At 52.5% G+C, this 60,948-nt stretch overlaps 2 protein-coding genes across 2 annotated transcripts in view; both read left to right on the top strand.

Annotated features, from left to right (window-relative positions):
• Positions 1 to 446: 446 nt before the first annotated feature.
• Positions 447 to 44,426, top strand: LMNA (lamin A/C). The gene is made up of 12 exons (XM_087943247.1): positions 447 to 863; positions 29,424 to 29,580; positions 34,041 to 34,166; positions 35,369 to 35,539; positions 35,807 to 35,932; positions 36,096 to 36,316; positions 36,641 to 36,851; positions 39,300 to 39,407; positions 39,564 to 39,683; positions 40,420 to 40,512; positions 42,004 to 42,252; positions 43,628 to 44,426. Exons 1-12 carry the CDS (start codon positions 511 to 513, stop codon positions 43,652 to 43,654), a joined length of 1,962 nt encoding a protein of 653 aa, XP_087799373.1. The 5' UTR covers positions 447 to 510; the 3' UTR covers positions 43,655 to 44,426.
• Positions 44,427 to 51,394: 6,968 nt separating this feature from the next.
• SEMA4A (semaphorin 4A) overlaps positions 51,395 to 60,948 on the top strand; it is a 65,456-nt gene continuing 55,902 nt past the window's right edge. Inside the window, exon 1 of the mRNA XM_087943244.1 lies at positions 51,395 to 51,571. The gene's annotated coding sequence lies outside the window, so the exon portion shown is untranslated. The remainder of the gene's footprint in view (positions 51,572 to 60,948) is intronic.

The following is a 60,948-nucleotide window of genomic DNA, read 5'->3' as shown; positions in this document are numbered from 1 at the left end:
CGACAGGCCACTCCAACCATGGCTTCTGCCGCACGGGAAGGCCGGCCTTGGGAAGCGGAGAGGGCGGCGGGCTGGGCTGCCTCGTCCCGAAAGAGCCAAGCGGGGCGGCGGGACTCGTCCTCGGGGGAAAGCGGGGCGGGGGCGGGGGGGTCCCTCCGATGGAGCCCGACCAAAGAAGGCGCCGCGCAGCTGCGCTCCACAGGGCGAGGGGACGACAACTGCCCGCATTCCCGGCCGGAGGGCACACCCGGGGGAGAGGGGGGAGGGCAGAGCTTTCTCCAGCCCGGCGCCCCCTCCGCCTCCCCGGGGTTCTTCCGCCGGCGGGCCGGGGGCTCGGCGGGGCCTGCCTGGGCTGCGTCCTTCGGAGGGGCGGAGCCGGCGCCGTCCAGCCCGCCCCGCGCTCCTCCCGGGGGTATTTGAGGCGGCGGCCAGGCCGGGAGTGACTCAGACGCGTCGCCGTCAGCCGGAGGGACGCGCCAGCTTCTCGTCGCCCGCCCGCTCGTCGCCGCCATGGAGACCCCCGCCGGGCAGAAGCGCGGCCCCCGCAGCGGGGCCACCCCGACGCCGCTCTCGCCCGCGCGCATCACCCGCCTGCAGGAGAAGGAGGACCTGCAGGAGCTGAACGACCGGCTGGCCGTCTACATCGACAAGGTGCGCTCGCTGGAGTCGGAGAACGCGGGGCTGCGGCTGCGCATCACCGAGTCGGAGGAGGAGGTCAGCCGCGAGGTGGTCGGCATCAAGGCGGCCTACGAGGCCGAGCTGAACGACGCCCGCAAGACGCTGGACTCGGTGGCCAAGGAGCGCGCCCGGCTCCAGCTGGAGCTCACCAAGGTCCGCGAGGAGTTCAAGGAGCTCAAGGCCAGGTGAGACCCCCCGCGCGCGCGCACGCTCGCTTCCGTCGCGCCGGACCGGCTGGCCCGCCGACCAGCCGTAAAATGGCAGCCGGCCGGCCCGACAGCCGCTCTGGACTTGACAGCGCCCGGCGCTCCTCTACCCGAAGGCCCTTGAGGCGGGCGCCTTGGGCGGGAGGGGCCGGGCGCGATCCTCCTTTGCGCCCCGCTCCCTCCGCTTTCCGGGCGGGGGCCTGGCCGGCTGGTCCCGCCTGGGCTCCCCTCTCCGGTCGGGCGTGGCGCTGAACGTGTGACTCACTCCTAGCCCGGCCGACCCCAAATCCTGCCCATCGGGCGCCTCGGCCCAACTGCACCGCGCCCAGGACGGGGCTGCGTGTGTCGCTGCCTTTGGGGCGGGGGGAGCGCGGGGAGGAATCCCCCTCGGCCAATGCGGGGAGTCCCGGGACAGAGCCTGAAATGGCGGTTTGGGGAGAAGAAGTTGAGGGGGGTCGGGGAGAGGCCGAAGGCGAGAAAACGACCCTCAAGGCCGCCAAAATTTCCAGCGCAACGGCCGCCTCTCTTGACTTCTGGGATTTGATGTCTGACTAAGGATTCCTTGGCTCGAAAAGGTCCCTAAGGCTCGGCTGTAGTTGGTGACAGCAGCGGAAAAATTGTAGGAATGTGTGGGTGTGTGGTAGACAACGGTCCCCCCCCCTCTGGCTGCTTGTGCTGTTGAAGGAGGAGAAGTGGAGGGTTAGCTTTTTGCTCCTTGACCCTGAGGACTAGAAACTTTTGCACCTTAAAGGGTTTTAAAACTTTAATTTTGCCTTCTTAACTGTTTTGTCATTAATATCCTATATAAATGGCAATAATTTGCCAATTGATTTAGTGGTTTAAAACTTTGGGGGCCCTGTTTTTTTTGTTTTTTGTTTGCAAGGGATGGGAAATATTGTAATGTATTAATTAGTACTTAGCTAGGCGGGATAATATGCGTTGTTAGTTTTTTTTAAATGAAATCTTTAATGTCTTGTTTTGTGTTTGTTTTATTTTTTGAGGGGCGGGGGGGAGTTACGATGTTTAACTGTTGGAGAACATCAGAGCCTCAGGCTATAACGGCAGAGCTGCTGTTGTTGGTAAGAAATCCGGCCCAGACTTGGTTGTGGTCTTCTTGGCGTAGTGAGAGGGGGGAGTTGGGGAGCCTCACCTTCATGTTCAGTGTGCCAAGTGCCAACATTGGTCTCTTCAAGGCTGCAGCTCGGGGTGAGATTTTCCCAGTGTAACAACTGGTCCGCTAATTGCTTACCTTCGGTGTTACTTACCTTCAATTACCTGCAGTTACTTACCTTCAATGTTACGTTGGGGAAGTAACACAGCTGAGGCTATGACAATCCACTCTGCCACGTGGATCAGCTATCCAGCTGGAAAAGGGGTTTCTGAGTTCTTCCTGATGGGGAGTCTGTTGCTTTCCAGGGATGGAGCCATGACCTGTGGACTTCAACTCCCAGAATGCCATAGCTGGCTCAGGAATTCTTGAGAGTTGAAGTCCACAGGTTGTCAATAGCTGCCCGCTCCTGGTCTGCACCAATGGGGGTCAAGATAAAACAGCTAAAGAACCCCAAACTGCTGTGTAGAACAGAACCCCGCCCTCGCAAAACGTGGAACATCCAGTCGAGGACATGTGCATAAGAGATAAAATTAGATTCCAGTTTAGATTCTAACATTCCTGACCTTAAATCACCTCGTGGTTTGGGCTTCCCACTTGCCAATCTGATTCTCTTAACTAGTTTTGTCTGCTTACTCACAAACAAGTTCCCCGGTGGTTGAATGAAGTGCAGATTACTCCTGCATGCTTGTGTGCGTTCAGCTGAACCTTCCCGGCTTCTGCACACTCATTTTCACATTTCTTGCGAAAGTCCCTGTGAAATGAGTGTGAAGGTCCTACAAAGACATTGTTAGTGATAAGTGGACTAATGGGGAGTGTGCAAATAAATCCGCCTCTCCATCTTGCCTGGATCTCTCTGGTGTTTGTGGGGCTGGGTGTGGCTGTGTTCATTCGGCACCTGTAATTAATCATTCTGCCATGTTGTAGGTGCGCCAGTACCCTGTTCCCTCCTGGCTGGGCGATGACACATGGGCTTTGGTATGCTTCTGCCAGGGCTGGCTTTGCTTTGACTCTGGACTACAGCTCTTACTTGGGTGGCTAGAGTTCAAGACTCAGTTAAATCTCATTTCCGTCTGCTAAAATGGATGCGTGTCTCCCATGCTCAGTCAGCCAAAAACGTGTCTTGTAATTTTCCATTTCGGATGGAGGGGAAATGCCTGATTTTTATGCAGACAAGTGATCCTCAACTTACAACTGATGGGTTAGAATACGGCATAACAGAGTCAGAAGGGATCTTGGAGGTCTTCCAGTCCAACCCCTTGCTCAGGCAGGAGACCCCAAAGTTATAATGCCTCCGAAAGGTGCCTTATAGTACCAATTCCAGCTGTTGGTTTGCCCTGCCCCTGTGGTCACATGGCCACAATTTGGGTGCTCGAGGACCTGTTGCATTTACAATCACGGCCACATGACCATGATTTCTGGCAAAACAACAACAAAATGCTTGCTTGGGAAAGTGGATTTGGAATTGCAACCCTCCATTTGCTTCTTGACTGCATGATTCCCTTAATGACTTGTGATCTGCTTAATGACTAGTATAAAAAAATGGGTAAAAAAAAAAACCCCAGGTCTGGTCATGGGGTGCCTCGGCTTACAACAGGAGTCCCAAAAACTTGGCAACTTTAAGATTTGTGAACTTCAAATCTTAAGAATCCATAGCTGGTTGGAGAATTCTGGGAGTTGAAGTCCACAAGTCTTAAAGTTGCCAAGTTTGAAGACCTCTGGCTTACAACGATGACTTTTGACCGATCCCAATTGTTGTAAGTTGAGGACTATCTGGTTGCCTCCGGATTGAGCAATGGAAAATATATTTAGGAGAAAGGTCACATCCAGTGTGGGAGGGGTCTTTCCTCAGCCATCCTGGCTTGGAGGGGCTGTCCCAGAAGACGGCCTGCTTGTGCTGTAAACAGACCCAGTTGTGCATCTCCCTCTGCACACGTGTGCACACCCAGTGGGTTAGCTACTGTTTCTTGTTGGGCTAGTTACATTTGTGTCTCTACCTCGAGAGAGAAAGTGACTTGATGAGGAATGGATTTCCCAGAACAATAAATAAATATTTCTGCTTTCGGGGAAATGCTCTGCACAGAGCTAAAAGTGCAAGGGGAGCTGAAACCCCCTCCATCCGATGCAGGCCACTTGGCTTCTTGCCTCTTCACCAAATTGGCTCGTTTGGAAAAGCTGCAGAGTTAAGTTGCCTGACTTTCCTCCCGTGGAAGAATCGCCTCCGAGTCAGGAAGTAGTAACTCATTGACTTCAGATTCGAGTAAACACTGGGAGGGAGGGAGAGGAATCCCGTGGGTTCGTTTGGGCTGCTTGGATGGATAGAAACTCGGCTTTGGGGCCCGATTGGTGAATCCAAAAGACTCCCTCAATCCTCTTCTTTCCTTTTTGGCCATCATAGCAATAGCACTTAGAGACTTATATAGCGCTTTGTAGTGCTTTACAGCCCTCTCTAAGCGGTCACGGTCCTCTCTCTAATCATGGTCTTCTTTCAAGGAATTTCCTGACAGTGGGAAACACTATCAATCAGTAGGACGGTTTCTCTCCAGAGGTGGTGGGTGGTCAGTCATTGGAGGCTTTCAAAGAGAGACTGGACAGCCACTTGTCTGGAATGGTGTAGTAGGGTTTCCTGCTTGAGTTGGGAGGGTTGGACTAGAAGACCTCCCAGTTCCCTTCCAACTCGGTTATTCTGTATTCTGTATTCTGTGGCGCTGCTGGGGGTGCCAGAAGTTTGGCCCAGAGCTCTATCAGGGATCCTCGCTGGCTTCCCTGCGGCATTTCTTGGGGGACCATCTGCCTAGTGGCTTTTATCTCGGTTACCCAGACTGGGTCCAGAGACCTACACATGACTATCTGGTGCAGTGGCAGCTTCCTTCTCCTGCCTTGTGTGACACCCGCTTCCTTCTTTGGAAGTCATGGGAGGCTGAAGGCTGGAAAAAGAAGAGGGCTGCCCTGTTCCCCACCTCAGAAGCCAGCAGGTTTGGCTGAGGCTGCAGCCCCCGCCGTGTTTCTAGTCCTTAGTGGTGGTTTCCAGGGCTTCCCAATTTGATTTTGTGATCCATAGGCATGAGGGGCATATTCCACAGAGTCTGGAATAATTAACCAAATTATAGGGTATAAATGAGTCTTTCTGAAGACCTTGGCAACTGTAAGATGCATCGACTTAAGCTCCCAGAATTCCTCATCCGGCTTTGCTTGACTGGGGAAATCTGGGAGTTGAAGTCCACAACATCTTAACAGTTGCCAAGATTTAAAAAGACTCGTATAAATACAACTTTGCTGTGAGAAATTTAAACCCCAAGTTTTTGATCGTTATTCCAAGTCAGTTTGGGGGAAAAGCTAGCTCCTTGCAAGTGTCTTTTCAGAGAGGAAGGGGTCAAGCTATTTTCCAAAGCGCCCGAAGACCAGACAAGGAACAATGGATTCAACCTAGAAATAAAGAGACATTTTCTGACAGAACAATCAACCCGTGGAACAGACGTTGCCTTCAGAAGTTGTGGGAGCTTCATCCCTGGAGGCTTTCAAGGAGAGACTGGGCTGCCCTCTGTCAAAAATGGCTGTTGGGTGGGGTAGTGGTGGACTAGATGACCTCCAAGGTCCCTCCCAACTCTGTTAATCTGCCTGTCTGTCGGATTAGTTTTCCTCCAGCTTCCTCTGCCTTTTGCTCTTTCTTAACATCCATCCCCTGCAGCCTTTAAAAACCCCTCCGTCCCCAACTGAGTGGCTTTCCCCTTTGCCGTCTATGTTTTATGTCTGAGTTTCTTCTTCCTCGGCCAGTTTTAGAAGCGACAGCTGCAGGCCGAGACTTTGGGGAGGAGCTGCTGGAGAGGGTTGCTCCCCTTTTATCTTGGCAGGCCATTTGTGGCTGGCATCCTGGATTGCCTCTGCTGGGTCACAGGCCCAGAATTCACGCGGAGCGCAGGAAGGAAGGCTGGGCCGTGCTTGGCCGTGTAGGGCCAAGGTGGGGCTGGACGGAGGGGTATGGTTTGGGGTGCTGAGAAGCCAGAAAGGTTGAGCAGAGCAACGGCTGGACTAGCGGACCTCTGAGGGGCCTTCCAGCCCCAGGATTCCATGTTCTGGGAACACGCTTCCAAGCCAGGGGACTCTGCATTCCTGCATGAGGAGAGAGCTGGCTTGGCTGAGGAGCCCCCAAAATAGACGCTCTAAGTTGACGTATTGCTTCCCGAAAGAGAGAGCATCTGGGTTTGCATCAGGGGCTATAACCGTCTGCTTCATTCTTGAGTCCCTTCCAGAATTGTTCCCAGCCCACCAGTGCCCTGTTTCTGGGGGGGTCACTAAGGAGATGCTTCCCAGAGCCATTAGCAGGGCGGGAAGGATCCCATCCCACGAGTCAAACTGGACCTGGGTGTTTTGTTTTGGGGTGATTCGAATGTTCAAAGGGCCTAAATTTTGCACACATGTTCAGCCAGCCCTCAACCTTTAGAAGGTGCCTCTCGGCTGCAGCTCCCCACTTCTCTACTTTTGGGGGAACCGTAGAAAGCTTCCTGAAGCTGCTGCTTGGCCCTCCCTTCACGCCCCCTGTGCCAAGGCAGGGGCTGGCCCCCGAGAGTGGGGCAGGCAGTGAGGAGCAAGGCGCGCCCGCGTGCCAGCCGAGCTCTGGGTTGCCAACTTGGCAGAGAGGCTCTGGGCCTCCTCCATGTTGAAGGGGAGGGACCTTCCTCGGCCCCGCCTCCCTTGAACGGGCCAATTGGCAGCGGAGGGCCGCCCTGCATGGGTCCGGATTGGCTGTCCCCATGGAAACCAGCCGTTAGTTTGGATTTGAACAGCAGAGGAAGCGCCAGGCAGGACCGTTTCTGACTCACGGCGGCCACTCCTGCAGAAGCAATTATCCCTATGATTCATGGGCTGCCAGTTCTTTCCAAACGTGGGGAGCTGCCAAGTGGGAAGGGGAAGAGCCGAGATGGGCACGGTGCCCACTTGGAGGGAGGAGGCAGGAAGGAGGCCTCCCCAAATGCTGGGAAAGACCCCTCTCTGCCTGCCTGCCTGCCTGCCATTTTTTTTGGGGGGGATATTTGCTGCTTTTAGCTGTGCTTTCCCAAGGGATCCACTCTTCCCAACTCGTCATTTGCTCGGGCACAAAACAGGACCCTGTAAATTTCCATGACGGGCATCCCAGGAGGATCCTGGGTGAGTCCAGTCCCACTCCTCTGAAAGCTGGTTTTCCCCACCGTCGTTCCCTCGCCTGGCTTTTCCAGCTGCAGTGCCGCCCCACCCCCACCCCCAGCACGCCACAAAAAGGAAACCTTTGCACGCTGGCAGCTGCAGAACCTCCTGGTGCCGTCACTGTCTACCTTCCTAAAGAGACAGCAGCTGCACCAACAAGGCAGCTCTCCTGCCCTGGAAGCTTTGAAGATCATGCTGTGGCCACAGAAGTTTGCTTCACACTTATTGAGCTTTTTATTCTTTGGATTATGTTTTTTTTTTTTTAAGTTTCGCATTAAAAGAAAACAAAAAATAAGTTTGCAACGGTGGGGAATATCTGTAGCTCGGATGTAGAATGAGGGTGAAGGTTCGTTCTCCAAGGTTGTGGGTTGGTTTCCAAATGTTTTGTTACCATGCTACAAGCTTAGGAGATGTCAGTGTCGATGTTCCTCTATTTACCCACCCTCAAAATTGTTAATTAAAGTGCATTTTTTAAAAAAAAGAAAAAAGAGAAAGTTCTGCCTTCATCCGGAGCAGATATAAACAGCATTAAATCACTATCTCTTCAAATTAAGACACAAACTTTTTTTTTATTTGCCTCCCAATTTCTGTCAGCTCATTTCTAGGATCGGTGGAGATTCTCGGTCCTCCAACTCATGGCTGTTTTCAAAAGGAGCTGGGCTTTCTTGGGGGTTTCCTTGAAAATGTTTCACTTCCCACCCAAGAAGCTGCTTCATTTTTAACTGCGGAACTCAGAGCTGAAGAAAAGCGAAATGTTTTCAACCAAAAAAAACAAAACGTTCAGTTGCCTTTTAGAAAAACACCTTAGGGACTCATTTCTGGAGCCTCATCTCCCTGTGAAACAGCAGAATTTCATTGTAAACTTTATGAGCTTTTAGCCTCATGATGGTGCTGATTTTTTGAGGTGCAGATCAGAGCTTGCTAAAAAATGTGCACCAAGGTGTGCATTATTTTCTAAGCAAAACTCCTAAATGATGGGTTTTCTAATCTTCTCCCCACTTCACTCTTTAAGCACATACCTGGCAAGTGCAAACGCAACTGTGGTGGGACAGAGGCAGCCAGTTGTGGTTTGCGGGCAGCTGGTGCCAGACGGCAGTGGAATTGGACAGTGGGGAAGAATGGGGACCAATTTGGGAGTCTGGAGAGGACTTGGTCCTGCGTCCGATGCGGAGATGGGGCCAGGGCCGTCTGGGAGTGGGGTGCTGCCTCTGGAGCCTCTGGAGTCTGGCAGCAGCGGGGCAGAGGAACAAGGGGAGCCTGTTCCCAGCGCGCATATGCGCAGAGCTGCTAGAAGGCGAGAACAGCTGAAGCAGAAGGGGCAACTCGGGAGTAAGGCTGGGAGGTGATGGCCCCTCCCATGGGGATAAAGGTCAGGCCAAGATGATGAAACCTTTGCAGGGAGCAAAGTAGTTCGGTCGGTTCATTCTTTTTAGTACTTTGACTGATTTCTTTTCTAGTTCATTTGACACGTCTGTTTTTGGCAGCACTTCACAGAACTGAAAGATGCGTGCTTATCTTGGGGGACTTTTGAGATTAATTCCGGCTGGGAATGAAAACAATTCCCAATGTTGCAATAAAATAAGTCTTGTTTTTAAAATAAGTGTGTGTGTAATTACCGTTTAGGAAGCCTGAGTCAGAACACAGCCTCCCTCACAAAGGCCTGGGACCCCTGTCTTGGCAGCCTACCTTCTCCTGCTGCTGCAGCTTTGATGATAAAGCCACCGCTTTTATGCATAGGTCCTTGCTATCAAACAAATGCATAAATTCGCAAAATAACAGAGGGCCTTAAAAAGAAAATATCCAGAAAGAAGCACCCTATGGAAATGCCAGGTCTTTTCCTGAAGTTGGTGGGGGGGGGGTGTTGCTACAGGGAAAGAAAAGGTCCAAACTGGGGACAACCCCTACACTAGTGTTTGTCAACCTTGACAACTTCAAGATGCATGGACTTCAACTCCCAGAATTCCCCAGCTAGTCACACTGACTGGGAAATTCTGGGAATTGAAGTCCACTTGTCTTCAAGTAGCCAAGGCTGAGTAACCCTACCTTAGAGCAGGGGTCTCCAACCTGGGTAACTCAGAGATGACCACCAGCCTTTCAATTGGACCCAGAACCAAGTCGGTGTTTCTGGGCAGCTTCAGACTTCGTGACGTGTTGAAAGGAAACGCGCAGCTTCTCTCCAAGTGTCCACTGTGCTGAAACCTAAGTGTAACACCGTAGCCTGCCCCCCAAAAGCATTCAGCGGGAAGTTGGGACATTTGTGGGAGGGGGTCAGTGCCAGGGAACGAAGGGTACCTCGGTCCCTGCTCAGGAAGTTCCTGCTTAGCTTTGAGTGGGCTCTTCTTCCCTTTAATTGACTCCTCCTGCCGTTTCTCCTTGGATCCCAAACCACAAGGGGGAACAACAGCTAATTCTTTGCCAGGGTTACGTCGTAGAGAGAGAGAGAGAGAGAGGAAGAGAGAGAGAGAGAGAGAGAGAGGAAGAGAGAGAGAGAGAGGAAGAAAGAGAGAGAGGAAGAGAGAGAGGGAGAGAGAGAGACAGAGAGAGAGGGAAGGAGGGAGAGACGGAGGGAGAGAGAGAGAGAGAGAAAAGGGTTTTTTGGGCTCTGCCTTGTCAGCTTGTTTTAGAGTGGAAACTTCTGTCGAGTGGGGGCTGTGTGTTTTTGTGCAATCTGGCCTTGAATGGCCTTGAATTTAGCCCACACATGTCTTCCATTCCTCAGTTCCAGAGCTTTCACCCCTGCAATTATCTCCCCAATCACACAACATAGATCCAGCTTTGTGTGGCTCTTCAATGCTTCTAAGAAAAAAAATATCCCACTTTTTAAAAAACTTTGGTCTTCCTTATTGATCTTCCTTTTTCTTACATTGCTGTGCAGGGAGTGTTTCAGGCTTGGGAAACGTCTGTGTTGGTTGTGTCTGTGTGTACATGCACAGGCACAAACACCATATAAGCTGCTCAGGATAAAAGTTTTCCCAAGTGGCTTACAAAACACGCTGGAGCTGCTGTGAAAAACAGGCTAAAAGGAGCCATTCAATGTAAGGAACGCAGGAGCAAGACAAACCACAGCCTGGGATTTCATGCAGAAGAGGCTCTGGAGCAACAGTTGTCTGTAGCAGCTGGGGTATTTTTTCAGGGCAGGGCAGCTGCCACCGACACCCAGGAGGACTGCATGGTGCTGGCCACGAAAGGGCCTTTCCTGACTGGGTCCCACCATTGGGGCGAGATCTGGGTGCCCTTCCATTGGAGCAACAGGGCTGGACCTCTGGAGGCTGACAGGAGGACAGCTGGCCCGGCCACCCTCCTGGGCAGTGTTTCTCCTGTTGACCCATGGCACCATTTGTAGCTCAGGGTTGAACTGCGGGGTCCTTGGTGCTCTCTGAGCTGGGTGGTTTCCTTGCAGACGTTTCATGGTCCAACTAGGTAACAACATCAGTGCTAGAAGGGAGTGCGGTTAATGGAGAGGAGAAGGAGGAGGGAGGGGGGAGGAGGAGGAAGTCTGTGGGGTCCTTGGTGCTCTCTGAGCTGGGTGGTTTCCTTGCAGACGTTTCATGGCCCAAGGAGGAAAAATGCCTTAGCTTTCTGTGGGCAGGTGTGGGGCTGAAGGCAGACCCGCTGCCCAGAAGACCCCAGATGGGAAATGGAGAAAGACCGCATAGGGAGGAGGGGTGGTTCTACTCTTAAGCAAGTTTGTTTGTCAGCTTCTCAGCATCTGTGCTTGCTTGTCAGGGTCTGTGTTCCCATGACACACCTGCACCTGGGCAGTGAACCTGCTTGCTTCTTTCTCAGGACGCTTCCTTGCCTGACCCCGTTGGCCGCAGGAAGCTGTTCCAGCATTTTTGCTCCTCCGAGTAGCTTCATCCCAGGGGCTGTTTGGGGAGCACGGGAGAAGCCTGCTTGGGTCTGAGAGTTCTCTGGACTTGGGTCAGCCTGTGTGAAAGCACAGACACTGTGTGTTTGTGTGTGTGTGTGTGCTGTCAACTAAAAAATACTTCTTTGTGGTCTTTTTAGTTGCCAGCAGAAAGGGAGTGTGGGAAAGTAGTGCATTCCTTAAATGCTTCAGATAATTGTGAGGCAGCCGAAGCTGTTGGCGCGCAAGATTATTACTGGAGAGCATGATGGATGACTCTTGGCTATGGACGTGTCCCATTGGAGAATATACATCCAGGAGGTGGGGGAAGACCAGGGTCAAGGGTGACAATGAATGATGTATCTTAGTGTCGGCTGCACCCAGGTAACGCCAGCATAGTCGCTCCTAATAAATCAGTTTTCTTTTCTCTGAGATGCGGCTAGAGACTTGTGATTTGAATGGGGGTGGATCTGTCGGAGCCCACCTGACCTGTGAATGTACTGCATGGAAGCTTTGCTGGCTGGGGAATTCTGGGAGTTGAGGTGGCTAAGCTTGACCAACGCCCAAACTGCTCTAGGCTGACCATCCCAGCAGCAGCTGGAGCAGCGCCCTCTGCATTGGGAGAGGGTGAGGGAGGGTTGGGGCCCCCCCGCTGGAGATAGACGGTCCCTCTTGAAGCGATAGGGAGGCTGCTGCATGGTGGGGAGGGAGGGAGGGGTCAGGCATCCTCCACGGACTTGGGATGAAGGAGGGAGCAACGAGGGGATGCTGCGGGTCGGAGGCCCCCTTGAAAAAGCCCCGCAGTGGCCTGGACCAAGCGGAGGCTGTTGGAGGGAAGCGGCTGCCTGCTGGCCTCACAAGGAAGCTGAGCGGAGGCCGGGGAAGCGGATTCTGACGTACGCCAGCACACCCTCCCTCGGTGCTGACCCAGGGACTTGGGTTCAGTTTCTGCTTCAGGGTGCAGTGTGTCTGCAGCTCCCCAAAGTCTGGGCCAGGTAAAGAAATCCAGCCTGTTTGTGTGGCCTGGATCCCCTCACGCTTGGTGACCATCTGTGGCCGAAACAGGTTTTTCAAGCATTGCTGGACAAAATGCACCCAGTCGAGAATCTGATCGGCCAAAGGAGCAGGCAAAGAGCATGTTTTTCCTGCTAAATAGTTTGCAGGCCCACCCCGGGAATCTGACTTTTGGGGATTTGATTACGAAGCGCAGCATTTTCATCTGCAAAAGCTCCGAGTTTCTTCCCCTTCCTCAACCGACGACTCCGTCAGGGCAAAGAGTCCAGCCTGCCGTTCTTGGTGCAAGCAGTTGGTCTTCCTGCCTGCCAGCTCCGGTCTCCTGGGCTCCATTCAGGATGTGGAGCAGGGGGGGCAAACTGTCAACCTGAGCCTAGTGACCAAGACCTTGGGGGGAGGGGGGGGGCTGGGGTCACTTCTCCATCGCTGGTGTTTGATCAACAGGATGTGAGTCAAAAGAGCAAATTGTCTTCCTTGCCAGAAGGGTGGGCGCCTTCAGCAGGCTCCTGCTAAGAGCACGGGGTCTCAGGGCAAAGAAATGGGTGGCCTGAGCCGATGCCAGGGATTTAGGCACCCTTGCAGAGGCAAGGTGAGATCCCCGGTGCCCACCTTTGCCAGGGACGTCTGGAAATCGGGCTAGCTGCCACTTCTTGAACAATTTGGCTTGCTCCTCAACCATCTTGGTTTCTGTTTGCATCGCAGGGATGGAATGCCAGTGCTCTCCATTCAGTGCAGTAATTCACTGAAGGCCTGAAAACGTCTCCATAGGTCGGAGAAGATCAGGCAGAACCAGGGGCGGCGTTAAGCGAGTCACCAACCTAGAGTCCTTACGTTCCCACAAATGTCTCCGTTCAACCCTCCGGAATTCCGTTGACTCGTATCTGGCACCAGTTTAGCACTGAACTTTACTCGGTTAGATTCTCAAGCGATAAATCTTCTGAATTGCAATTTAACGTGTAGTCCTGGCGCTTATTAGTGGTGGGAGGATATTTCTTCTTCGACTACTTGCTGGCCTACGGAAGCCGATGGCCTTTCTCCTGGGGTGGACTAGCCCACGTTTTTGGGGTGGGGAGCCAACTTTATCAGCACCCCATGATTGGCAGCTTGGCCTTATCTGACATAACCCCCATTCCGAAACCTGGCATTTTGACTTCCACAGTTTGCTTCATTATTCCTCCACGGAGGAAAATCTGAATGAAATGATCTGAAGAAGAAGGTGGTTTTAAATATGTGAATCTGAAATTAGGAGGAGCTCCCACTCCAAAGGCGCTTCTCTAACCTATCTTCTTGTTCCCCCTCTTTCTTTCTTTTTTAAAAAGTGATCCTGGTTCAAGATGTTGTCATCTCTTCCCTGCAACCGGGTCAGTTTAGAGTTCCAGGCCCTGGTGGAGCAGCCCACCTGTCAGCACAGGTGGTCGCTCCCCTCTATGTGTATTCAGGGGGCTTCACTGTCTGGTGCTTTGCAGGCCTTCTGTCTGTGCTTCGGTGGAGGCTGGGATGGAAGGAAACACGAAACTCAGTCTGACTTTATTTATCCCAGTTTGGTTCTTCAGTCGGGGCCGCTCTGGATGGTTCCTGCAGGCCTTGGGCTAAATGGAGTGGGGGAAGTGGGCCACCTGTTCTTCGGGGACCTTTCCTCCCTAGGTTTAGGGACAGCTGTTGTGGGTCTCCAGGATCCATCTCGGATTGTCCCCTGAAAACGAGGATATTTTACATGTTAGGAAGGGAGGCCATTTTGCTGGCTTTGCCCTGAAGAGGTGTGGAAGCGTTAATCTGATCGACGACCAGATTGTGGCGAAGCTAATAAAACACTCTTCTAAATTAGAGGCTTAATAGACAAAATAAGGTCTAAAATGGAAATCCGGGGGATGGTGGCGTCGTCATGTGTTAATTACAGGCTCTCACACCCTTCCAAGTACGGTTGCATGCACCTTTAGTGCAGAAGGTGCACTAAACAGATTTTAAGGTGGCTAAAAAGAATTAAAAACTGGGTCAAATTCGTTCCCATGGAAGTAGTAATCCAAAGCCAGCAGCAATTCCCCCTCCCCCACTAGAGCAGTGATTCTCAACCATGGCCACCCAAGGACCCCACAGCTCCTTACCTGTGGCTTGAACCTCCGGCTATTCCTTGGGCTGGTTTGGCTCCCAAGTCATGGTGGCCCACAGCTCCTTACCTGTGGCCAGAGCTCTTTTTCCAAGTGGATCCCTAGCCAAGGTTTGCCTGGACCCGTCACTCACTATCCTCCAAGCCATGATAGGACTGGCTTTGTAAATCTGAGCTATAGCAAAATCGTGGCTTTTGTTTCCCTGTTATATAATGGCCTGGTCACTATAACTTACTAAGAGAATGGCTGGGCTATTACAGGATTCTAGATCGCCTTGATATTTAACAGACTAAGTTGGAAGGGACTTTTGGAGGTCATCTAGTTCAATCCTCTGCTCACGCAGGACAGCCTCTACCATTCCAGACAAGTAGCTGTCCAGTCAGTCTCTTCTTAAAAGCACCCACAACTTCCACTAGTTAACTAGTTCCACTGGTTAATTGTCCCCACTGTCAGGAAATTTCTCCTTAGTTCTAGATTGTGTCTCTTCTTGATTAGTTCCCACCTGTTGTTTCTTGTCCTGCCTTTCAATGCTAGAACAGAGGTCTCCAAACTTGGCAACTTGAAGACTTGTGGACTTCAACTCCCAGGTGCTCTGGAGAATAATTTGACTCCCCCTCTTCTTTGTGGCAGCCCCTCAAATCCTGGAACACGGCTCTCATGTCTCCCTTAATCCTTCCCATTCTCACGCTGCACTTACCCGGTTCCTACAAGTATGGTTTAGCCTCCAGAGCAGAGCCTTAATTCCCTCCGTTGCTCTTCTCGGCACTCTTTCCAGCATTTGAACGTCGGCATTCCGGTCTGTGCAGAGGCAAGCCGGGTTCTTCCCAACGTGGTGAGATGCTAGAACAGAGGTCTCCAAACTTGAGGCTTTTAAGACTTGTGGACTTCAACTCCCAGAATTCTCTTGCCAGCTGGTTGGAGAACTCCGGGAGTTGAAGTCCACAAGCCGTAAAGTTGCCAGGTTTAGGGAACCTCTGTGCTAGAAGGTGAAATCTGCTTGCACTTTACAGAGGCTGTGCAAAGCAGGCGAAAGAGGCGGGCTGGCCTCTAAGTGTTAAACCGCCATCTCGCAGCCCCCCACCCCCCCCACCGTGGCGGCTTCCTGGCTGCCTGGCTGATCCCGTGCAGGCAACCTTGGACCAGCCCCAGCATGTGCAGGACGAAGGAGCAGCCGAGGGGGCTTGGCAGCAGACAGCAGCTGCCTGGGACACGCGGAGGGAGCTGCTTGCTGGGGCCAGGGCCCGGGGAGAGGTTTCTCAAGTACTTTGCACCTTCTAATAGTTAACCCCTTTCTCTTTCAAGTTGGGGAGGAGAATGGAGAGGTTATGTTTGTTTGCAATGCTGAATAAACGGTAATTTATTAGGCGGAGCGCTCGGGTGTGGCTGTTTACCCTGAAAACAGTTTTTTAAACCAGTAAACGGAAGATTTAATCTTTCTGCCTGAGGTGCAAGGCTGGGGACTCCAAATACTTCAAAGGATATTCTTCCAAATCACCTCTAAGATGCCTGGACTACAACTCCCAGAATCCACCACCTGGCATGAAGTCCAGGCATCTTAAAGTTGCCATGCTTGGAAAACACTGCTCTAAGTTGAAACGAACGAAGCGTCCCCGTTTTTTCTTCGGTAACTTAAAGGAGAGATGAATTTTGAATGTTGGCATTGAATTCACTTATCCCCCTTTCAATGCATTTGCCGGGGCAAGGGAGCAGCTGGTCCTTTGCTGGATCTGGCTTAGTCCTTAAGCCCTTGCAAGTCACAAGCTCCGGAACGAATGATGTCAATTGGGGTGGGGGTGGGTGGGGACAAAGGAGCCCCTTGGGCAGGGGGTCTCCAACCTTGGCCGCTTTAAACCTGGCGGACTTCAACTCCCATGATTCCCACAGCTGACTGGGGAGTTGAAGTCTGCCAGGCTTAAAGTGGCCAAGGTTGGAGACCCCTGCTCTAAATCAGTGTCCCTCAAACTTTGGCTACTTGGAAGATATGTGGACTTCAACTCCCAGAACCCCCCCGCCCCCCAGCCAAGGTTGAGAAAAGGGGGAAGCTGGCTGGGGAATTCTGGGAGTTGAAGTCCCCCAGGCTTAAAGCTGCTAAGGTTGGAGACCCCTGCCCTAGGGGACCTCACAGTCATCCTTTCTGGCTTGGCGGGGAGGCAGCTGAAGTCTCGTGAAGAGCCAGGCTCAGACCGGAGCAGCAGCTGCTGGCCTCCCAAACCCACCCAATGGATCTGTTTCTCCCCCCTCCGCCCCCCTCGGCGCAGGGCAGCCCTTGACGTCAACCACAGCCAGGAAGAAAACCCTTCTTTGTTTACCCTCTTTGGCAGGAGCTTCTGCCCTGAATGCTTGCCTGGTGGCCACCATGCTCTGGCCCCTTTTCCTCCACCCCCCCAAGAGAAGAGGCATTGCAGTCGCACTGCGGGGAAAGAAAGCAGGGTGGGGTCTCCGTGGGAAGGCAAGGGGATCCTGGCCTTCCTCTCTCGGGAGAGGGCTGGGCTCTGGTTGAAGAACAAGGCATCGGAATTGCCCTGGCGGGTTTGGGGCCTGCTCAGGCGTTGGCACAAGGTTGGTCCACGCCCAGCTTCTTTGCCAAGACCGGGGACTGAGTCACTGGACAAAAAACGGTCCGGAGGAAACGTGCTCTGGAAGACCCTCCAACGGAGGAAACGGGCAGCCCAACCAATCCTCCCTCTTGGTTTTCTCTCGCCAAGGGACCAGCGTTGGTTTCCTCAAGCCCCTGGAGTAGGTTCATCACGCTTTCAGGAAAAGGAAGACGGGTATAGCGGTAGAACAGCATTGAAAGGGACCTTGGAGGTCTTCTAGTCTGACCCGCTGCTCAAGCAGGAGACCCGGTTCCATTCCGGCCAAAGGGCTGTCCGATTTCTTCAGCCATAGTTTCTTCAACCTTTCGCTTTAGGCAAACAAAGTGTGGGCTACCCTGAACTTTTAGGTGAGGGAGCCAGGCAGACTTTTCTTAACGTAAATTTTTTTAAAAAAAACCTCCTCCCTCTTTTCAGCTCAATTCCTGTGAATTTGGGTTTTTTTTTTGCATCAAGGCAGATGTTTTTATTCTTCTGCTAGGTTTTTTGCTTGCTTTTTATTTATTTTTTATTTTATTTTTTTTGCGGATCTAAAATAGTTACACTCTTCCCCCAAGATACATTATTTGGATCTTTCCTTAGTGATGTTGCTATTTGCCCAGATTAAAGGGGAAGATGAATCCTGGCTGTGTAGCTTTTGTGTTACCATTCAGCCAACAAAGAAACAAACAAACGGAAAGAATTTCCTGGATTGGATTGAACTCTGGGCGGAGCCTGATCCTTGCGGACTCTCTCTCTCTCTCCACAGGCTCCCCTGATCCGGATCCTTGGGATTCAAAGGTAGACTGCTTTAGAATAGGAAGGTTCTGTTTTGGTGCCTCAAGCCCGCCGCGTTGCATGTTTTTTAGAGGTGCCAGCTTTGGAAACGGAGTCTATATGAAACCATTTTTCCATGTTGCCTTTAAAACATGCAGCTGCACCTTCTGATAAGTTACCATTTGATGTTCTGGGCCTTTTCCGCATTCCTGTTTCTGTACAGCTGGCCGTCTTTCCCCCTCACTGGGCCCACCCTTCTTCTGGGGGGCCCCTGCAGCTCTCACCCCCCAGCGGCTCCTCCTTCCCCTTCTATCAAATGTCAGAAGATCTTGATGTTTTAATCAAATTCCTCCTCCTCCTCCTCCTCTTCTCCTTCTTCTCTTCCCCCTTCCTCCCTCCTCCTCCTCCTCTTCTCCTTCTTCTCTTCCCCCTTCCTCCCTCCTCCTCCTCCTCTTCTCCTTCTTCTCTTCCCCCTTCCTCCCTCCTCCTCCTCCTCTTCTCCTTCTTCTCTTCCCCTTCCTCCCTCCTCCTCCTCTTCTCCTCTTCTTCTTCTCTTCCCCTTCCTCCCTCCTCCTCCTCTTCTCCTCTTCTCCTTCTTCTCTTCCCCCTTCCTCCCTCCTCCTCCTCCTCTTCTCCTTCTTCTCTTCCCCCTCCCTCCTCCTCCTCTTCTCCTTCTTCTCTTCCCCTTCCTCCCTCCTCCTCCTCCTCTTCTCCTTCTTCTCTTCCCCCTCCCTCCCTCCTCCTCCTCTTCTCCTCTTCTTCTTTTCTTCCCCCTTCCTCCCTCCTCCTCCTCCTCTTCTCCTCTTCTCCTTCTTCTCTTCCCCCTTCCTCCCTCCTCCTCCTCCTCCTCCTCCTCTTCTCCTTCTTCTCTTCCCCCCCCTCCCTCCTCCTCCTCTTCTCCTCTTCTCCTTCTCTTCTTCCTCCCCCCTCCTCCATGAAAAACCAGCTGTTTCTGTCAAAAAAAATTCTCCCCGGTTTATTGTCCGTGAGATGAAATGCAGCCATGAAAGTCTGTGTGTGTTGCGAGTGATGTGTTCAGACAACAGTTCTCTGCTTCTGTCTTGGAGCCAAACGGGCTTCAGCTGTGAAGGGAGTCAGTTGCAACGCTTCTCCCCAATGGCAGACAGACAGCAGCTGCTTCCTCCTCCCTGGGCCTTTCCCAACACCGGGGACCTGACGTCCTGCCAGGTGGAGGTTCTCCAGCCTTCCGGCACCCCAGACCAGGATTGTAGGTGAGGCAAGGCCATGCCAGGGATCTCCTGCGTGGGTCTTTTTACGGGGCAGAGAGTTTGGTCCTGGGCGACCCTCGGAACAGCAATAGCACTTGGACTTATATACCGCTTCCCAGTGCTTCTCAGCCCTCTCTTAAGCGGTTTAGAGAGTCAGCCTCTTGCCCCCAACAATCGGGGTCCTCATTTTTACCCTCCTGGGAAGGACGGACCTTTGGAAGAAGGAAGGAAGGAAGGAAGGGAGGGAGGGAGGGAGGGAGGGAGGAAGGAAGGAAGGAAGGAAGGAAGGAAGGAAGGAAGGAAGGAAGGAAGGAAGGAAGGAAGGAACAATCGGGGTCCTCATTTTTACCCTCCTGGGAAGGACGGACCTTTGGAAGGAAGGAAGGAAGGAAGGAAGGAAGGGAGGGAGGGAAGGAAGGAAGGAAGGAAGGAAGGAAGGAAGGAAGGAAGGAAGGAAGGAAGGAAGGAAGGAAGGAAGGAAGGAAGGAAGGAAGGAAGGAAGGAAGGAAGGAAGAAGGAAGGAAGGAAAGAACAATCGGGGTCCTCATTTTTACCCTCCTGGGAAGGACGGACCTTTGGAAGAAGGAAGGAAGGAACAATCTGGGTCCGGAGGGATGGAAGGCTGAGTCAACCTTGAGCCTGGTGGGATTTGAACTGCCAAATTGCAGTCAGCCAGCAGTCAGCAGAAGGAGCCTGCACTCCTGCCCTCTGACCACTGCACCACCAAGCCTTGAAATGTGGGGGAAGGATCGGATGGTTTAGGAGGAAGACCACCTTGAAAGTTCGATGCCTGGAGAAGGTGGAACTGGGGAAAGGAAGAGGATGAAATTAGTCACAGTACCAGCTTGTCTTCCTCCGCTTTCCTACGTTGTTGGGAAAACCCTGTTTGAAAAGGGCCTGTTTTGTCTGTCTGCGCTGCGCTCTAAATCCCCGAGAGAACAGGAGTCAAAAGGCCCATTTTGGGAACGAGGGAGCTGCTTGCTCCCCGAGATTATAGGGAAATCATTTTTTTATTAACTCCCTGTCAAGCAACTCCGGGTGGCTCGCAATGGCACAAATGCCACAGCAGTAGAAAGCAAGGGGATTCTGAAAATCACAAAACGGCTTCTCACTTGTCCTGGCCGTGTCGTGCGGGGGAATTCACTGGGGAAAGAAATTATCCTTACAGTTAGGGGTGAAGGGAAACCAGGCCGCCGAAGGACACGGTGGCTGCTGGACACCCTCGAAGCTGACCCTGGCCAGAGCGGAGAAGGACTAGAAGGAGCAGCAGGGCGAGATCGGAAGACGGGGACAGTCCTGGCCCAGAGAATCGCCCAGAGCCGGACTCAGCCGAACGGACGACATTGTCATCGTCAAAACAATGTGAAGGTTTAAAACATTACAACGCCGGGCATTAAACATTGAAATGAAGTATTTTAACCCAAAAGAAGCCCCTCTGCAAGATCCCCCTCCAGCCACCTGAAGTGGCCATGGCCCAGTGGGCTGGAGGGGCAGAAGGCTTGGCCTGCCCACTTTCCAAAGGGAGCCCCTGTGTGCCCCGCTTGCTGTGGCTTCTGAGCCCTGAGGCTTGAGCCCCAGGCCCCAGCTCTGTGCAGGGCTGGGTCTGCCACTGCAGCCCCCACCCCCACCCCCTTCCAGAAGAGACCCCCCCTCCCCCGAGCTTTCTGCCTTCTCTTGGCTGCTTCAGCCCTGCAGCGCTTCCCATCAGCTGGAGCAGCATCCCCCACCCACCCACCCTTTCGCGCCCTACGGTGGTGGCCCTCCTGCAGGAGAAGTTGTGGGACTTTGTTTGGCTTCCTGGACTCGCTTGGGGGGTGGGGGGTGGAGGCAGAGCCCCTGGGAGGATGCAGGCCTTTCCTCAGCCCAGTTGTGAGCTGCCTGCCAGGTGCTTCCCCCAGGTGAGCAGCTTCAGGATCTCCTCCTAGCGGTGTGTGGATCTTCTAGGAGCCCCCAGTGCAAAAGGGGTGGGTGGGTGTCCTCCCATGCCTGTCAAATTGTCCCCGGCCCTCAGCCCATTGTCACTCTCCCAAAGGGCCCCTCCATGGAGTGATGCTTAACCATTTATGACCCTATTGCACAGAATCCTAGGGCAGGAAGGGGCCTCGGAGACCCTCTAGTCCAACCCCCTGCTCAAGGCAGGAAGACCATTCCGGCAAATAGCTGCCAGACCGACCTTTCCTTGAAAACCTCCCACCATGGGGAGCACCCACCAGCCTGGGAGGCCAGCTGCTCCATTGACCAGCCTTTGTTGCTTTATGCCATCCCTGGGGCAGATCGAGCTGAGAAAAGGGGCGATAAAAGGATTTCCTGCTCTCCACCTTTAAAGAAATAGGTGGGACCTTTTGAATGTTTTTGCCCCAGTGTGACCTGAGAGGGGATCTAATTCTCACACAGGTCTTAAAACTAGATGAGGAGAACCGGAATGAGTCGAAAACATGTTCCTTGTTCACTTATTGATGGGGGGAAATGTCCAGAGCTGCCGCTCTGCCTGGGCCCTGAGCGCCTCAGGAGATGGGGGGGGGGATGGGGAGGGAAGGTCAGCTGGACACAGCTGGCATTTGAGTTTCTGTCCCTCCTTCGTGCAATATTGAGCATCTTGTTTCCTGCCTCTGGTCAGCTGGAAACTTAGGCACAGACATAAAAACGCATTTGTGCATTTTGCCGTTTTAACGCGGTCGCAGGGAAGGTGCGGGGCCTGTATTGGAAGTCCTCGACTTATACCCACCTGGGATGTCTTGCTTAATGGCTTAATGTGCAATCCCGTGATGCCTCCCTTAACAACTGCACTGCTCAGCAATCCATTTGCCAGTCCCTGTTGTGGTAGCATATGAGGAATGGTTGCAGTTAACCAGTGGAACAGCTTGCCACCAGAAATTGTGGGTGCTCCATCACTGGAGGTTTTTAAGAAGAGACTGGACCCGTGATGACAAACCTATGGCACGTGTGCCGGAACTGCCATGCAGAGCCATTTTTGCCGGCACACGAGCCATCGCCTGGAACTGATCCACTGCGCATGCGCCCTCCCCCCGCTAGCCAGTGTTGGGTATCTGCCACGCATGCACGGGGGAGATGCACACACATTGCATTATGGGTACAGGCATGCACACGCACACACACACACACTTTTGACACATGACGATGAAAAAGTTAGCCATCACTGGACTGGACAGTCACTTATCTGAAATGGTATAGGTTCTGCTACTTCAGCAGGGGGCTGGACTAGTAGACCTCCAAGGTCCCTTCCAGCTCATTCCATTCTAAGAGAAGGACTAAGGGTGGCAGGATAGCCCTCCTCCAATATTTGAGGACTGTCATGGAGAAGAAGGGATGGACTTATTTTCCAAAACATCTGTGATGACCCAAAGCGGCGTGGCAGAAAAGCAACAAAGTCACAAAAGTAGATAAATTCCCTTTAACGCCTCCAACTTGGCCCCCAATGTCCAGTTATCCTTGGTCTGGAGATCAGACTCTTCCAAAAACAGTCTACAAAGGGAAGAAATGCAGTCCAAACCCCAAGTACAGATACATTAGAAATAAACCAACACAAACCATGCCGAAGTAATTAACATGACAGGCCAGGATAAGATAATAAAAGCACACACAGTTGGGAGGACGCCAAAACCCAGATAAACCTCAACAAAGACAATGCACGCTTTGCTTCCAGCAAGGTGCTGTGTGCAAATCCCCTTCTTATATCCTGTTCTCCCAGCTGCAACTAATGAAAGGGATCAGGGCCCTTTCCTCTCCCATAAGCCACATTGGTCCCTTCTCCGTTTCTCCCTGCGTGGCCTAGGATGAAGAGGGGATGGGCCTGGGTCTTTCTCTTTCCCTTCCCCCATTTCCTCCACAGCCACCAGATCCCCACTCCCACTCCCTGTCAGCTGCTCAATCTCCCCCTCAGAGTCCGACTCCAACGGAGGGCAGGGTGGGAAGTAACGGGTGGAAGGAAGATCATTAAAAGAGAGAAGCCACCTAGAACTAAGGAGAAATTTCCTGGCAGGACAGTTAGCCCGTGGAACAACTTGCCCGCGGAAGCTGTGGGCGCTCCGTCACTGGAGATTTTTATGAAGAGACTGGACAGCCATTTGGCAGGAATGGTATGAAGGTTCCTGCCTTGAGGAAGGGGTTGGACTAGAAGACCTCTAAGGGTCACTCCCAACACTGTTAATACTGTCATTCTGTAAATTGGGGATTACCTGTAACCTGAAAGGGTAACCAAACCGATCGTAGCAAAGTTGCATCTTGAGTTGGGAGATCAAGTTGGAAGCAGAAAAGGCGACAGGAGGCCTGTTCAAATAGCCGGGGCCGCTGGTGGCCCCATAAGGTTAATGGAGACCAGGTGTTGCTATTCATATTCGACAAAGGCATCGTGGTTCCTGTCCCGTCTATTTCACAGGCTTTAGAAAAGCAAAACTCCTTTTTGTTCAAAGCAATGCTGGAGTTGGCTCATCGAGGCCAGATTGAGCCTACTCACCTATGGACCAGAGGTCTCCAAACTTGGCAACTTTTAAGACTCGGGGACTTCAACTTCCAGAATTCTCCAGCCAGCAAAGCTTGAGGACCCTTGAAGCTCATGAACAGTTTGTTACCCGTTTATTCAGGCTTACTTTATGCAATAACAGCTGGGCACAGTGTGTGTGTGTGTGTGTGTGTGTGTGTCTTGCTTAATGGCTTAATGTGCAATCACGTGATGCAGTGTGTGTGTGTGTTGTCATGTAAAGACCAGCTTGCATTTTGCAACTCTGAAGTGAGGCAGGGCCGTCGGATTGTGCATGCTCCCCCGTGGGCCACATCAGTGGTTTCTTCCAGCAGCCCTCTTGGATCGTCTCCGTTTCTCTGGGAGGATCTGTGTGTGTGTGTGTGGGGGGGGGGTTCCTCAGTGCCCACAAAATTCTGTTCTGGCAATGAGGAAAAACTCCCCCTGGAAACGGAAGCCCGGGGTTTTGCTGCGACTTGCAAAGGGGGTTGGCGGCATCGGGCATGTTTTCCCCACGTTTCTTCCTGGCTTTTAGGAGTGGAACAGATGAGTCAGAGGATGTTGGGCAGCCGAGCTCCCTTTCTCTCCCAGAGGTCCCAGCAGGGTTTAGCACTGCTGCCTGTCCAGTTTTGATGACTACCATCCCAAAAAGATGCTGAAACGTTAGAAAGTGTGCAGAGAAGATGATTTAAGGGGCTGGAGGCTAAAACATAGGAGGCATGGCTGGTCTAGTGAAGAGAAGGGCTAGGGGTGACATGACAGCTGCATTCCAGTATTTGAGGGGCTGCCCCAAAGAAGAGGAAGGGGGGGTCAAGCTATTCTCCAAAGCAGTGGTCGCCAACCAATGGGCCGGGGACCACTGGTGGTCCGTGAGAAAATTTTGGTGGTCCACAGAGAAATGTCCCCCCCCCCCAAAGCAATTAATCCAGGCTGCCCAGGAACACAAGATCATGCCACCCACATGGCCTGTGGGAACACAAGGCTTGCATTGCAAACTACATGAGGTAGTGAGGGGAGGGGGGAAAGGGCGGAGGGGGGGACTTGCCCCACTCACCCCATGTGCCTGGCCTGGCCACTGGGCTGCTTCTTTCCGCTTCTTTCTTCTTCTGCTTTGGGCTGCACGCAAGGAAAGCATCAAAAAGTCTTTCTTTCTCTCCCCCAAACTCTGCCAGAACTGAGTCTTTGGGACCCTGGAAGGCCTCTTGCTCCAAGAGGCTGCGCCAGCACGACAATGACTCATTTCTGGTGGAGTTTGAGGGAGAGAAAGAAAGACTTCTGCTGCTTTCCTTGCATGCACCCAAAAGTCTCTCTCTCTCCCCCCCTCCCCCTGAGAACGGAGCTGGAGACGGAATCCTGCGATCCCAAATAAAGAACGATCGATCGGTAGGAAAACCAGGCGGGGAATTTTCCTGCAGACTTTTTTTGGGGATTTTCCCAGGGTCTCTGGTCCGCGGGATTTAAAATTAGGAGTTTGGTGGTCCCTGAGGTCCAAAAGGTAGATGACCCCTGCTCCAAAACACCTGAAGGCAGGAGAAGAAGCAAGAAGCAGCGGATGGAAACTTACCAAGGACCTGGAATTAAGGAGACATTTCCTGACAGAACAATTCACTAGTGGAACAGCTGGCCTCCAGAAGTTGTCGAGGCTCCATCGCTGGAGGTTTTCATGAATTGACTGGACAGCTATTTGTATGGGATGGGTGCAGGGTCTCCTACTTGTGGAGGGGGTTGGACTAGAAGATCTCCAAGGCCCCTTCTAACTCTGATATTCTGTTGTTCCCTTTCTGGCAATCCCAAAGCAGCTCTTTAGGAGTTTTGGTGTTGTGAGGACGGGGCTTTCTGTCTGGTTTTGTGCCAGCTTTGCAAACTCAGCAAGAAAGGAAGTTTCCCCAACCCAAAATAGAAAGTCGTTTTTCCCACCTCCTTTAAAAGCCTCGTGACAATAAAAATGAATGACTCGGAGATTCCACTTCTTGGGGCGGGGGGGGGAATCCCAATTCTGGCCGAGGGGAACCGTGGCTGGGATGTGTTGCTGTGGTGGTGTTTGTGAGAAACAGCCCCAAGGTCTCCTTGGCAACCTCTTTGTTGGCATCTTGGTCCCCATCCCTGTTTCTGGCAAAGAAGCTCTGTGTGAGGAGGAGGAGGAGGAGGAGTCATGAGGACTAGAAGGGCCACTTTGCTTTTGCGACCCAGAGCCCAAGATTCTCAGAGTGGGCAGGACGACTGCACAGATACCCGAGAAGGAAAAGGAGAAAGTTGAGGCTGCATCTTATTCTGCTGTGTTAAAAAGAGTCGGGTGTCAATGTTTTTCTTCCCCCCACTTTTATCCTACAGTTTTTCCTCTTCCCTTTTTCCTCCCTTACTTTCTCACTATTGTCATTTTTATTTGTATCTTATATTTTGATAAGCCAATGAAAAATTTGGAAGCATAAAAAGGAAAAAAAAATAGATACCCTCAAGGATGCCCTGTGGCCTTTTTGCCCTTCAGTGCCCGCGCCAGCAGCAACTGTTCCTTGCAATTGCTTGCTTGTGAGAAGCGGAAGAAAACTCAGCCCACAGGGAATGGGTGTGTGTGTGTGTGTGTGTGTGTGTGTCTGTGTGTTGCTTTCAGATTCGTCTTTCTAGTAATTGGTTGTGGTGAGCGTAATTTGTAACACTGAGTTTTCATATTCAGTTACATCTTGCAAGGCCAATATGAAATCAGAAACACGCGGGCACTCACCTGTTTCAACAGCTTGGCATGTGCCCACCTGCTTAAGCCTCACCCTGAACATTTTCGCCTCTTGGAAGGAGACTGGCGCACTGGCCGTCCTCGCCTTCCGGCTTCAGCTGAGCTGTTTTTGGCCACCGATCGGTTCCCAGAACCACAAATCCGTGCATTAAATTGCTCCACCAGCCCCCACCCACCCCTTTCCAAGTGATTGAATATCACCCCGATTCCGTCCTGGACCATCTGTATTGCCGAAAGCTTCCCTTGGCCCGTCCCTCTGGGTTCCCTGGACTCGGTGCAGCTGGCATCATCCTAGGACCGTGATGGTGAACCTATGGCACGCAGAGCCCTCACTCTGGGCATGTGAGCTGTCGCCCCAGGGCACACACCCGGGAGTTGCACGCGCAGGGGCGGGGTGCACGCATGTGGGTCTTGTGCACATGTACAGGGGGGCACAGATGCATGCGTGTGGGGGTGAGGCGCATGTGCGGAGCGCGTGTTTGCATTTTGGAGGTGCACGTGTGCACTTTGGGCACTTGGTGCCGAAAAAGGCTTGGTGCCATCACTGTCCCAGGAGCTGCATGGCACCGGCCCTCCTGCTGCAGACTTTGCCAAATTCAAGTCCAAACCGAACCCCTTCGGTCAAAATCTGTGGCGCTGAAACGGGAAGGAAGACCCTTGTCCAAGGCTGCAACGGCGGTTGGTGGGGGCCGAAAGAGGCAAAGCGGTTTCCAAAACGCAGAGACCGTTTGCACGTGGCCAACGATGGGTAGTCCTCCACGTACGACCACAGCTGAGCTCAAAAGGTCTGTTGCTAAGTGAGACCACGGTTTGGCCCCATTGGATGACGTCCCTTGCCACCGTTGTTAAAGCGAATCGTTGCAGTTTGTTAGGTTAATCCCACGGTCGTTAAGTGAACCTGGGTTTGCTTGTCAGAAGGTCGCAAAAGAAGGCAATGGGACTGCTTGGACACTGGAACCATCCTAAGGACATGCCAGTTGCCAAGCGTTGGCATTTTGACCTCGTGTCCATGGGGATGATGCTGCCAGGGTCATAGATGTGGGAAAAAAATGGCTGTTAAGCCCCGTTTTCCAGTGCTGTGGCAACTTTGAACGGTCTTTAAACGAGTGGCTGTAAGTCGAGGGATGCCTGTATTCCCCCCGCCGCCGCCAGCTACCGAGTGAGCCGGCGGTGCCTTTGGAGCCGCCGCCCTTGTAGTGTCTAGTTGCCTCTGGTTGTCTCGTCCAAGGAGAAAAGGAAAGGCAGCCGAGTAGTGGAAACTTGGATCCGAGCTCTGATAAACATGCCGATTTTTCCTTCCCTCGTCTTGATACGTGTTCCGTTCTCCTTCCTAAATTAAAGCCAAATGAAAGTTTTTTTTTTTAACAAACGGGGGCCCTGTTTCCCTGTTTTGGCTCTGTGGCTGGCATCCTGCCTCTTGGGTTGAATGGAGAGGGAGGGGCTACACAGGAGCCCACGCCCTCTTTCCTGCTGGGTTCACTGGGCCCCACCCATGGAGCCCCCATCCCTGCCAGCCGTTTGCCCCAAAGCCTGGCCACTGGGGGTCCGTAGCCCAGCCCAGGAGGAGGAGGAGAAAGCAGCCTGCGGTGCCCACCGCAATGTGGATATTCTCCTCCGTTGTGCTGCATAAAACGTGGCCAGTGTCTTTTTTGCAAGCCGACCCACACAACAACCTCTCGTCTGGCTTCGTAGTTTTTTCTGTGGGTGCACAACCCCCTCATCCCGGATCCGGGGCTGAGTTTAAGCATTCTGGAGCAGGGCTCTCAACCGTCGGAAGTCCACAAGTCTTAAAAGTTGCCAAGGTTGGAGTCCCCTTGGCAACATGCCAGGGCATGGCGTGGACGGGTCTTTTTTTATCGCTGCGTTTCTATCCTGCTTGACTTTTCCCATCTCCAGACAGTTGGATGTAATCAAACGTTCGGCCTGTTTAATGCCACTATAAATACACTGAAGTTCTGGCTGAGGGTGAGTGTAGCTGAACGATGCCAGGCAGGATAGACCCGTGAGGGCGAACCTATGGCACGCGTGCCGGAAGTGGGAGGTCGCCCAGAAGAGCCCCACTGCGCATGCGCGTGACCCCCTCGCCGGCCAGCTGATTGTTGGGTATCTGCTGTGCATGCGTGGGGGGAGATGCACGCAGAGGAGATGCGCAGAGGCATGTGCCGTGCCGGGGGGGTGCGTGCCACATGCACAGAGGCGTGCGGGGGTTCATGCCTGCATGTGCAGAGGCGCATGGCACGCATGTGCAGGGGGGCAAAGGGAGTCGCGCACGCATTGCATCATGGGCCTGGCATGCACACACTCTTAGCACGCAACGTTCGCCATCACTGGGATAGACCCCGGTGTTCCTCAACCTTGGCCACTTTTAAGATGTTCTTAAGTGAGACGCTCCGAGAGCACCAGTTGAGCCCCGAGCCACAACTATTCTCTCTATTGGCACAAATTCTTAGTTGATTATCATCGCCAACTGCGGAGGTGGGATCTTGGGATACAAAGCATTGTGTCAACTCGTAAAGCATCCCTATGCCTGTTATAGAGTTGCCATAATTTTAGGGGGGGGGAATCTGAAAGGAGCAGTGCGGGAGTTTAAAACCAGAAGTACATTCCAACACTTATTCTTACAAAGATTGTAGCTAAGCTACCGGGTCTTCTGCCCGTGAAAATCCTCGATTGGAGAACGTGATTGATGACACCCAGCCTGCGAACGTACTTAATTGGAGAATCTGATTTATGACGCACTCAGGGGGCGGGGGGAAAACAGGGTCACAGATAACTGTAAGTTACATATGCCAGAGTTGGCCTCATACAGGTACCCAGTTTTGAAGGCATCTCAGTAGCATTTGTTGGGTTGTTAGCAACTGAGCCAGATTTGCTTTTGATCCGTTTCTTCCCCTTCCTGGTGGGGGAGGCCAAATAGCCGGTCCCACAGATGAAAGGTGGTCCTTCTCTGGATGGGGCATCAGTTGCTTTAAGAGTTTGGTCCAAACTAATTTAAAGTTTCTGCTTCTTCAAGCCTGAATGCCTTGATTTCTAGAATCTGTTGCCTCCAGGTGGCGCCCACAAGATCTTAGGCAATGATCAGCACAGCCAGATGGGGGCGCCAGGTTCCCAGAAAACGCAGTTCTACTCACACATGAACCTGTCGTGGTTTACTTAGCGATTGAATGAATGAATGAATTTCTTTATTGGCCACGTGTGATTAAACACGGAAGGAATTTGTCTTGGTGCAAATGCTCTCCGTGTACATAAAAAAAGAAAAAAATACATTCGCCAAGAATCATCAGGCGCAACCCTTAATGATATTCATAGGGTACCAATAAGCAAGCCAAGAGTTGCTGAGATGCGTGAGTGGAGTCATTCTCTGTATCTCTGGGCCTGGGTTCCAATTCTGGTTCATGTTCTGGTGTTTCTGAGTCACGTTCCCTTGGGGATCTTGGGGATCAAAGTCCACCTTGGGAGGCTGCTCCCTCCTGACCCATTGCTGCATCTTCTCCGTCCAGGAACACCAAGAAGGAAGGAGACCTCCTTGCCGCCCAGGCCCGCCTGAAGGATGTGGAGGCCCTGCTCAACTCCAAAGAGGCTGCGCTCACCACGGCCTTGGGGGAGAAGCGCAACCTGGAGGCCGAAGTCCGTGACCTCAGAGGCCAGCTGGCCAAGGTAGGACGGGCACCCCTGTGAGGGTCCCCAACAGTCCCCAGCTGCTCTGCCCCTGGGGGGCCCTTGAGATGGGAGGGGTCCTGTTTCTCCTCCGTCCCGGGTCCATCTTTGGACTACCAGTCCCAAAGGATACCGGGAGGATTGTGTTTGTAAGGTAGGCAATGTCTGTCAATGTCCCTTGTGCAGGAAGGGAGGGGTCCTTCTGCTAGGCCAGGGGTCCCCAACCACCGGTCCGCGGACAGGTACCGGTCCATGGAACAACTCCTACCGGGCCGCGGCTTGCTGGGCGCCGCTATCTTTTTTTTCATGAAAAAGTGCTTCCGGTGAGCTTTTCCGGGTAGAAAGCTCACCGGAAGCACGTTTTCATCAAAAAAAGATGGCGGCGCCAGCGCTTCCGGTGAGCTTTTCCGGGTGGAAAGCCATTTCCGGTGAGGTCACTGGAAGCACTTTTTCATCAAAAAAAGATGGCGGCGCCCAGCTGATGCCGGTACCGGGCCGCGGAGCCCAGCTGATGCCGGTACCGGGCCGTGGCGTCAAAAAGGTTGGGGATCACTGTGCTAGGCAACCACCAGACGTTCACCTCCTTCACGGGCCAGCTCCTGTTCCTGCACACTGCCAACCAAGGCCAAGAAAGAGGGCAGAGCCAGGGTTAATGGGTGGCCCTTATTAGGCTCCCAAAACTGAAGGCAGAACCGGGTGTTCAATTTGCACCTGGTTTGCCGAACCAGTATTTGAACCCACTGGCTGGCCCTGCCCACCCGTCCCCTCCCCTCCCCGGAGTCTCTGCGTGGCCCATTTTCTTTCTTTCTTTTTTGAAAACAGTTTTATTAATTTTAACAACAAACAAAAACACATAAAACATAAAAACATCATCCTTCCTTCATGAGTTTACAGACAGTGTATCGGTTGGTTTACCACTCCTTTTTGTGCATCCATTTCATAGTCTCCATTGTAATTATATTGCATAATAGCTCATATTATCAATCAACAATTATATAGCCTGATATCATTATTAAACAATCATTTGACTATAATTTTATTAATTCATACTTTAACGAGATAACTATAGTTTACTTAATTTATTTTATAGCAAATCATAAAGTCATACCAAGTCTAGCTTAATAACATTTTATAAAGATAGTATCAAAGAAAAAAAAAGAAATATGTATTCATTGTTTCCTAAAGTTCTAAATATTCTATTATTATATTTTATTATCTAGCCATTGATAGAAAAGGTCCCAAATTTCATAGAATTGTTTATCTTCTTGTTCTCTAATTTCGTTTGAAATTAGAGAACAAGAAGATAAACAATTCTATGAAATTTGGGACCTTTTCTATCAATAACTAGATAATAAGATAAGATAAGATAAGATAAGATAAGATAAGATAAGATAAGATAAGATAAATTTATTGTCATTGTGCTCAGGAACCTGAGAACAACGAAATAAGGTGCTCTTTCGCAACATACAACTAAACAACACCAAAAGATGTATACAAATAACAATATAAAACAAATTAAAACAAATAACAATTTAAAAACTGTACAACCAGGATATATGTGTTAAGACCACCAGATTCATAAATAAAATATAATAATAGAATACTTAGAACTTTAGGAAACAATGCGTGGCCCATTTTCGATGCAGGAAGGTGCAGGGTCCCTCCTTCTCCCTGCTTTCCCCACTTACGTCCACCCTGCGCCCTCTGTGGGCTGGCAAAGCTCATCTCTGCAGGAACCAGGTGAGGCCAACAGGGGGCGATGGAGTCCACCCTTGGCCAAGGCAGAGAGGAGGGATGGGAGTTGGAAAGCAAATCGACCCCTCCGTTCACTGACCTTTCAGAGGAACTGGGTGTGGGGACTCTGGCTCCCATCATCCCCAGCCATGGATAGGCCTCCCTGCCCATTTTCTGTTTGTTTGTTTCTATAAATTTTATTTATTTCTATCCTGCCTTTGTTATTATAATAAAACAACTCAAATTGGCCAAGAGACCAAATTACTCCTCCTTCCTATTTTTCCCAGCACAACAACCCTGCGAAGTGGGCTGGGCTGAGAGAGAAGGACCAGGGCCAAAGTCACCCAGCCAACTTTCATGCTGAAGGTCAGACTAGAACTCCCAGTCTCCTGGTGATTGGACCACAGGCACCCAATCAGCTTTCATGCTTAAGACAGGAGTAGAACTCCCAGTCTCCTGGTGATTGGCCCAAAGTTTCCCAGGGGCTTTTGTGCCTAAGGCGGGACTAGAACTCCCAGTCTCCTGGTGATTGGCCCAAAGTTTCCCAGGGGCTTTTGTGCCTAAGGCGGGACTAGAACTCCCAGTCTCCTGGTGATTGGCCCAAAGTTTCCCAGGGGCTTTTGTGCCTAAGGCGGGACTAGAACTCCCAGTCTCCTGGTGATTGGCCCAAAGTTTCCCAGGGCTTTTGTGCCTAAGGCGGGACTAGAACTCCCAGTCTCCTGGTGATTGGCCCAAAGTTTCCCAGGGCTTTTGTGCCTAAGGCGGGACTAGAACTCCCAGTCTCCTGGTGATTGGCCCAAAGTTTCCCAGGGCTTTTGTGCCTAAGGCGGGACTAGAACTCCCAGTCTCCTGGTGATTGGCCCAAAGTTTCCCAGGGCTTTTGTGCCTAAGCGGGACTAGAACTCCCAGTCTCCTGGTGATTGGCCCAAAGTTTCCCAGGGGCTTTTGTGCCTAAGGCGGGACTAAAACTCCCAGTCTCCTGGTGATTGGCCCAAAGTTTCCCAGGGCTTTTGTGCCTAAGGCGGGACTAAAACTCCCAGTCTCCTGGTGATTGGCCCAAAGTTTCCCAGGGCTTTTGGCCTAAGGCGGGACTAGAACTCCCAGTCTCCTGGTGATTGGCCCAAAGTTTCCCAGGGCTTTTGTGCCTAAGGCGGGACTAAAACTCCCAGTCTCCTGGTGATTGGCCCAAAGGTTCCCAGGGGCTTTTGTGCCTAAGGTGGGACTAGAACTCCCAGCCTCCTGGTTGCCAGTCTGGTGCCTTCACCACCCGATGAAGCTGGCTTTCCTTCTACTTTAGATCCTCTAAAGTCCAGAGGTTTTTCACTCCCTGCCGCCTCTAAGACAGGGGTGTCCAAGTGGATTTCTTTACGGCCGGATCAGCATCGCAGTTCTCCTCCATTGGGCTGGCAGGTGGGGGGAGGCGGGGGAGGCAGGGTGGACGCCTCCTGCAGCCGAAAAGGGGTTGTGGGGGAGCCTCGCATGGGCCTTTTTGGCCTGCAGAGGCACCACGGGCCGGTCCTTTGGTATTTCCAGACCGGCCCCGCGGGCCAGATTTAAACTCGAGTTTGACCCCCCTGCTCTAAGGGGACGACGGCAGGCCCCGATGGAGAGAAGCTTCCATTAGGATTGATGGCTTGTGAATGCCAGGCCTTTACTTGGGGGAACGTAGCTTAAGAGGATCGGGCTCACACACACACACACACACACACACACACACACACACACACACCTGATGTTTCTGGGAGCGTGGAGCCGCTGGGGTGTGGCAGGCACATTGGGCATCAAGGGGCCTAGAGCAGGGGCCTCCAACCGTGGCCCCTTTAAGACTGGTGGACTTCAACTCCCAGAATGCCTCAGCCAGCATACCTGGGAGTTGAAGTCCACCAGTCTTAAAGGGGCCACGGTTGGCAGTGATGGCGAACCTTTTCAGCACCCAATGCCCAAACCAGAATGTGTGTGCATGTCCGCGTGCCGGAGTGCCAGAAAACCGAAGCCCAGCTGGCCGGTATGCACATGCCTGCTTTTGTGGCATTTTGGGGGGCAGTTTTTGTCCATTTGCAGGCTGTTTTTTCAGGCTGAAAACAGCCCCAAAGATGGCCTAAAAACACCCCAGAAAACACCCCCTGAAATGGCCTGGAAATGACCGGAAAACGGCCTGGTTTTGGAGACCAGCTGGCTGGCACACATGTGCACGTCAGAGACCCGAAGAGCGGCTGGCCCAGGGAGAGGGCTCTGCTTTCCACCTCTGGCCAAAGGTTCGCCATCACGGGTGGCCCGGAAGAGCCCCCACTGCGAATGTGTGCGCGGCGCCCACCAGCCGGCTGATTGCCGGGTATCTGTTGCGCATGCGTGGGGGGAGACGTGCACGCATGAGCAGAGGCATGCGCCACGCTGGGAGAGGGTTGTGTGCACATGCACAGAGGTGTGCGGTGGTGGCGGTGGCGTTACGCATGGATGCACAGAGGCGCATGGTGCGCAGGGGGCAGGGGGAGTCACGTGCGCAGGGCATCATGGGTCAGGCACACAGGCGCATGCGCACACACTTTTGGCATGCAATGTGGAAAAGGTTCGCCCGCCCTGGTCTAGAGACAGACGTTGTGCGCCCGGCCTGGTCAGAGCCGCCTCCTGCAACGTGCCCCTCCCCCGGCCAGGCGGCCAGAGGGTCTGGGGCCACTCGCTGTCCCTTCCGGGGCGTGACGGGGAGTCCCTCGTTTGTCCCCCTGCAGTTGGAGGTGGCCTTGGCCGACGTCAAGAAGCAGCTTCAGGACGAAATGCTGCGGCGGGTGGATGCAGAGAACAGGCTGCAGACCGTGAAGGAGGAGCTGGACTTCCAGAAGAACATCTACAGCGAGGTGAGTCCCAGAACCCAGAAGGGGCCCCTTAGAGGTCATCCAGCCCAGCCCCGTCTAGGGCAGGAATCCTGCTCCGCCTCGGCTTGGGAAGGGACTCTGCTGCTTCATGGCTCGGATGGCCGGGAATTCCTCCTTATTTTGAGTTGGGGTCTCTCTCTGTAAAAGCCCCCCTCCCACATTCTGAAATAAATTTCATTATGAAGTTTCGTTATAGAATAAAAATAGGGAGAAAAAGCAAAAGTTAGAAAAGGAAAAGATGGAGACCGACACCTTTTTTTTCAGTACAGGCAGTCCTAGACTTACAGCGGTTCATTTAGCGACCGTTCAAAATTTACAACGGCACTAAAAAAAAGGTGATTTGTGACTGTGCTTCCCCTGTACGGCGGCTGCGGCATCCCCGGGGCCGCCACTTTTGCAACCCTTCTGACGAGCAAAGTCCAAGGCAGATTCACTGAACGACCATGTTGTTAAATAGTGAAGGGAAATCGCTTAACGACCATGGCAAGAAAGGTCAAAAATGGGCCAAATTCACTTCACAAATGTTTCCCTTAGCAAGAGGAAATTTTGGGCTGAATTGTGGCCGTAAGTCGAGGACTGTCTGTACAGTGGCATGCAACTCCACCCCCCCCCCTTCCGCTTTACATTTCACAATGTTTCAAGTAACAATAACTAATTAATTTTCCAAGCCTAAACGGCGGGCTGGGAGACTTGAACTCGCCACCCTGCCTTGGGGCAGGCAGCCGGCCCAGCAAAAATCTAACTGGAGTCAACAATCTAAATGTTGACTCTGGGCTATGGAGGTGTCCCATTGGAGGATACGAATTAGGATACACCCAGAGGGGTGGGGGGGAAAACCAGGGTCAAGGGTGACAGTGAATGGTGTGTCTCAGAGTCGGCTCCACCCAGGCAGTGCCGGACATGTTCGCTCCCAATAAATCCTTTGGAAGTTTTGGAAGTTTGGCTCGAGACCCACGATTTAAATGGGGGGAACGGCCGGAATCCCGGTGTAAGGCATCCTCTTGCAGCCTCTTCTCCCCACGTCTGGAAACGGCGCCCCCCCCCCAGAGGAGCCGCTGGATGGCGGGGGCTGCAGGTTGGGGCTGGGGGGGAACGGGACGGGTCACAGTCGGGAGGGGGCTGTCGTGCCTTCTTGACAGTCCTGGGATGCCCTGCTCACCCGCTGGCCACCCCCTCCCCCGCAGGAGCTCCGCGAGACCAAGCGCCGCCACGAGACGCGCCTGGTAGAGATCGACAACGGGCACCAGCGCGAGTTCGAGAACAAGCTGGCCGACGCGCTGCAGGACCTCCGTGGGCAGCATGAGGCCCAGGTCAAGCACTACAAGGACGAGCTGGAGAAGACCTACGCGGCCAAGGTAGCACCCCTGGAGGGGGTGTGTGTAGACTCCCGCTGCCACCATCCCCAAGCGCCAGCCGGCTTCTGCTGCCCCCTCCCTTCCAGGGGCTCCGGAGCGTGGAGAAGCCGCTCTCCCTCATTGCAGCCTTCGGAGGAGGGCGGCCCTTGAGGTTGGGGGGCTGGGGCAGAGGGGGCCTTGCCAGCTCTTGGCCTTTGGGGGGGCAGCCTTGAGGACCAGCTCCTTAGCAATGCGCCAACCTCCCGAGCGGCTTCCGCTTCTTTGCAGCTGGAGAACGCCAAGCAGTCGGCCGAGCGGAACAGCAACATGGCTGGGGCGGCTCACGAGGAGCTTCAGCAGACCCGGATCCGCATCGACAGCCTCTCCGCCCAGCTCAGCCAGCTGCAGAAGCAGGTAGGGGGCCTGGCGGAGCGGGGGGGCAGGGGAGGGGCCGCCGGTTTCCAGGTGGGGAAATCGGCCCCTTTGGCTCGGTCGGGTGAGCCAGGGCAGGGGTCCTCTCGCCCCCTCCCCCCCCTCCAGGCCCCCAACCCCTCTCTTGCCTTCCCCTCCCCCCCAGTTGGCGGCCAAGGAGGCGAAGCTGCGGGACCTGGAGGACGCCCTGTCCAGGGAGCGGGATACCAGCCGCCGCATCCTGGGGGAGAAGGAGCGGGAGATGGCCGAGATGCGGGCCCGCATGCAGCAGCAGCTGGACGAGTACCAGGAGCTGCTGGACATCAAGCTGGCCCTGGACATGGAGATCAACGCCTACCGCAAACTCCTGGAGGGCGAGGAGGAGAGGTGGGGGCGGCGGCCTGGGCCCACTTGGCCGGCCGAGCTAGGCGGGGCAGTCTGGGGCCTTCAGGGGTGGCCCCGGAGGGTCTGCGGGGAAAACCACCCCTCCCTCCTTGGGTGTCAGTAGACGGACAGCGATCCGGTTCAGACTTGGGCAGGTGGGGGGGGGGGTTTGCCCGGCTGCCCCTCCTCTGGGGTGAGCCTTTGGGGGCCCTTTGAGGTCCGCTTGGCTTGGGCCCTTCCCTGGGCACGGAGGGGGGCGGGCACTGGCTCTCTGGGGACAGCGCAGGTGCATATCCCTCTGCGTCTCTCGCCCCTCCCCCCCCGCAGGTTGCGCCTCTCTCCCAGCCCCTCCTCCCAGAAGAGCGGCTCTCGCATCCGCGTCTCTTCCTCCGGGCAAAGCTCCACCAAGAAAAGGAAGTTGGAGGACGGCGAGAGCCGCACCAGCTTCTCCCAGCACGCCCGGACCAGTGGCCGCGTGGCCGTGGAGGAGGTGGACCTGGAGGGCAAGTTTGTCCGGCTGAGGAATAAGTCCAGTGAGGTGGGTGTGCCAAGGGGGGGCAGAGGAAGCCCTTTGATCCTGGGGGTGGGGGGCTAATCTAGCTTAGAGCGGGAGGGGGCTTGTTTGCTTCTTTATGGAAATGCATGGCCCACCCAGTAACTCCAGGATAAGGAAGGAAGTGGGCTTTGCTCCCTGTCGGTGGACAGCCGCCTCTGCCCTGCCAGGGATTCTGGGGAGGGGGGGAGGGGGGTTTCTCCTGGGGGCGTTCCTTGATGGAAGGATTGGTTTCTGCTTGTTTGTCTGGTGTCCATCCCTGCTTCTCTGGGTGTTGCCTGTCAGAAGGGATGTGTTTGGTCTGATGATGTTCCCTAGCTGGGTCATGAAACGTCTCCAAGAAAAATCACCAAGCTCAGAGAGCACCAAGGCCCCCACAGTCCTTCCTCCTCCTCCCCTCCTCCTCCCCTCCTTCTCCTCCTCTTCCTCTCCTCCTCCTCCCCTCCTTCTCCTCCTCCTGCTCCTCCCCCCTCCCCCTTCTCCTCCTCTTCTCCTCATCCTCCCCCTCTTCCTCCTCTTCCCCTCATCCCCTCCCCCTCCTCCTCCCCTCCTCCTCCTCCCCCTCCTCCTCTTCTCCTCCTGCTCCTCTTCCTCCTCCTCCCCCTCCCTCCTCCTCCCTTCCTCCTCCTCCTTCTTCTCCTCCCCCCTCCTCCCCCCTCCTCTTCTCCTTCTCCTCCTTCTGCTCCTCCCACCTCCTCTCCCCTCTTCCTCCTCTCCTCCTCCTCCTCCTCCTCCTCCCTCCTTCCCTCCTCCTTCCTCCTTCTCCTCCTCTTCCTCCCCTCCTCCTCCTCCCGCCTCCTCTTCTTCTTCTCCTCCACCTCCTCCCCCTCCTCTTCCTCCCCCCTGCAAACCCCCATCCTTCCTATCACTGATGAAACTTTTCTGCAAGAAAACCGTCACGCTCGGAGAGGACCTGCAATTTAGGTTTCGTTGTGGCCTCGCGGCAGCTTTTGAGCTGAGCCCCCCCCCCAGCCATCAAGGTCTCTGCCAGCCCTCTGAGCACGTTGAGAGGTTTCCTTGAGTTTGCGATGGCGAGCTGTGTGATGGCTGGATTTTGGCTATAGCCCAAGGCGCTGGCAGGATCCAGGCTGCCTTCCCTGCTTCCGAGAGCCGGCCTTGGCTTTGCGGCTCCCCATGGAGTCTCTCTGGCATCTGGTCAACAGGGATGCAGAACATTTTTATGTATAACTTTATGAAACGTTTGGAGAAGCAACATAAAAACTAAAAAGAGCAAGGATCTTCAAACTTGACAGCTTTAAGACCTGTGGACTTCAACTCCCAGAATTCCTGAGCTAACATGACTGGAGGAGGAGGAATTCTGGGAGTTGAAGTCCACAAGTCTTAAAGCTGTCAAGTTTGAAGACTCCTGATCTATCATCTATCATCTGTCTATCTATCTATCTATCTATCTATCTATCTATCTATCTATCTATCATCTATCTGTCTATCCTACCTATCTTTTTTTTTTTTTCAAAAAAGTTTTTAATTTTTTAATTTTACAAATCTCTTTACATGGGCAATGTGGTTCCAGATTATAACAACAGTTGTACATAATCATACTTTCATTTCCACCAATCTTATATAATATCATCTCATATCATTGTCCATTTCACTCATCTTTTAAGTTTCCATTTCATATTTCAATTCATTAATTCAATATCAATATCATTTCATCCACATATAGATTCCCAGTTCTTTACCCCCTATTATTTCCATTTTCAGCTTACCACCTATTTTATTCAACATTACACATCATTGTTATCCTAAAGTTTTCCTAGGTCAATTATATAATCAACAATCTAGAAAGAATAAAATAAAAACCAATATATTTAGGATCCACATGGTATATCCCCTCAATCTATCCGATTTAATAATTCATTCCCCAACTTTAAACATATTAACATTAAATAATCAACTGTATATTTTAAAACATATATATTTTAAGGTATCCTCCCTGAAGTTGCCAAAAATAGCTTCTTTATATAGCTCATTTTTAATCCTCCAATATAAGGGTTCAGAACAGCATAATTCACATACAATTTTATATATATCCAGTATATAGTTACATAATCCTAAAATAATTTCCAGCAATTTTAAACTAAGTGCCAGTATACATTCCCATGTGAAATCCCCCTTATATAATCCCTAACCCTATCTAATCCCATCTATCTATTTCTATCTATATCTGTCTATCTACTCATCCATTATCTTTGTGTCTGTCTGTCTATTTGAATTGGTCAAACAAAAACGAGAACAGAATAAAAGAATAAAAATGCAACGACGGGGACGATAGGCGTGTTAGTGCCCTTACGTTCGCTCCCTCTACTAACCACTTAATCGCCTTCCTGCCCCCCCCCAGCCCACCTGGCATCTCTTGGGCCCTCTAAGCCCCTGTAGATGCCACCACGGCTCCTCTTTTTGTGCCCCCCTCAGGACCAGTCACTGGGAAACTGGCAGATCAAGCGCCAGAATGGAGAAGACGCCCCCATTAGCTACAGGTTCCCTCCCAAATTCACCTTGAAGGCCAACCAGCTGGTCACGGTGAGCAGCAACGGTGGGCTTGGCGGGCAGGACCCGTTGGGGGTCCCGGGATGGGGGAGGCGAGATGCCAGGAGGAGCCCCCCCCCCGCCCCGCTCCTCTGGCGCCTGTGCCCTGAAAGCGGGATCAGCCTCTTCTTCTCTTCCTTCTCCTGCAAGATCTGGGCTGCGGGTGCGGGGGTGTCCCACAACCCCCCCACGGACATGGTCTGGAAGAACCAAAGCTCGTGGGGCTCCGGCGACAGTCTGCGCACGGCCCTGCTCACCTCCACTGGAGAGGTAAGGCGGGTGGGATTCGGGGGTGAGCCGGTGGGAAGACCCCACCGCAAAGGGGTAGAACTTGCCCTTGGAAAGGGAGACAAAACCCTATTCGGTTAATTCAATTAACTTAACTCTGGATTGTGTCATTAATCACCCTGTCCGGACTGACCCTGGACAGCCTCCAAATACAATAAAAATGCAATAAAAACAGAGTTTGAACAACCATTAGAAATATAGGAGGAGTTATAATTACCAAAAAAAATAGACTGTTATGGCTGCATCATTGTAAAAATGACTGAGGAGAGGCTAGCTCCACTTTGCCCACCCCTCGGTTGCCTCTTTTCCTCGTCAGATGAGGGGCCACCTCCCCCTAATTTGGTTGCCTAAAAATGCCCCTTCCCCCTAAATACATTCTGGAAATCCAGATGATGCCTTTGTGACTCTTTTGATTCCCGTTTAATTTTGAAACAATGCAGAGCCTGTCAAAACAATTATAGCAAGGGGGAGGCGGCACCTGGGACCCCTTGGATTAACAAGGGGAGGGGGGCTGTCGGTGGACACATCCTGGCCCTTTTCTTGGTGCCAGTGGGGAAGGGGCTTTCCTCTCCTGGTACGGGGAAGGCGCAGTTGAGGGTGCCAAGGCCCGAGCCCCTCTTCCTGTCTGCCTGCTTTCCTGGCTGTTTCCCTCCCAAATCCTCCTGAGCTGGGGTGGACCAGAATCAGCCCTCCCCCGTTTCTCCCTCCCTCCCTGCAGGAGGTGGCCATGCGGAAGTTGGTGCGCACGATTGTTGTCAATGATGAGGACGAAGAGGACGATGAGGATGGCATCCATGGCCACCATCACCATGTGAGTTATTTGGGGGGGGGGGGGAGGCCTCTGCCCACCTCCCGAGGGCTGGGTTCAAATGGGGAACAAACACAATTCAGCAGCACTCCTCGGGGTGGTTTTCGAAAATGCAAACAGCTTTGGTTGTGGGGCAAAGATGTCAGGGTGATGATTCAAGAGCTGACCAGCTGTTATATGATGATGGAATGCTAGGAAGGAGAGAGCAAGGTTTTTGGGCTGATATCACTTTAAGAGCTGTAATAAAAAGAGGCCCTGTTGGGGTGCATCTCTTTCTCTCCGTGTGCTTCCCTGCTGTACTTGCTGATTGCTCTTTGTTTGAGGTCCGACTAAAGTATGTGCGTATGTATATATTCGTTCTAGATAAAACCACTATTTAGATACAAGCCTCCCGTGGGAGAAATTCTTCCTCTGAAGCTGACTTTTTAAAATCAGGCTCTGCAGAGAATTTTGTTGTCTTTGTTAGTCTGCAACTGAGATTAAGAGTGCATTCAGAGGATAAAAAAAGACTTCCCCCCCAAAAAATAGCAATGAAAGCAAGCATACATGTGAAATAATCCTCAGTGTTTATAAATTATTTTAATTATTCTCAGGTGTACAGATTGAAATCTTTATACCAATAAAGGAGGATATTGGTAGCTCAGAGTTAAAGCGAGGGATCCTCGGTGTGTTCTCTGAGCTTGCTGGCTTTCTTGCAGGCGCTTCTGAAATATCTATATACCCCTCCTTGTTTTAACAAAATGACAAAGAATGTTAGTAAAGCCAGTACTTATTTATTTACCGTTTGTTTTATTCATTAAATGCACATGCCACCTTGTGTCACTGACTCAGTCACTGTCCCTTTGCAGGGAGAGTGGGTGGAAATGATGCTAGGTGAACTCGGGATGGAATCTTCCCAGCATCCACAGCCACTTAAAAAAATACAAAATAAACATCTCTTAATCTAAACCTGAAATCGGAATAAGAGAAGTGTTGCCTTTGTGTATATCGGACACTTCAGACCACGTTGGAAATCCAGTTTAATATTCAGCTGGTTAACGTGCTCGCATTTAACAGGCCTGTGGATTGAACAAGCCTGTTAAAGAGAAAAATGGGTTTAGCTTCAATCCAGATGTAATCTTTTTATTTCTGGAATAAATCAATGTAACGTATATTCTACCCTGGGCCATTTTTTTAAGAAGTCATTGTGGGTTCCAGAGTCCCAGACAAGCCAAGAGTCAAAAGGGTTGCAAGATAGGAATCTGACAGAAGGAGCATTTTTAGCTCAGGGTTGACCTGTGGGGGTCCTTGGAGCTCTTGGGGGCAGATGTTTCACGACCCAACTGGGTCACATCTTCAGTGTGCTGATGAAGTTGCCTAGTTTGGTAATAAAACATCCAAGTTCACAGAGCGCCAAGGACCCCACAGGTACGAATCCAGCACCTCCAGCCCAGATGGGGTCTCGGCCCGGAGGGTGCCAAGCTTTGCTTCTTCCCTTCTTCCTTCCTTCTGCAGAGCCACTGCAGCGGCAGCGGAGATCCGGGCGAGTACAACCTGCGCTCCCGCACGGTGTTGTGTGGGACGTGCGGGCAGCCGGCGGAGAAGTCCTCCGGGGCCACGAATGTGGGCACCAGCACCATGTCTACCGGCTCCTCCTCCTCCAGCCTGACCATCACGCGCAGCTACCGCAGTGGAGGCACCAACCTCGGGGAGAGCCTCCTGCCCCGCTCCTACATCCTGGGCAGCTCCACCCCACGCCAGCAGGTCAGTGCCAGCGGGCAGGTGGGACCCTGGGCCGGAGGAGGCGGCTTTGTGGTGGGAGCCCTCCAACTGGGAGTGGCCCTCCCTCCTCCTCCTCCTCCTCCTCCCGTTGCTGGGGAGGGCATGACGCATAGGACGGTGTGTCGGGGCTTTAAGACGCTTCCAGGCCGGCAGAGAGTTGGCAGAGCTTCCTGTGCCACACAGGGCTCCTCGGCCGGGGCATTTTGGATTGGTGGGGGCAAGAAAGAAATCCTGGGATGGTCCCCGCTGAACAGCATGTGGGGGTGGGTGGGTGGGCTGAAAACCCTGACAGGCTGCATTCTGTGGGGCGGTGGTGAGAGTGCAGTACTGCAAGCTACTTCTGCTGACTGCCAGGTGCCTCTGCAACTTGGCAGGTCAAATCCCACCAGGCTCCAGGTTGACTCAGCCTTCCGTCCTTCCGAGGTGGGTAAAAGGAGGACCCAGATTGTGTGGGGGGGGCGAGAGGCTGACTCTGTAAACCGCTGAGAGAGGGCTGGAAAGGCACCGTGAAGCGGCATAGAAGTCTAAGGGCGATTGCTATCCTGGCTTTGCAAAGTTCACATGAGAGCAATAAGCTGCACTTGGCTTTGTGCCCTGGGGGGCATGTCCTGTCTGGCACGGTATATGGTCTGCTGCTTGAACAGGGGTTGGACTAGAAGACCTCCAAGTGCCCTTCCAGCCCTCGTGTTTCTATGAAACCCTCTTGGGGGTGGTTGGAACAAGGGAGGTACAGTTTGGGTATCGTGTCTCGCCCCCTGTGGAACATCGCCCACGGACCCCCATCCCTCCCCCCGCCAAGCAAATGGAAGTGGCCCTTTGCAGGGCCTGCTTGGTGGCTGCACTGGAGGGGGGGTGGAGGCTGTCAAAGATGCCCCTGAGCTGGGGGACTTTTTGTGCAGAAAACTTTGCACTTTGGAAAATTGTTTTGATAGCTGCCTCCCCTGTTCCTCCCTGGCGTTCGGGAACTTGTGCCCATTTTGGGTCGCACTGATCGATTGGGGTGCAGAAATGGGGCCGGAGTGAGATTGGAGCACCCAAAGAGAGTCTTAGCTGGGAGGGAAGGCCCTGTTTTTTTGGACCGGCAGCCACAACTCGCTTGCTGGTATTTTGAGGGAGGCCCGATTCTAGATCGGCCCTGAATTTGGAATTAAGGAGAAATTCCCTGATTGTGAGAGCAAATTAGTCAGTGCTCCATCAACCCCCGGGGGGCCTTTAAGAAGCGACCGGACAGCCATTTGTGTGGAATGGTAGAGGGTCTCCTGCTTGGTCAGGGGGTTGGACTAGATGACCTCTGGGGGGTCCCTTCCAGCTCTGTAAGTCTGTCTCCTCTCTCTCTCTCTCCCCCCCCACCGCTTAGGTTCCTTCGAACTGCAGCATCATGTAACCTTCCGACGTTCCCCGACATGCACTCAAATTCTGCTTCGTGAAGCTCTTCTATCCTTAACATGCTCAGAAAAAAAAAGAGGAAACCATTTTTTTAAAAAAAGTTATTTTCTATGCAAGAATTTATACTTTATTATATATCTCTATATATCTCTCTATATATAAATACGCTAAAGATGCTTCAGGGTTTTTTAAGGGGGTTGGGGGAGGTCTTTTTTCCTATCGCGAAAGTTTAAAAGGAGCCCTGCCAAAGAGATTGTGATGTATGGTTGCCAAAAAGAAAAAAAAAAGAAGTCCTGGAATTTTAATGTTTTCCTTCCAGTAAGGGGGAGCGTGCAAATAGTGCAAATAGGCATGGTACATGCGTACGTGTGTGTACGTGTGTGTACGTGTACGTGTACGTGTGTGTGTGTGTCCTTGAATACCAAAGCTTTTCTTTTTGAAAAACGAAAAAAAAAAACGTTTTTTTCTTCTCCTGGGCCAGAGTTTGTCAACTTCATTAACTTTAAGATGGGTGGACTTCAACTCCCAGAATTCCCCAGCCAGCGCCCCCTCCCTCCCCCCCCATCTTAAAGTTGCCGAGGTTGTGAAACACTGCTCCAAGGTAAACTCCTTCAATGTGTTGCACTTAACTCTCTCCCTGTGAGGGGTGTTGACCACTAACTAACTATGGTTAACTCCGGCCTTGCTCCCCAGAGATCCATGATGCACTTAAGAGTCCAACTCTTTTGAAGACACTACAAAGCCAAGAGTTTTGTTTACATTGTGAAAAATGGGAGGGAGACTTCCGTACTGAACCCATTTTGGGTTGCAGTGATACATGGGGGTGGGGAATGTCCCCTATTAGGGTTCTCAACTCTGGCAAGTTTAAGGTGGATGAACTTCAACTCCCAGAATTCCCCTGCCCAGCTATGGCGGGGGGGAGACTGCGGCATCCTGGGAGTTGAAGTCCACCGGCTTTAAAATCGCCAAGGTTGAGAAACGTGAATTTAATCCACTCCAGCCCAAATCAGGTTGTTTAATACCTGCATTAAAAACACTTTAAGAGGCACTAATTCAGGGATTCTTGAATTAAAATCCAAATTACCCTTACTTTAGATCAGAGGGATCTTCAAACTGGACAGCTTTAAGGCTTGTGGACTTCAACTCCCAGAATTCCTCCTCCTCCAGGCATGTTAGTTCAGGAATTCTGGGAGTGGAAGTCCACAAGTCTTAAAACTTGCCAAGTTTGAAGACCCTTGAATAGAACTTCTAAAAATATCTGCTCTACATTGCTCGCTCTTCCAAAAAAGCCAGGTGTTTCAGGGAGCCCCTTTGTACTTTTTAAACAAAATTTGATTTCACTCCCCCTGCCAAAAAAAAAAAAAAAACCTATTCCATTGTCCAAACTTCACAGTTTTAAGGGGGGAAATGTAAGTTTACAGCCCCTCTTTGCTTCGAGGAATGTTTAGTAGAAAAGTTGGGAAGCACTTTGTTTTTGCACGTGGCCTTCCATGTCCTCTTTGTAAGAAAGAGAAGCTGCCTTTAGATCAGGGTCTCCAACCTTGGCCCCTTTAAGCCTGGAGGACTTCAACTCCCAGAATTCCCCAGCCAGCAAAGAATTCTGGGAGTTGAAGTCCGCCAGGCTTAAAGGGGCCAAGGTTGGAGTCCCTGCTTTAGTTGCTTCTTGGCCAATGCTTTGCTTCAGCGCCAATGCTGATCTCTGCGCCCGGCCCCTTGCCCAACCCTACCAATGGCACACGGTGCCTGAGCATGTCAAGAGTGCCTTGCCGTGGGGGTGGGGTGGGGGTGTAGAAGTGGGCTCCCTGTGTCTGGGCTTCAGGCTGCTTTCCGGAACAGTGAAGAAAACGACTGGAGAGAACAAAAGTGCCTTCAAGTCCCCTGTGTGGTGGGATTCGCTGGGTTTCTAGTCAAAGCGTCCCAAGTCCAGGGGGCAGATGTGGGTCTTCGGCCTCCGGCTCCTCCTCTGAAGCAGAGCTGAGGCCTTTTGGCCGTGGGGGAGGTGGGGAGAGAGGGGGGTGCCAGCTATGCTGTCCAAAATGGGGCCGCCACTCTGCTTCCCCAGGAGGCCCACTTGGAGCCGAGATCACGCAGCCCCGTTGGGTGCCTGGAGGTCCAGGTTAAGTCCTTGTATGCGGTTTGGGACCCTGACCTTGAGCCTGTGCTGGCTGGGGGAATTCTGGGAGGGGAAGTCCGCCTGTCTTAAAGTGGGCCAGGTGGAGAAACCCTGGCTTAAGGGGATGGTCTTCAACCTGATGCTCCTCCGCCTTGGATGATGGGTAGTTGGCCTCCTGACCCCCCGGATCTCTTCCTTGGGCAGCTCCGCCCCAGAGGATCCATGAGGGGATCCCACGTAAAAGGGCCAGATCCCTGCCCCCCCACCGGGTCCCAGAACAGCCCCTCTTCCGCTTGGAGGATTTGCTGGGAAAGGGGGAAACCCCCCTTGTGGGGAGGGGCTTGGCTTCTCATCAAGGGGAGGGGAGGATTTCCCCCAACTCTGCTGCTTTGGCTTCCCGGGAAGGAGGAAGCGGTGCAGGGTCTCCAACCGTGGCCCCTTTTAAGACCCGTGGACTTCCAAGTCTTTGCTGGCTGAGGGATTCTGGGAGTTGAAGTCCACCAGTCTTAAAAGGGGCCAAGGTTGGAGACCCCTGCTCTGGAGGCAGCCCGTGGATGTCTGCTGGTGGGGGGGAGGGCCAAGCCTGAACCCCTCCCCCAGCCTGTCCCGTTCAGTTTTCCCAGCGTAGACGGTTCTTCCAGCTGCGACCGGAGTAGGAAGCGGGCGCTGGTTCTCTGACTTCTGATCCTGCGGGGGGTCTCCCTGCCCCCCCCCCTTTCTTTCTCCTGCCATTTATCTGTTTTGCACTTGGAGGGAGGCGGGGGGAGGATTTTGAAAACTCTTCTGAGCGCTGCCTCTTTCCTCAGGAACCCTGGCAGGATCCAGCCCCCGTGGCGGTGGTGGTGGTGGGGGGCCTGATCCCTTCACAGGGGATGGCAAACCTGCCTTTTAATGGGGGGGGAGGGGCACCAATTAAAGCCAGCCCACTGCTGGTTCCTGGCTGGTGCAGATGCTTTGCTGATTGAGGTGGGTGGGTGGGGGGTGAATGTCTTCTCTGCTCCAGCTGCCCCCCCCTCCTCTTGCCAGCCTCTTTCTCAGCCCTTCTAGGAAAGGGCACCACCTGGAGCAGCTCTGCAGAGAAGGCCCCCCCCCTCCCTTTTTCCTTGTGCTGTTAATTTGGGATGCTGTCGTGGGGGGAGGGGGCCTGCCAAGGGCTGCTCTGATGGCGACTGTGCAGTATTTCTGTATTTTCTTAAACCAATATAGTTATCCAAAAAGAGAACGGCTGTTGTGTTTCTTTCATCGGGAAGGGGGGTTCTCAGTGGGGGGCTGCCAGTGGGGAGGGGCATTGCTTTGCTTGAGGTTCCCACCCTGGCAACTTTAAGACTTGTGGACTTCAACTCCCAGAATTCCTCAGCCAGCAAAGCTGGCTGAGGAATTCTGGGAGTTGAAGTCCACAAGTCTTAAAGTGGCCAAGGTTGGACACCCCTGATTTAAAGTCATCACGCTGCCTCTCCGCACACCTAACCTCACCTGTTGGGATGCTGTCTGAGGATGGAGGAGGAGGCGACCCATAGAAGAATATCTTTGGGGGCGGAATGGGGCTGGCATTGCCCTCCAGAGCAGGCCTCTCCAACCTTGGCCACTTTTAAGACTTGTGGACTTCAACTCCCAGAATTCCTCAGCCAGCTTTGGAATTCTGGGAGTTGAAGTCCAAAGTCTTACAAGACGGCTAAGGTTGGAGCGCCCTGCTCCAGAGGATGGGAGGGTCAGTCAAGAACTGAGCCAGAGCTCAGGGGCCCCCCACACCAGCCCCACGGCCCCAGGCAGGGCCTGCTCTTTCTGGAGGACACATCCCTCCCACGCGAGGCCCCTGACCCGGTCAAGGTGATTGGCGGGAGGACCTGCCAATCCATCCGCAATGCTGCGACTCACCTGGAGGAGAAACCTGGAGGAGGTGGGCAGCGTGCAGGAGCTCCAGGTGGCCTGCTTGCTTCCAACTGGGGGGGGGAGGGGTTGGGCTGCAGGAAACGGCAGGAGGGTCCTTTCGGTCTGTGAGCCTCGGATGGGGATGGTCCCACGGTGGGGGGGGGTCTCCTTCCCTGCCCTTCTTCCCATTGTGGGGTCCGCCCCCCCCCTCACAAGCAGGCCCTGCTCCCCAAAGCACCGCAGGGCACGACGAGAAACGAAGGGCGGGAGGTCATTAAGAAGAGACCCAGCCTGGAATGGAGGCATTTCCTGACAGTGGGAACAATCCAGTAAGCTTGCCTGCCAGAATGGTGGGAGCTTCATCACTGGAGGTTTTCAAGGAGACCCATTTGTCTGGAATGGTAGTCTTGTTTGCTTGAGCAGCGGGCTGGACTAGAAGACCTCCGAGGCCCCTTCCGATTCTGCTGTTCTGTGTGGATAGCCCTCCCTGCTCACGACACTCCCCTCCCCTTGGAAGGAGGAGAGGCCCCCCCCCTGGGATCATGTGATGGGAGCAGTTTTGAAGCCGGTCCCTTAAGTAGAAAAGGCAGCAGCTGAGGAAGTGGGAGGATGGGAGGCCTTTTGATTTTAACCTTGGATCCCAGAAGCGATAAGGTAACCAGGTGGCCGGGAGACCTTGGTCTAGCAGCCAAGAGTAATTGAACCCAGGCGGTGGCCTTCAAAAACAGTTTAATCAACCCAGAGCACTGATAAAAAGGCGCTCCTGTTCCTTGTACATCAAGCAGCACAACAATTGCAAAACAATTCCACCCAGGAGGAAATGCAGACGTTCTGTTGATGGGATGGTTTATTGATCAAATGTAGAATCTGCCCCTCTCTCTCGCTCACTGAGGGGACTCTGGGCAGCGTACAAGTGAAATATTAAAACATAAACACTTCATAAAAATTTCAGAAGAGGCGAAGATAATTTAAACCCAAAACTAAATGCCAGCAAGGCTCCCCTACAATCTTAGGAAAGGTCTGGAAATTAAAACAGGAATGGGAAGTCCAGACAAATAGGCTGGAGCTGTTGAATCTGTCAGAAAAGTGGAAACCTTGAGGGTGGTTGAGCATAAATGTTTTTAAAGGATTATTAAATTAAAGGATTATTTAGATGTGTTCAAAAGAAAACAAAAATCACCAATACATAGTTGCTTAACGAAGACAGCAAAAATGTTGGTAGTTGTTAATATATAAAAAAGCAGAGATATTCTACCACCTGTTTTGGTCCAGTTTTACCCCCCAAAAAAACTCCACCAAGAAATTGAAAAATGGGATTAAAGTTAATCTCAACTAGAAAAGCAGTTGTGAGGATGTTTCTGTGGGCCAGTCCCTCCCTCCCTCCCTCTCTGCCCAATCCACCTCACAGGGTGGTGGCTGTGGGGAATATAATAGGGGAAGGAAGGTGCATTGGATAGATTTCCCACCTTGAGTTATTTGTAAATAATAAAGTGGGTTAAAAATAAATAATACTGCAACCTAGGCCACTTCACAAGCGATGTGAATGCATCCAAGATTCAGGATGTTATCTTGGAGGAATTTGGGGGAAGAGATGAAACACCAGGTGAAGACAAGCAAGCACCTCATTTTTAGATCAGCTTGTGGGACCGTTGGGAGACGCTGATGGATGAAGTGTCATTCAGAGGTTTTCAACACCCGGGATATTTTCTCCCAGATGCTTGCTCTCTCTCTCTCTCCCTCTCTTTCTCTCTCTCTCTCTTTCTTCCTCTCTCTTTTCCTCTCTCCCTCTCTCTCTCTCCCTCTCTTTCTTTTCCTCTCTCTCTCTCTCCCTCTTTCTTCCTCTCTCTCTCTTTCTTCCTCTCTCCCTCTCTCTCTCCCCCTTCCTCTCTCTCTTCCTCTCTCTCTCTTTCTCTCTTCCTCTCTCTCTCTCTTCCTCTCTCTCTCTCCCTCTCTCTCTCCCTCTCTCTCCCTCTCTCTCACCTGGTCCCCAGTAACTTTATCAAAGAACCCCATGAATGAGCAAGTCAGTGACACGTCAAAGGTTCCAAAGTACAGGTAGTTATCAACTTACTATGACAATTGAGCCCAAAATATATGTCATTAAGTGAAATATTTGTTAAGTGAGTTTTGCACCATTTCACGACCTTTCTTGCCACTGTTGTTAAGGGAATCATTACAATTAATTAGTAACATGGTTGTTCCGTGTACCTGACTTGTCAGAACGTCGCCAAAGCGGATCAGGTGAGCCCAGGACACGCCAACCATCATAAATAGGGAACCCTTTGCCAAGCATCTGAATCTTGGTCATGTGACCATGGGGAATGCTGCAGTGGTCATAAGTGTGAAAACGGCCATAAGTCACTTTTTCACTGCTGCAGTAACTTTGCATGGTCGCTCAATGAACTGTAGTGATGGTAGACTACTACAGGTAGTCGTCTATTTATCAGCGATCCAGGTGGACCGTGAGAGGCCTTGAGCCTTGTGGACCGTGAGAGAACCATTCTAATCGTGAAAAAATAAAATAAGTTTTCTTTTTCCCCCAGCTCCGAGCAAAGAAGTCCAGTGGCGATTTCCAACTTGAAACAAAGTTAGATCAATTCTTTAGTCCATTTTGCCGTTTCCACAACCTCACCTGACACACAACCCTCTACACCAGGGGTGTCCAACCTTGGCAACTTTAAGACTTGTGGACTTCATCTCCCAGAATTCCTCAGCCAGCAAAGCTGGCTGAGGAATTCTGGGAGTTGAAGTCCACAAGTCTTAAAGTTGCCAAGGTTGGACACCCCTGAATTCTACACAAAGGCGTGGGATTCATACACTGTACAAAATGCATTGCATAACGTTTGCACAAACGGTACTAAATAAGCCCAAAAGCCCCGTGAACGCTGGAAGGCCAAACTTTCGGGCAGGCAAAAACGGGGCTCTCCGGCGGGGCGATCCATCACGCGCTGCCCGTCGCCCCCCCCCACGTTGCAAGGCAGGCAGGCCGGCTGGCCAAAGGGTCTCCCGGGTCTTTCCCGCCGGTGGCCACTAGAGGGCAGGCGCCGACCGCTCTGGATCCGGGAGGCTCGCCTGGAAAAAGCGGCTTGGAAGAGCGAGGAACCAAAGTGGGGGGGGGCAAACCCGCGTTGGGGGTGCCCAGATCTTGGAGCTGCTGCCGGGGCAATTCCGGGAGGGGAATCCCCGCCACCCGAAGGGGGACCAGGCTGGGAAAGGCGGGTTGCGTGCCAAGGGGAGCCCTGCGCTCGGCACCCCGACCCTCCAAGGGCGCCGCCCTCAGCGCTTCTCTGCCCTCCGGAGAGAAAGGAGCCTCGGAGGCTCCCGGGCTCCGGCAGACTCGGCCCTTTGCAAGAGCCCCGGGCTCCCCCAGCGCCGCCGGGGCTGGCGAGGGTCCCGTCGGGGGCAGCCCCGCTCCTTCGCTGGCCGGACCCCCCTCCAGCCTTTGCGGGGTGCAGCTCTGCAGGGCCGGGCCGGGCAGGAGGCTTGGCGTCGGGCTTCCGAGGGCTCCAGCGCCGCTTGAAGCCTGGCCGGCCGGGCGGGCGCATCGGCGGAGCCCCTGGGAAGAAGCCCCCTGCGCCCCATCGCGGCGGCCCCGGGAGCTGAGCGGGCATCGAGCGGGCCTGGAGGGAAGTGGCGCCCCCGCCCGCCCGCCAGGCGCCCCTCCCTCCTCCTCCTCCCCTCCCCTCCCCGCCCTGGCCGGAGCGGTCACGTGGCGGCGGCGGCGGCGGCGCGCGGGCTGCGGACCGACCCACAGCGCCCGCCCGGACGCGGCCAGAGCGGCGGGGCTGCCCCGGAGGGTCTCCCGGCCGGGAAGGGGCGCCAGGAGGAGGAGGAGGAGGAGGAGGAGGAACAGGGGCCGCCCAAGGGCCAACTGCAGCCGGCGACGGGGCGCGGAGGAGCGGCCGGCCCGAGCGGAGCCCGGAGCGACGCCAGGTCGGTGGGGAGGCGGAGGGAGCGGGCGCGGGGCTGGAGGCGGGAAGGGGCTGCGACGCCCCCGCTTGAAGGGATCCCCGCCGGGAGCAGGCTCCTCCCGGGGCCGAAGCGCCGCTTCCCCAACGGGAGGCGGGAGCCGGTGGGGCCGAGGCTGAGCCGGGCTGCGGGAGAAAAGGCTGCCCCGGCGGGCGAGGTGGGCGCGTCCAAAGCCCCCAGAAAGAGCCTCTGCCGGGGGCGCCTTTCTCCGCGCGGGGAAGCCGCTCCCGAGGCCCGGCCTTGGGCGGTGGGGCTTCCCCGGAAAAGCCTCTCCCGTCCGCCTTTTCGCCCCTTCGGCAACGGGAGGATGGAGGGTTTTCCCCTCCCAGAATCGGCGCTGTGGGGAAAAAAGTCTCCTCATTTCAAACCGTCACTAAACGAACGGTGGGTGACAAGTCAAGGACGGCCTGTATTTATTTGACCCCCGCCCCCCTTATTACTTCAGTTACTTACTGAAGGGGGCGAACCTCCCCATCACAACAGCCCTGTGAGGTGGGCTGGGCTGAGGGAGGGAGAGGGATCCAAGCTCACCCAGCTGCCTCAGGCAGGACTAGAACTCAGCACCTCCCGCTTTCTAGGCCTGCCCCTTAACCACAAGCATCCCTTGGGGTGGGGTGTGCTTGTGAAGGGGGGGATTCCTTTTTTATATATAAAAAGTTTTTTTTATTTTTCAGCAACAAACATAGACAAACCTAAGCAAAAAAACAACAGATAAAACCTTCTTTCAATTATACAAGTGTGTCAGTTGGTACCTATTTCCTTGTGCACGATATCTATGGTTTTTTTTCCTCTTAGATTTAAGTTGACATTCGTATTACATTGATCAACTTTCCATGTCGTATTATATTATGATTACATCATCATTAGACTTTAGTTTCAAATCCGCACTATTCTTAGAGCAAATCTCAGTTCTTCCTGATTTTAATTCATATTATAATTCATTCCATAATAATCAATTATAACATATTATACTTCAATTTCCTATTTTTCTATCCCGTTGGTAAAATAAATCCCATATTTTAAAGTATTCTTTTTTTTTTTGCTTGCTCTCTAATTGCTAATGTTAATCTACCCATTTCTACCCATTCCATTATTTTCCTTATCACTTCCTTCTCTATTGGAGTTTTCTCATTTTTCCATTTTTGATCAAATGCAATTCTAGCTGCCGATAAAATATTAATAATCAAATAGGTCCATTCTCTGTTGTAAACGTGAAGGGGGGAGGGGTCTTATGGATGGTTCTCAGGAGGTTTTCTACTGTTTTTGGTCTGACCCTGACCCGACTCTGCCACCGTCCTTGTGCCAAGAAGTCAGTCCTTGTTTCTCACCATTTGCTGGCAGAGGGGAAAAAAGCAAGTTTGCAGAATTCTGACCCAGAATTCTAAATTTGAGCAACAGCCCCCTTGCTACCCATCCTCTTTTAAAGACCCCAGTAATCCCTTGCATTGGGGTGGAGTCTGGGCCACTGAATGAAGCTAACAGAGTGTTTTAATGGCCGGATGCCCTTCCTGTCGCCAATGCGGAGTTTTGTTCAGCAGATAATATTCTCAGTGTGCCCAGAGAGAGAAATTATCTACCTCTACGTAGGATCGAACTCACAGCCTCCTGATTCTGAGGCCAGAGCTCCACCTCTAAGCCACCGGTGCCATCCCTGCCCTCTTGCCATGCTCTTGCCAGAAATCCAGAGTGTTTATTTTATTTACTTAGGTGTAGAATTTATCTACTGCTCAGTCCTTACGGGGCCCCGGGGAGTTTGTGCTGCGCTCTGATTTTTAATAACGACGAAAAGGAAACATGCAGAGGAGGTATTAATTACGATTGAAGTTAAATTTACATATTGAACGAATACAAGGGGTGCCCCGTGGGACCAGACCCTCGGTCTGGCTGCCTGGTTCTCATAACCAGCTGCCCACGGAAGCCCACCGCTTTCCCAGCAGTGGGGGATCTTCCGGGCAGCCCCCCCCCCAAGGCCAAGAGCCATGGATCCCCATGAATCCGCCGGGTCAGTTTTTGAAGCCAGCCACGCTGGGAGTAGCCACCATTCCCTCCCGTGCTAACAAAGTCCAGCATTGAATTGCTTCGATGCTTCCTTTTCGTCTCCCCGGATTCTTCCAGGATTCAGTTCCGTTAGATCCCCCGCCGGTTCTAGCATTTTGGGACGGGGAGAAGAGCTTCTCCTTGTCCCATTGGTCTACCCCAGGGATAATTTTACACGCCTCAGTCATGTCCCTCTCCCTCCTCTCCTTTCCCGACCCAAAAGCCCCAAAGCCACAGATTTTCCTCCTTCGTGAACGAAGCCGTCATCTTGAACGGGTCTAGTTCTCCGCTCTCAAACTCTCTCGTTTTGAGCGCTCCTCCCTCCCTCCCTTCCAGAGGCCTCTTCAGCCCTTCAGGAGCGGCCTTGGGGCCTCGGAGTCGAGGCTGGGGGAAGCCAGAATCCTCCTTGCAATGGGGGAGGGGGCGGGGGGCGGAGGGGGTGGGATAACCAGATGCCATGCTCTCGATGTCTGGAGATAGACTGCTGCTTCACTGGAAGGTTCTGCTTACAGACCCCTTCTCGGCAGCAGTTGCAAAGCCATCTTGTGGCAGGGCGTTCCCTAGGTTCGACACACAGTAGAATGTCGTTCCTCCAGGACAGCTGGGCCCTTCCCCTGGCCCCTTTGCAGGCCAAGAAAGTGGATCCACTGATGGACAAGGAGAAGGTGGGGCTGACCCCTTGCCCCCTCTGGCAGTTGGCACTCTGGCAACCTGCTGCTTGGCCAAGGGTGCCTCTCTTGCTGAATCTGAACCCAGGCCCCGGGGAGGTTCTGAATTCCCAGGTCTTGGTGCCATCCAAGCCCTCATCTTGCAATACGGAGAGTCTGCACTTGCGACCAGTTGCTTAGCAACCATTCAGAGTTAAGGACGGTCCTCCCCCAGGTGTTTAGGATCCGGTTCTGAAGTTCTGACAGCCGTTTCCCCCCCCCCACCCTCCGTCTCATGTCTCAGAGAAGTTGAACCCCCCCCTCACCTCTTTGCCCAGGTGCTGACCTGCTCATTGTCCTCAACTGGGGGGGCATTTCATGGTTTGCAGAAATGCTGGGGCCAAAGTGGCATCCGTGTCTGGGAAGGAAGAGCTGGCGGGGGGAGTTGTAAAACACGGAGCGGAGACGTCTGGGCCCTGGTTCTCTCCTGGCCCGGGTTCTCGGCGTGAGCAGCCGGGTTTTCTCTCCTCCCGCTGCTCCCCCCACACAACAACGCCCCATCTCCACATCTGCTCCCCTCCGGCCCCTCCCTCTTCCCCTCAAACAGAGCTTCAAAGCCTGCCGTCCCCCAGACAAGGCAGAGAACGTGACCCCCCAGGATTTCTGCACCCCGAGGGGGCCCAGGAGGACTTGGGGCGGGGCACGAGCCTTCTTGGGCTTCCCAGGACACGGCACTTGGCAAGAAGTGACAGATTTTGCAATGTTTCCCCCTTAAGCTTTGCCTGTTAGATTTCAGGGATGAGTAGGAAGCAACTATTAAAATGGAAGAGGAAACAAACGAACTGGGGGGGGGAGGGGGGGAGAATTCCTGGCGATGCATTTTATCTGCTGATTTATTTGATATAATATGCCCAATGAATCATCAGAAATGCTAGACTTAGAAGTAGTGCAAATCGGACGTAAAATTGCCGGGAAATACATCGACCCTCTCGGATGTGAGAGTGGTCCCCGTTCTCTAAGGGCTGGAAATGAGGAATGACAGAATAATAAAAGAGTTGGAAGGGGCCTTGAAGGTCCTCCAGACCAACCCCCTCCTCAAGCAGGAGACTGTATGAGTCTAGCCTCTTCTTGAACCTCTCCAGGGCTGGGACAGCCAGAACTTCTGGAGGCAAGCGGTTCCGCTGCTTTTCATAGTTCTCCCTGTCAGGAAATGTCTTCTTGGTTCAAGGTTGCTTCTCTCTTTGGTTGGTTTCCATCCGTTACTACTTCTTCCTGCCCTCCGGTGCGCTTAAGGAAACTGGTTGAAGGTGAAAGAACTGAGATAGAGAGATGGAAGGAGGGAGGGATGGATAGAGTCTGAGCAATAGGCAAGGCCAACTCAGTGCAAATATAGAGGGAGAAGTTGAAGCGGTCCCAGCCTAGAGATGGGACCGAATAGGCACATCTGCTTCTTGGGAGAAGATCTGCACTGACTGTCCTCCTCCTCCAGACGGTGTAAGTTCTTCCACTTGCAATCTGTGGCTTGAAAGGGGGCTGTGAGAAAGGGTGAAAGGTGGAGGCTTCTGAATTGCGAAGCTGAAGAACGTGGTTGAGAAGAGCCTGGACCTCGAGAAGAGGAACTCCTCCAACAGCAGGCGGAGGAGAACCGGCTTCTCCCTGGAAGTCCCAGAAGGAAGGCTTGGGGCTTCTGGGGAGGGATGCCAAGGCTGGAGAGGAGCATGGGGGGCCAGGCAGAGGACAAGGGGGGCAGGAGCTCCACCCAGGACGGGGGGCCGGGAGTTTGTAGGAACTCAGGCAATGGGACTAAGGGACCATCCAGGAAGGGATCCCCTCCAACAGGTCACAAAAGAGTTGGAGATGACCGAATTTGTTTCCCATGTGCGGTTGATTTGCTTGCGCAAGAGAATTCATCCCTCCCAGGAGCTCTGCCATTCAGCCCCAAGTGACATAACGGAGACACAAAGGCTGATGATGTCCTCCAGAATCTTCGGCTGAGCCTAAGAATGGACAGTCCCTTTCTTTGGAATGTCCTCCTTTCAGTTCAGACTTTTTTTCTTTCCTCCTTTTGTTCCCCAACTTTTCTGGAGGGAAAGAGAGAGAGAGAGAGAGAGAGAGCAGGCGGCTTCTCAAATTGGGGGTTCAGAGGCAAAGTGGGACCCAGCTGGGCCAAACTAGGTGAAGAAGGAGGAGGAGGAGGAGGAGAAGAAGAGGAGGAAGAAAAGAGGAGGAGGAAGAAGAAGAAGAGAAGAAGAGAGAAGAAGAAGAAGAAGAAGAAGAAGAGAGGAGGAGGAGGAAGAGGAGGAGGAGGAGGAGGAGGAGGAGGAGGAGGAGGAGGAAGAAGAAGAAGAAGAAGAAGAAGAAGAAGAAGAAGAAGAAGAAGAAGAAGAAGAAGAAGAAGAAGAAGAAGAAGAAGGGGGTGAGGCAGACGGCTCTCTTGTTTTCCTGCTGTTGGGGGTCTGCCCCCCCCCCCCAGGAAGGAGAAGCAAGAACTAAACCGATCCAGTGGAATTATTGCTTCACCCAAGCAGTTGATGTGGCTATGCTGTTTGGTGCAGCTCCTTAAAAGCACAAAGTTGTGGCTGGTGTGACATGTGGCCGAGGGAACGTTTTTGGCTCCAGTGCAGGCGCTCTGCAGGTTGAAGCGATGGCTGGCCTCTTCCTTGGGTTGGGGAGAATGGAGCCATGAGGACTGAATTGAAAGGATTTGGCTGCAGACTTGCCCCAGGTTGCGCTTGTGGGTATTTTCCTACATCTGTCTTGTGAAGTCAGGCCTCACAGTTTACTTATTTGGCTTTCATCTGGCTACAACCGCGCCTGCATTTACATAGATAATTGGGTTAATTATCCTTGCCCTGAAGGTTTCAGCTTTTCCGTTATTCGCAGTTTGTTAATGACTCTCTCTTGTGCTGCGGTTGGAGGAAGCTTTTTCCTTGTGGAAATTAGGAAATGTTTGCGTGGTTTCCTTTTCTGATTTTGATCAGGGGCCTGTGCTTGCTTTGCCTTTTTTTGTGTGTGTTCCTGTCTGTGTGCTCTGCGCAAGGTAGCTTTACAGAGAAAAGGGAGGAATAGGGTGAAGATATAAGGATGCAAAAACAGCCACCGGGAGTTTGTGGTGTCCGGAGGAGCCACCAGGATTGAACGCAAGGCTGACTGTGCACAATAGAGACAAGGCATTTGCATGTGCACTAAACACCTCCGTCGCCTTCTCACTAAAGGCCACCCATGGAAATATCTCTGAAATTATCTTCTCTTTGGAAAAAGCCGAAGGATCAGATGATGGACTGTACGTGCAGAGGAGGCCCTGGGGATCAGAGGAAGGGTCGTATGTGGAGATAGGACCCAGGTGTGGGTGGAATGGACATGAGAGGGAGGAACATGAATTCTGATAAAAACATTTTCTCTCGTCTTCATTTCTTTGCCTTGAGCAGCCTGGCTCCTTCCTGTCTTCTCTCTTTCTCTTTACGGAAGGAGGGGGGGTCGTGGCGGTGGGGGAGCTACCTTGAGCTGCTCTGCAATAGGAAAGGGGTTGGAACCGCACATTCTTAGCGAGGCAGAAGTTAACACCTTCAACCCCTAGCCAGGATATTAAACAAGAATAGCTGGCTTATAAGAAAAACCCCAAAAGCCACATAGCTGGCACACGAAACTAAGACACTTTGCAAGACACCTGTGATCTTGGGTGAAAAGCAGGTGACGCGACATTTAGCTATTGGGGGGGGGGGGGCTGAGATCCAAATAACCAATCAATGTTATCTGTTATGCATGCATGAGGAGGGGAAGGGCAAAGGGCTGAATGCGGCTACCTCTTGGCTGTAAAAATTGCTGTAGGATGCTCATCCAGGCCCTTGGTTAGCTTTTGAGGCCTCGGGGTCCTCAAAAAAAAAAAAAAAAAGCATAATTTTGTACCACACCTCGTGCCCGGTGACTTTATCGGCTTCGACACCAGGCAAGAGCCCAGTTTTGGGGACAACAGAGCCACTTTAAAAGCTTTCAAAATTAATTTTGAAAATTGGTGTTTAAAAAATAGACCGGATAACCTTCTGATGGGTTATGGTATAATGCCTCTTGCCTTGAGCAGAGGGTTGGACTAGAAGATCTCCGAGGTCCCTTTCAGTCCTATGATTCTGTGTTCTAATAAGTGTTCATTTTCACCAGACCGAATGAAGGTGGTTAGGAACAAACATTGGGATTTTTTTTTTCTTGTGGCACATAATTTGGTGAAGTAATCACCAATTAGAGCTAGCCGGCACTCCACACTGTACTTCTCAAACTTGTATTTCTCAAACTTGGCCAAGTTAAGGTGGACTTCAATTCCCAAAATTCCCAAGTTAGCCCTCCCCCCTTTTCTATGCTTGCTGGAGAATTCTGGGAGTTTACAAGGTAAAAGTGGCTGAGATTGAGAAACACTATCAGGGATGGTCTAACCATGATTAATTAAATGGTGATTAGTTCAGAGCAGAGACTTCCTGACTTCCCTACTCTCTTCTCTCTCATTGGCCAGTCAGGCCATAATAATCAGCTATTTCAACCAATCAGAGCTTGGGAGGCTGTCCTCTGCTGCTCCCTTAATTCTGGAGGGCCTCTCTTTCTCTTCATCTCTTTTTCTTGGAGGACTGTAGAGGCAAACAACAGTTGGTCCCATGGAGCTAAATGGCTCTATTTTAACCATGTTAGTCTGTTGTGGGTTGCGTTTGAGCCCTCCTTCTCATGGCATAGGAACGTCTTCATTGCCCCGAGCTTCTTGGGGACGTAGCCTTGCTTGGACTCTGAGCCAGTAGAGAGCTTCCTGACGGTCCAGTGGATACTGGGTATTGTAGTCCAAGGGGTCTGTTTGGAGGAAGAGATTGTCCAGATTCTCATTGCAGTAATCGAAACACACACCAGGTAATCTTCCAACTTAAAGCCATTCACTTAGCGACTGTTTGTAGTCATGTCGCTGAAATAGGTGGCTTATGACCAGTCCTCGCACTTATGACCCTTGTGGTCACATGATCAAAACCTAAGCGCTTGGCAACCAGCAGGATGATTTCTTTCTTTCATATGGCGAGTGTTTATGATGGCTGCAGCATCCCAGGGACACCTGATGGTTGTCCCCAATTCGGGTCTGAGCCTCGTGCCGAAGCCAACGATGGACGCCAGACACGAGAGGTGCCGGCTTTCTGGTTGCTTTTTGTTGGAGTAGTCTAAGGTCAAAAAGGATGGAGTAAGCTTTATACATTTTCACTAAAGGAGAAGGTAGGACAAAGCGAGATAATAAGAAATATCATCTAATAAACATTTTAGTAATAATTCTACAATTTGTTCTATCGGTCTCCAGCTGTCCCTATTCCCAAGTCTTGGCTAATGAATGCCCTGGGACCAGGATGGCGACCCTACGGCATGTGTGCCATGGGTGGCATGCAGAGCCATTTGTTCAGGCATGCGAGCCCCAGCCAGACTTACCTGCACTGCACATGCGTGCACCTCCCACCTGATTTTTGGCCCGTTTGAGGCCTTTATCGCCTTCCCAGAGGATTGAGGGAAGCCTCTGCAGCCTCGGGAGGCCGAAAAACGGGCCTTCCGGAAATACCAGAAGTGCCGAAACGGGCCCGTTTTTCAGCCTCCCGAGGCTGCAGAGGCTTCCCTTGAGCCTCCAGGAGGGCGAAAACGGCCTCAAAGGGGCCAAAAATCACCTGGGAGGCATGCGCATGCACAGTGCAGGTGAGGGGGTGTGTGTGCAGGGGGGCGGGGCGCATTGCATTGTGGGTGCTGGCATATGTGCGCACTTTCAGCACACCACAACAAAACGGTTCGCCCTCACTGCGCTAGGAGTTACCTAACAGACATTTGATTTGCTGCAGGCCACCTCTCTTCCTAACCTTTTAGCTGAGGTCTGCAAGTTGCCTAACTCTTGTTACTTTTATCAGCTTTCTAATTAGCCAGCTTTCTAATTAGCCAGGATTGATTTACACATGCATATTTCCTGTGGATAAGAATTATTTGTTCTTGCCAGGCAGGCTCCACAATTACAGGCCTCCTGGTTTACTTTGGAGTGTGTGTGTGACCTGGCTTTGTTTTAGCAGGTGCCCCAATGTGATGGCCGTTCACAACCTTCCCACAAAAGCAAAGTCAATGGGGGTGTGTGTGTGTGTGTGTGTGTGAAAGCTGGATAATGACCATGTGATCCACTTAACAACTGCAGTAAATTTGCTTCCCAACCGAGGCAAAAAAAAAAGATGGTTAAATTAGGCACAACTCACCGTACAACTCATCTTGCTTAGCAACAGAAATTTGGGCTCTGATGGTGGTCATAAGTGGAGGACTGCAAGGGAACCATTTTCACCACAGACATGGCAGAATATTAGCATGTGGGAGGTAAGCTGAGATCAGCCCTGAGATGGTCTCTGGGCTAAGAAAATCCGAGGTTGTTTTTGGTCTGGTTAGCTAGGAAACGAACATGCTTTTATCCAGGATTGATAGAAGAAACCACCATGGCCAGATCGTGGCTTGTTTGGTTCTGCTTGGACCTGCAGTTGTAGCTAGATGGCTGGTCAGGAGTCCCTGATTTCAGCTATGTTTCTTTTATCCCTGTTTTGATGTTCCTGGTTTTGGAATCAGGCACACGAAATGTGTTATCGAGAGGCGAAATGGGTAATTGGAATGATGGTTTGTACATGG

This window comes from Notechis scutatus, chromosome 14 (assembly GCF_049901735.1).
Source record: "Notechis scutatus isolate UNSWTSFEM ecotype Mainland chromosome 14, rNotScu1.2, whole genome shotgun sequence".
Lineage (NCBI taxonomy): Eukaryota > Metazoa > Chordata > Lepidosauria > Squamata > Elapidae > Notechis > Notechis scutatus.
The sequence above is the reverse complement of the archived record's forward strand: the minus strand, read 5'-3'. Positions and strand labels throughout refer to the sequence as shown.

What these genes read in the sequence shown, in the direction of transcription:
- LMNA (XM_087943247.1), top strand. Translation starts at nt 511, where the DNA reads ATGGAGACCCCCGCCGGGCAGAAGCGCGGCCCCCGCAGCGGGGCCACC. An exon ending in TCCATGGCCACCATCACCAT is followed by an intron (nt 40,513 to 42,003) that starts GTGAGTTATTTG and finishes TTCCTTCTGCAG; the next exon opens with AGCCACTGCAGCGGCAGCGG. An exon ending in GCTCCACCCCACGCCAGCAG is followed by an intron (nt 42,253 to 43,627) that starts GTCAGTGCCAGC and finishes CCCACCGCTTAG; the next exon opens with GTTCCTTCGAACTGCAGCAT.